Below are 69473 nucleotides of genomic sequence, written 5' to 3'. Positions count from 1 at the left end.
AAATTGCTCAAACTAGTTCAGAATAATGGTCTGAAATGAAAAACAAAAAAAAGTGAGAAGTTTAACAGCAGTACATGAGAAAGCATTCATCCGAAAGTTTTGTCATACTAATAGTAATCTTCATTTTACTCAGGTTGATAATCAATACAGCCAGTGTTTGGATGAGATACATACTGTTGTATCCGCATTCCATGCTGTTACAGAGCTGGACCCACAAATACATGCACATTTTTCTCTTCAAAAGATCTCTATCCTGTACAAGGACTTGAGAGAGAGGATTAGCAATCATATTATTGCCATGGGATCAAATTTCAACAACTCGTGCTCACAAGAAAAGGAATGGTCTGTTGTTGAAACTTCATTTCTTCAAAAGCAATGGGCTTTCCAGCAGTTGAAAAGAAAAGATCATCAGTTATGGAGGCCCCAAAGAGGCTTGCCAGAAAGATCTGTCTCAGTTCTAAGGGCTTGGATGTTTCAGAATTTCCTCCATCCGTGAGTTTCAAGCATACCATCTTTCTTTCTTGGGCTGGCTTTAGTCATCAGAATTTACATATTTAGTGAATTTGAAAATTTTATTTTATTTTAAATATATATATAATTTCATGGATTTTCAGGTATCCTAAAGATGCAGAGAAGCATTTACTTGCAGTAAAAAGTGGGTTGACGAGAAGCCAGGTACTACCTACTGCTCTTATTACATCCTTGCTAGTTTGTTTGTTACTTTGAAGAGGAACAATCTGATATGCTCGGTCGTATTTATGTCTGGGGGACCAGGTATCCAATTGGTTTATAAATGCTCGTGTTCGGCTGTGGAAACCTATGATTGAGGAAATGTATACTGAAATGAATAAAAGAAGGGCTTGTCGAAATGGAGAAGGAATGGAGAGCTGCCACGACAACAGGATAAACATGAGCAATTAAAGGTTTAATGTCAATTGAAGGTGGACAAAGTCGCATAACAATAAGATGGAGCATTTTATTTTTTTTCGATCAAGTAGAAAATACAGCACAACTGAAACTAGACTCTGTGCATAATGATCTGCATAGTTGGGTATTATATATGAGAATGTCCTGTCAATGACTCGTACTGAACAATATAATTTATCAGTAAATAACACCAAATTTATTTGATGTCCATAATACCTTGTTTGTTTTAGCTTGATGTCAAATTCTTCATAGCTCTGCGCTTTAGAGATATTAGAGTTAAGGGCAGGTTTTGCTAAAACTGCCGGTTAAATCATTTATGAAAAGAACAGATCAATACAAGTGCTAATGGTTATGGAGTGTCGTCAAATAAAAGAGATAAAACTCTCTCAGAAAATAAATCCAACATGGCAAACAGATGGCTGAAGCTGTCTAACTAGAAAGATCCAAGGTGTAAAGTAACAGGGTGACAACGTCGTTCGTGCCCAATTGAACTCCATTGCAAACTCAACCAACTAAATTCCAAAAATGCTTCATTGTTTTCCTGAAGCACTTGACAACAAATGAACTATACATTCTAACAGCGCTAAACATACGAAATTACTTGAGAGAATGAGATTGCACAGTAATGGCATTATTCCCTCCATGTTCGCTTTTCAGTTTTATCAAGAACTTCCATTGATTTATTTATTTATTTATCCAAAAACAATAATTTCGAAGCTTTACCGACTATTCAGACTAAAATCTATGATTACAAATGAAAGAATGACTATATCTGCTTTGAACTTAACTCTTCCCGTTTCTTTCCTCTGTTGATTTCTTCTTTCGTCGTCTCCATATCTACAAGGATGTGGCATCCCCTCCTCCATCAGATTTCCAACTAAACACAGACTTATACACTTGTTCAACAGAAAGAGCAGCAAATGGCCAACTCTTATTCATCAACTTCTACATTTCCACAGAAACCCTTGTTTTAATTGGTTTCAATTTCAAACCCATACTCTCAGGTGAATAGAGCTCGGGAGAAATGCAAGATGGACTCAAGGGACTTCTTGGGCTGACACTTAGCTTGGATGGTCTATACAAGCCATATCCCATGAGAAAGTACTCCATTGGTATTAACATAGCATGAGGCTGCTCCTCTGTTATCATTGACCCACAAGCTTGAACCTGTAGTTCCAGCCAACGATTGATAAATCTAGCTCACTTTGATTGATATACACATTCTTATCACAAATTAATATGAACCGGAACTATCTTATTCTTACCCACCTCCACCAAGGCACTGAATCGTCTATCTAACTTAGAAGTCATATGGACAGCATCAGAATGAAAAGGAGACATATCCCCAACAAAAATAAGTGAGCGACACTGTAATTTTCTCAACCCTTCACTTAGGTCAGATCTCCTGCAAAATGCTAATACAAAGTTAAAAGACATATATAAGACATAAGCACATTGCTGTTTTAGAATACGTTGAACTACAGCATCAGCATATCCATTTGTGCATGAAAAGTGGTAACTGTTCAGCAATGGGTACGATTATGTATAACTAAATTCTGATGTGTTGCTAATTTTTTTTGGGGCACAATGACAGCATGGAGGTCTGAACCTATGACTTCATCAAATTTACCCAGATCCTTCACCACTACTCTAGCAATAATAAATATCGTGCAGCGAAAAATTCCACTCACAACCCACTATTTTAAAGTGTGATCTTACCCGTTAATAGCTTCAAGGAATCGCCACACATTCAAACTCTGCCTCTCATCCAATGACTGTCAGAAAAACATTTACAACAGACTCAGAAAGGTGCTCAGTTTCAAACTACCCGCTCCCAGTTATAACCCAGTCCCCACATGAAAATGTAAAATAAATTGAATTAACCCTTTGGCATGCTTGAACTATATCCGACTCTGGCAAATGACCACTGCCTCGAACTTCCTATCACCACCAATAAAATTGAATGACACAACCTCAGATTCTGAAAGAAGTAGACAAAGGAATTCTTTTGGAAGCATAGGCATACCTTGCAAAAGTATCGCTTTAGCAATACTTCTTTTACCACTCCACACATGCCATAAAAGTATAGTAAATTTGACATGACCTGCAAATAGGTCAAAATCTTCAGCAAAACGTGAGATATATTATCACAAGGAGACATAGTCTTTTAGGTTCGGAAAAAGAACCTTGTTGTACAACCATTCAGTCCAAGATGGTGCTTTACATAGAGGAGATACAAGTATCAAACCAAGAACACGTTCTCTATACTTCATCTGTTGTCAAAAGTTAAAAGGATCTTCCATTATTGAAACTCAGAGGTCAGAGCCATTTAAGAACGGGATAAAGGAGAAGAGACATATATGAGGACTCACAGCAAATAAGGTGAGAATGTAAGCCCCAGCAGTTACTCCCATACACATGACTGCACTAAGACTGCAAAAAGAGAGAGAGATTGCCATCCCAAGATCAAGGAAAGGACATATCAGCTTCTAGCCTCAGTTGAACAGGTTATAAACCCATTACTTTCAACCAGAAGAAACTTTCAGTTGCAAATATTGTAAATTAAAAAACAAAACATGCCAATAGTCCAATACTGTAAATTAAAGCTAAATGGAAATTAGTCTATCATTATTTTCTTGATGTAACTTTGGGCTGTGAAAAATAACCGAACTGTATTTTCTGAACTAGTTTTGAGAATCAAATTGGTTTTATAAAGCAGTTTAAAAATTGAACCGAAGCATACAAACCAGTTCAAAACCTGTTTGCATATCCGAATCAGTTATAAATTATGAATTGGTTTTGAAACATGAACTGATTCTGAACCGATTCAAGAAAAATAAAACTGGTTTGGATTAAATAAAATAGTTCGTCTCTTTGACCCAAACCGGTTTAAACCCATTCAGTTCAAGAAAAATACCGGTTTGGGTCGAACCTCCCCACCCCTAGTAACTAGCTTGTTTTGATGAGGAGGATGGAATGCGAAAGGATAAAGGAAGGGAAAAATTCCCCATATTTGAGAGTTTAAAAATTTATGAAAAGGAAGGGAATGTGAGGGCAACTATTCCTCCTCAAACTCTCACTATTTCACCCCTATAAACTTGGTTACGTGAAAAAAGTTTATACAGGTTTTATTGAAATTTTAGACTTACAAACTTTTACCTTCTCATTTTTTCCCTTGTTAGTTAATCATCCAAAAAGGTGGAAGGAAACCGTTTTCCATTCCATCCCTTCCCTAACTCTAAAACTTCATATTATGGCCTAAATGGAAAGAGATTGGTGATTAAGCTAGAATATGCTCACCTAAAAAAGTTAAGAACTTCAGCTATTTGATCAGCTAAGTCATCAACCGAAAGAATTGGGTCATCTGGATCAATTGCAGCAGCTCCCAACTGCAATAGCTCTTGAAGAAAGTACAAAATGATTAGGAACCAGATAAATTATAACATCAATGAAAATATTTACGAATGTGGAGAGATAAGTAATTAAGTATCAAGTAACGCCATATTACAGCTTCAAAACATAAAGCTAGAGACCTCGTGCCCAGGGGGACTAATATGATAAATGCAGAAATTGTGAAGCAGCAGTGAATAGACTTCCGGACAAAATAATAAGCCCTGAAAGCAGGAGACATCTGATGAAACCACGCGCATGAAAACAAATAGTTAGGTTGTTATTTTGTCAACAAAATAAACAATGTCAACACAAACATCATTTTTAATTTTAATGTTCTCTGCATAAAACCTTTTAAGATAAAATAACTGAACCATAATTGCATTACCCACGGCTACCAGCAAATGAAAACTCTGGTATTGAATCTACTTAAATGTGCTGATAGAGCATTTTGAACCTAATGATTAAAATAAATCTATACATGCGAAGTATTTTATAGGAAAATAAAATAAAATGCAACGCTTTGAGCGGGGGGACAGATGACATCACGGGGTATATATAAGAAAAAGGTAAAATCCATTTAACTTACAATTTAAAGCCAAATCAGGATAAGTGATAAGTGCTGGCTTGTCCTGGTCTCCATACACAGCAACAGAGACAGAACCATGCCGAGTTCTTATAAGATGTTCCTGCGGAGACATCTCAGTAGCATGTGAATCAGGAAAAGCACGTGAAGTTAGCCAGAACAGACAACAAAATCACATATGAATACAATAAACCATCTTCTTTATGTCAACGAATAAACAAAATGTGTAAAATCAAGATGTTTAATTCAACGACAAGCGAGCATTCAGCTTGGACAACAGAAGCATGTAAATACTTTGGCCCAAAGAAGCAATCGATAACATAAAGGTGCAAATCTTTCAAGGCAGATATTGCATGACAAGAGTTACCATTAATAATAATAATAATAATAATAATAATAATAATAAATGAACTAATGTACACCTGCCAGAATATTAATAGTGATGGAAAGTAAGAGAAAAAAAAGTTCAAAACCAAATCACATTTGTTTAATCCATGGAAAGCATGTTAACATAAACATAATGTCTTCACTAATTAGAGAACTTTTAGGCATTTAGAAGTGTATAATTAATAACAAAAAGATAACTGGCAAATTTCCAATTGGAGTGGGCGCAAAAAGACAAGTCAGGTCCACACTAAAACACAAACTTAAGAAAGAGTATAATCCGATTCCTACATTACTGAATTCAGAAATATTCTCAAGCAACACAGCATACTGGATTCAAGAGACTTAATCTTGAACAAACGATGTCGTTTATAAATGCATGAGAGAGAGAGAGAATGAAAGAGAGTAGTAGTATAGTACCTTGGGCGGAGGAGAGATGGTTTCCATGTCCACGGACACTGAATCCGTCATTTCTCTCTCCATTGCGTTAACGTTCACATTCCATTGCTTCTTGTTTTATAGTGAGTAGTGTAGTAGTATCGTGAATTTTCTGTATCGAGTCCGTGCTTAACTCGCACGAGTCACCGACGCTCAACCCCGGAAGTCTCGCCACACTGGCGCTCCGCATTCACACTTGTAATTGTAAGTAACCTCACACTCTGGTTCAATTAACCATGGTTGGGGTAGGCCGACAATTTCCTCTTCTCATTTTTCCCCCTCCCTTTTTAATTTTTTTTTTAAATTGGAACTGCTACTATTATCCTGAACAAAGAAAGACCCGCTGCTTTTAAATATAAAAAAAAAAAAAAAAAAATTCTTTCTTGTTTCAAACGGCATAACACTCTGCATTCTTGGGGAGGGGACTGAACCTTTAGCCATCACTGTTCCCCCGCACTCCGGATTAGTCTCATAGCCGGCTCAAAGAGTCGAAGCTCGTGGGGATACCGGAGGGAGCCAACTCGTCTCAAAGAGATAATTAGGGTTGGATAACTCCAAAAAAAAAAATAATAATAATTATTTAAATTTTAAATTAAAAAATCACTACTTTTTCTCTCTCATGAATTTTATTTTCTGTGTCTATCTCTCTCTTAAAATGACATAACTTATATCATTTAAAATGACAAACACTAAACCCAAAAAAAAAGACCCGCTGATTTTAATTTTAAGGGTTTGGTGTTTGTCATTTAAAATGACATAAGTTATGTTTTTTTAGGAGTGAGATAGACACAGAAAAATAAAAATCATGGGAGAGAAAGTGGATGGTTTTTTTTAATTTAAAATTCAAATTTTTTGTGTCTGTATCTCTTTTAAAATAAAATAATTTTCTGTCATTTAAAATAACAAACACTTTTTCCTAATTTTAAATGTGATTTCAAAATATATATATATATATATATATATATATATATATATATATATATATATATATATATTGTGCGAATATCATAAATTCAAATAAAATTTTAAAAATATAAATTTGAAAATGATTTTAAAAATTGTAATTATAAAATATATCTATAATTAATTTTAAGTTTAATAGAAATATAAAATAAAAACTACTAAAAATATGTATAATTAACTTTAAAATTTTAAAAATAAAAATAACAAGTTTCATACTTTAAGAAGGAAAAGATTAAAAGATTGATATAGTTTTAAAATACGATATTCTTTATCATATAAGATTCGAACAATTGTTTTTTTAAATTATTTTTATTGTGATTAATTTTTCATTTTTCAATAAACATTAATTTTTGATTTTTGATTATTTTTCGAAATTAATTAAAATATAAATTATAAATAACTAAAATTTTAAGAAAATAATAAAATAATAGTAATAATGAAGTTGATAAAATGTAATAAAAAAACTATCTCACGTTAAAAAATACTCAATTTTATCATATAAAGACAAAAAAAATCCCTTCACTAGATGCATTTAATTTATTTTTTAATTTCATTCTTAATCAATATAGTTGTATTAGTAACTATAAGAATATTATTTTATTAAGAGCTTACAAATGAATTAACAATATAAATTTTATTTTTATAAAAAAAAATATAAATTTTTTTATTTGAATATTTTAAAATTCATAAAAGTAATAAACAAAATAAAAAATTGTAATTTTATATTTTCATTGAAGAGCAATTTTTACGGCAGGAAATATAAAAATGTGCATTAAAATAATGAAAAGTCAAGTTGGATCGCTAAAAATCAGCATGGTGCCAATCTCAGAGCAAGCAATACAGATTGCATTTATCAATAAACTTTTACTTGTGAGAGGCGGGAACATTTATTAAAACCCAATCCCGATATAGTACATCATGGTTTTTATTTTATTTTTTAAAGGTTTATGATTCAGGTTTTAGGTATGATTCATTTTAATTAAAATTAAATAAATTAAGTATTACCACAATTCCAGAAAGTTCAATTTCAAATTATTAATTGGTGTGGTCATGGGTCGGGATAGTAAAAAATTGTGGTTCAAACTAATAAAACGAGTTCAAGTTGATTTTTGAATTTTTTGTTACTTCACCTGAATTTTGAATCAACACAATCAAATTTGTTCGAGTAGGGTCATTGAGTCGCATATGTATTTTAACATTTTTTAAAAAGGAAAAGTTCACCAATGTCCCTGTGATTTGTTTCAGAATCACTTATGCTCCTGTGATTTATTTTTATCACATATGTCCCTGTGATTTGCAAAAGGATATATTTTTTATCACATATATCCTTCTGATTTTTTATTTTTTACAAAGCACAGGAGTCTATGTGATACAAAAAAATCACAGGGACATAGGTGATTCTGAAGCAAACCACAGGAGCATTGCTGAACTTTTCCCTTTTTAAAACATCTTAAAAAATAATGCAAGAAATCATGGTTGATGTTTGCTTATTGAAAGTTCACTTATAATGCCAAACACGTTAGATTTCTTTTTTAAGCTTTATGATTGGAATCCTGTAAAATTTCTTTGAGAGGGCGTTTGATACAAGAGATATTTTTATTTTACCGAAAAAAAAAATTCTAAGAATATAGTAGGAAAATATTTTGCCTAAGAAAATAACGAAAAGATATTATAGTGTAATCCAAAACATTGCCAGAAAAATTGAGTTACTTGGATTCATGTTAGGTTTGGCTGGTTGTAAAATATTTATGAGAATATGAATTGAATTTATCAAATTATCCATTATTTTTTAAAATATTGTATGTCAATCATGAAATAAGAGGGCATTTTGGTCCAGAAACATAAAAATCATAATCTAAATTCAAGGGGGAATACCATGTGTAAGAAGGAATTTCTTATATTTCTTAACATCAAACATGGTCAAAAAAATAAACCCAACCTCATTCCTATCATTCCCATCAAGAAGGTCATAACACCAAATATAAAAAAGAATTTTCAATCTATGCAGAGTGTTTAAACTCAACAAAACATATGGACATAGAAATTACGGTAACAAAACTGTTTTTTTAATGTGAATTTCTGATTTATTTGTTTTTAATGTTTTTGAAGTTTTGATTTTTGCATAATTTTGATATTGGATTTTTGGAGCCCCACCAAAAAAAATTCCTGGCTCCACCCGTATTTATTTGAGTGATAGATTAATTAGTCATATAAATGGGTCTCAAATGTGAAGGTAACCACCCACGGAAATATTTAATATGGTCCAGGATCACTAAATTTTTTATGCTCCCTCTCACATCATTAATTTTTTCTTTTCCCTTTTATCCTTGTTATTTTCTCTCTCTTCTAATTTTACATTCCTATTTACATTAAGGGACCACCTAAAAAGTGGTGGTCCCGGTTCACAATAAATAATCTCTCACCCCACATATTTCCACACTAAGATACCCCGACACGCACTTCTTTGGAAAATGTACGTGTCGGTATCCGACACGTTCTGACATGCGGTCAATATTTTAGGATATGCGGTCAACTCTTCGACATGTTCCGACGCATTTTTTTGATACACAGTCAACTCTTTTCGACACGCAATCAACGTTCTGACACGCATCTGACATGTTTTTTTACTCTTAATTTTATTTTACTAACTAAACATAAAAAAATAATTTATAAATCAATTTTTTTTTGTTATGAAATTTGACATTAAAAATTAACAAGATACGAAAAATTATTTTTATTTATATGAAATTTGAATATTTGATTGGTTATATGTTTTATTCTGGACTGTTACATATATTAAATATAAATTATATTATATATATTAAAAATATTATTTAATATCAAAACATGTCCAACGTGTCAAAATATGACATTTTTTAAAATTAACGCGTCGGCATATCGTGTCATGTCATATCCTGTGTCCTGTATTAGTGTCCGTGCGTCATAATTTCCACGACAGCTTTAATAAGCACCGTGCTACAATCTAAAAGAAGACTTATAACTCACAAAGCAATCAACCTGAAGATCATGAATTAAACCAAATTAATCGTGAATGATCGGCCCATAAATTCTTAATCTGGTCAATTTGATTTGTTTTTATTGTTAATTATTTTTATTTTTAACTAATAAATTTTTAGTTTATTTGATATAATTAAGTTGACAGAGTTATGAGACTTATAAATGTGGGGCCCATTGTGAACTTTTCACAAAGTTTTTTTTTTTTTTTTTTTAAATATTCACAAAGTTTTTACAGCATGCACATTAATTCTGCGTACATTTAGGGTCAGAATTCTATCCGGGAGGGTCGAAAAATCCGATACTAAAATAATGTAAAAATCAAAAAATTAAAAGCATAAAAAATAAATAAACCAGAAATTTATGTTACAAAAAATTATTTTGTTATCGTAATTTCTATGTCCATATGTCTTGTTGAGTTTGAGCACTTTATATAACTTGGAAATTCCTTTTTAAATTTTGGTGTCATAGAAAATTTTGCACGATTTCAACGGTAAAGCTTAAGGTTGTGTTTGGTTCGGATTTTCTACTTAGTATCCGAGCAAAGTGCATGTGAGTAACTTAGTTCTTCACGTTTGGTTGAGGGATAACCCAAAATTTAGCCATCAAACATGCTTCCCTAGCTATCGATGTTTTAGTGTAAATCAGGATGATTTTCACTGTTGAAGAAACCCTGTTCGACCATGGTATTATTCAATAATACCGGACAACTTGAAAAGGGAACGAAAAATTTGACAAAATTACCCCCTCATCTTATCCACATGTGAGGAAGAAAATCTCAGCCACATACCAAATCCAACTAGCTGTCTGACTTCGATTTGGTGAATGAAGGTATCAATGAGGTTATTGTTCCCTGAAGTTTCTCCAGATCTTGCAACCATGGTCCATGCCTCCGGTTGTTCCCTGAGGTTATTGTTGATATTAGTCCTTTGGCGTTTAACATTCCCATAAGCTGTTGAATCCTCACCACCACTTTTCTACATCACTGCCTTCAGTGCTTCTTGTATTGAACTTATACAACACTGTTCTCTGCTACTGCTACTTGAATCCTCATCCCCAGTGATGAAAAGCACGTTCTTAACACGCCCAGCAAGCGTTGTGATCTCGGCTTTGAATGTTTTTAACCTTAACGCTTTCAAGGTTTTGATGAGATCAGTTAAGAGATCTGACCTATCTTCACAGCACAATGAGGCTTTAATCACAAACACCATCTCTTCTCTTATGTTTATGAACTATATTTGACAAAGGGTTATTTATAAAAAGGTTATTTTGTAATTTTACTAAATTTACCCAGCAATATTTTATCTTCAACCAAACACACATTCAGGAATTTCACATAATTTTCCTGGTAAAATTTTACTCAACCAAACAATTTTTTTTACATTTTCCTACCAAACTCACTTTCCAACCACTTCCCTATCAATTACATTTCTTTAATATTCAAAAAATATTCCTCATATTACTAAAAAAAAAAAAAAAATATTCCTCAACCAAACGCTCCCTAAAAGAAATCTAACTTGTTTGGCATTATAAGTGAACTTTCAATCAGCAAATACCAACCATGATTTCTTCCATGAATATGAAAATAATAAACTGTCCAGTCCAACAGTTTAATCAGGATCAAAATTACAAATCAAATCGATCTAATCAATAAAATATGTAAATGAACTAATACTGAATCAGATACTTTTTTTTTTGTGAGGGCACAACCCCAAGACAAAACAGAAACAAATTACATCAACGAGTGTCTAGCCCTGTGAAGAGAGCTAAAATCAGAATAATACAGCCACCTAATATCTAAAGGTGGAACATAAAAAAACTACAAAATCATCTTGATCTAGCTTCAGAAGAGGAAGGTTTGCTAGCCAGTCCGCACAAACATTTCCTTCCCTGTAAGTATGAAGTAACCTGACAGTCCAATCCTTTGAGAGCCAATCCCGTATTCGAGTCACTAAATGGGACTCACAGGAATCATCACCAGTTTTGGTGAGCAAAGCGATAGCATAAGTTGAATCACTCTCTAAAACAATCTTTCTCCAACCACCAACCCAAGCTCTTTCCAAACCTTTTAGGATACCCCACAGTTCAGCTATAATAGCAGTACAGTAACCTATCCTATAAGAGAAAGCTTCCAACCACTTACCATCAGCACCTCTGGTCAAGCCCCCACAAGCAGACATGCCTGGATTACCTTTAGAGGAACCATCCATATTAATTTTTATCCACTCATCATCAGGAGGCACCCATCTAATTAAATTCACAGGCAAAGGATTTGTATGCATATACTTACAATCTGTTTCAAAGGATAAGAGAACCTCTCTAGAAAACAATAAAATCATCTCCAGATTGTATCTATGTTCCAATCTACCCGAGTTATGAATAACCTCATTTCTCCAAGTCCAAGCTTTCCAACAAGTTATACCAAAAATCAAAGCCCAAGGAATATCAAAATGGATAGCTCATTCAAATTACCTATTAACCAGTCCTGCACATTCAGAGAGGAGAAAAAATTTGGAACAACCAAAAGAGGAGAAAACCGATTCCAAATTCTTCTAATACTTGGGCAGTCCCTCAATAAATGAAAGATATTTTCAATCTCTTGGTTACAAATCGAACATATGGGGCTGCCCAAATTAAACCTGCTCAATCTATTCTTGGTTGGTAACCTTTCATGACCCACCTTCCAAAGAAACACTTTAATTCTTTGAGGGCCAAAGCACTTCCAAATTGACTTCCACAACTCAGGTCTCTCACTTTGAATATCATAAGAATCAGATAGGGCAATATAAATACCTTTAACTGAAACTCTTTGGAAATCAGGAATGCACCAATGCAGCCTATCCACTCCATCATTACAATTAGGAGGAAGGATGCTTCTGATTTTGTTTATAACATCATTTGGCAGCCAAGCTCTCAGCTCTTCTACTTTCCAAGCACCATTTGTATTAATATACTGATTTACAGTTTTATTTATTTCATTCAACTCAACTGGATGAACAGAATAATCCATTAATCTCCCAGAATTACTAATCCAGTTATCCTTCAGAACTGGATTACCCTCCCATCATCAATTTCCCACATTAAAAACTCTTTCAGTTTATTCCAGACTTTACAAACGCTATTCCAAATTCTGGAATCCCCTGCCTTATATCTAAAAATATTAAGTCCTTCCTTTCCATTCGCATATTTCATTCTAAGCACCTGGACCCATAAATCTTGGGGTTGAGAGAACACAACCCAAGCAAGCTTAGCTATAAAAGCCTCATTCATGAGAATAAGTTTTTTTAATCCAAGACCTCCTTTCACCTTTGGTTTTGTAATAATATCTCGATTCACCTGATACATGTGTCTTCTACCATTTCTATCACCCCAAATAAATCTTCTTTGAATTTTCTCTATTTCCAGACAAACTGCATTGGGGAGACCACCAGCCTGCATTTGGAAATAAGGAACAGAAGCCAAAACAGATTGGGAGAGCGTAACTCTACCTGCTTGTGATAAACAATTAGCCTTCCACCCCGAAAGCTTATTTTTAACCCTATCAATCGTTGCCTTGTATGAATCTTTTGTGACCCGACCATGTTGCATCCAAGCCCCCAGATACCCGCCCACATTTCTGACCCTCTTGAAATTGCAAATATCTGATATGTTTCTGGCCATTTCCTCCGGAGTATTTTTTGAGAAGAAAACACTTGTTTTATGGGTACTGATTTTTTGACCTAAAATTTCACCAAATAACTTAAGGTATTTTAAAACAACATTAATCTGATCCACATTTGCCTCCGCAAAAAGCATCAGGTCGTCTGCAAACATTAAATGAGACAAACTAGGGCCTTCCTTTCCTATTCTAATTGGGTTCCAAATACCCCCATTGACTGCTGTTTGAACAATGTGGGAAAATTTTTAGATACCCATAACAAAAAAATAAGGTGATAATGGGTCACCTTGCCTTATGCCATGATAAGGCTGAAACTCCTCAGTCAAATTACCATTCCATAAAATATTCATTTTGGAGGAAGAAATAGCTTGCATAATAATATCAACCATTTTTTGAGGCAGCTTCATCTCATGCATAGTTTTCTCCAAAAAACTCCAATTTATTCTATCATAAGCCTTTTCAAGATCAACTTTTATGGCCATGAAAGCTTTCTTACCTCTCATGCGGTGCATCGTATGGATGATTTCTTGAACCACTTATCTTGAATATGCCTCTGAGGAATAAAACTGGCTTGAAACGGATATATCATTTTCATCATTATTGGCTTCAAGCTTGACACCAGGATTTTTGTAATTATCTTGTAAGTAACAGGGCAGAGAGAGATGGGCCTGAACTGAGTTATATTGGAAGGGTTCTGATTTTTTGGGATAAGAACAAGAAGAGTTGAATTAATGGAAGCAGTGAGTTCTGGATATACCCAAACAGAATTCACAAGGCTACATATTCGATCCTTTACTACATCCCAATTTTTCTGAAAAAATACAGCCGGAAAACCATCTAAACTAGGTGCTTTCAAACTGCCCAAACCAAAAACAACATTGTGAATCTCCTGAAAAGAGGGCCACTTTCCCAAATTTTGATTATCCACAAAAGATATCTGAGGCCAAAGGTTTTCTGAGTTCAACCACCTCCTAATATTAATCTCCTCAGTGAACAGATTTTTGTAATATTTGCAAGCCATATTTTTCAACTCCTCCTGATTAGAAATCCATCTATTTCCATCATCCTTGAGTCTAATAATTTTGTTACTGTTCCTGCGCACAATTGTACAAAGATGATAAAATTTAGTATTCCTATCACCATTTTTTATCCAATGTTGCCTCGACTTCTGGAACCAGAGATTCTCCTCCTCTTTCAAAATTCTTGTAATCTCCATTTGGCAAATATTTTCCAATCTACCCAATCTTTCAGAGTCACACTGGGTTCTTTGATTCTGGATTCTATCTAATCTTTTTAACAGCCCCACTTTTCTTCTCTGGATATTACCAAAAAATTTTATATTCCACTCTCTAACATCTGGTATAAAACGTTGAAGCAAGTAAGGAATATCAAAAGAATTATTCCAATTATACCCCAGAAACTGATTGAAATCTGGATGATCTTGTCGTGCAGCTATAAACCGGAAAAGTCTAATAGGTGGAACAACATTGATATCAAACAAATCGAGCAAAACAGGATTATGATCTGACTGTAACCTTGGCAGATTCGTTACTTTAGCCTCATCAAATTCCATCCTCTAAGATAAATTAGCCATCACCCTATCCAATCTTTTAAAAATTCTATCCAAATGACCCCATTTAGGACCTTGCCAAGTAAAGGGAGACCCATTGCAACCCAGATCAACAACATTGCAATCATCAAGAACCGAACTGAACAGCTCACACTTACTACTATCAAGTGGATTACCTCCCTTTTTCTCATACATTCTAACAATTTCATTAAAATCACCCCCATAATCCAAGCCTCCGAAGAGGAATTTCCAATATCTTTCAAGTCATTCTATAGTTGTTGTCTTTCAACTTCCCTGGGACTTGCATAGACAGCAGTACATACGAAATGAGAATGTCCCTGAATCTTGATATTCATATGCATAAATTGCTTAGACTGTTTTATAATATCCACCTGAAACTTATTTGAAGACCATATAGCCCAGATTCCACCTGAAAACCCTTGAGCTTCCTCCACACAGCAACCATCGAAACCAATATATTTCATTATTTTTTGACAAGTTAAACTCTGAGTTCTAGGTTTAAAAAGAAACACTGAACCAATATTAAATTTCCTAATTTTCAACTTTAGAGCTTGCCACAAACTCTTATTAGCAGCTCCTCTTACATTCCAAAAAAGCAAAGACATAAAAAATAGTCTAAGATTTTGCAGGTTTTGGGCATACCTGCTTCCCCTGAGCTTCTGATTTATTCACCAGATATGTACGAACCAAGGAGCTTCTCCTTTTATTTTCATCTAACTTCTTGATACTTTGAGCTAAAATATCTGGGGGTCTAGAAATATGCTGCTTAGACTGATCCAAAGATTTTTGACCCAGATTTACATACCTCCTCCTCACCAAATTAAGACTTGTGCTTTGGATTGAAGAGAGCTCTTCATGAGTATCATCACCTTTCTCTTGATTTTGACAGGCTGTACCTTCTTCCTGATTGCCCTGATTATCAACTGCCATTTTGTTGTCCTCCTCAGCATCATTTTCCTAATTTCCATCAACAGCAGATTGGCCACAAATCTTACCCACATGCTCCAAGCATGCAATTTCCTCTCCTGTCTCCCCATCAACCACAATATACGCATTGGCAGTTTCAACTACTTGATTAGAAGATTTACCTCTTTTTTATTTTTCCTTCCTCTGTTGTCATTCCCAACTCCCTTTGTAAGGGTAAACAATTTTCCTTCTCATCTACAATTTTCCTTTCCTCATTTCCTTCTGCATTATACAAAGCATTGAATCTAGAACTTTTAAAATTACCAGCACTAATAGCAAAAGGTCCTTCTTTCCCCCCTGATTTATGCCATTCTTATTGTGTCTCCTCTGTTTGTTAACAAGCATCCAGGGACCATAGTTTCCTTCCTCTTTGTTTGCTGTATTTCCCAGGTCCCTATTTTCTTGTTTATCCTCCCCCATATTATTCTCCAGCATATTAGTACCACTTGTTGCAGATAATACTTGAATGGCTTTCGATGAACAATTCGCAGATCTGTGACCATATTTCCCACAGCTATAGCAGCAAACAAAATGCAACCCATAATACTCAACTTTTTTTAATTTTCCTTCTATCTTGTACTCTGCATGCAGTGGTTCCCCCAAATTTAATTCAACACAGATTCTTACAAATTTACCCCTAGCCAAACAGGTTGTGACAGCATCCATCTTAACAAACTTGCCTAACCAATTTCCTACTTCTTCTAATAACTTCGTGTTAACATATTCTACTGGAAAGCTAGGAAGACGGACCCAAGCCAAAATACGATCAATAGCAGCAAAATGTCATTGAAAATCAAGCTCCCACTATCTAATAGCTAAATAGTGATCAAACAAAACCCAAGGTCCAGCAGTAACAACATAGTCCATGTCCTTTTTTTCCAGAAAATCTTACCAAAAAGAAGCCGTTTTCCACATATGTGACAAAAATTTGGCCTTCCCTTGCCCACGTGTTCTCCAGTCTCTTCTTCATAATAGGGAGAGGCAGTTTCTTCCCTAGCAGCTTCACATACAATGCCTTCCTCCAAGGCATCCATGCACGCTTCTTGAAACCATCAGACAGCTTGAAATTAGTTTTACCGTCTCCATCTTTTACACGAACGACCTCTGGATTCTTTGATTCTTCCTTTGATTCAGCATCTGCATCCTCGATTTTTTCATCCTCCTTCTCCGATTGAAACTCCTCCTCCGCCTCATGCATCTCCCATTCACCATTATGCCTCATAAGCATTTCCTTGAAAGACATCCTCTCCTTCATCCGTTCTTCCTCCCGTGGTGCCATACTTTGGTCATGGCTGAAAGAAGACTCTCCCCCTTGTATTTTTTCTTGCTCCTTTGCAAATTGTCAGTTTCCTCCGGAGAAAGCTTCGACGGCGAAGTTACTGCGCTAGGGTTTTCCATAACTACTGAATCAGATAGTTATTTATAAACCATGATACAATTGGTACCGATTTTTTAAATTTTATGTAAATCATTTACAGTCTTACATTCTTATAAATTAATTATATGACTTGATATATTTTTTAGATATTTCAACACATAACCTAATATAAACTATGGGGAAATTGTCCGTCATGTCGTTGGAAGAGTGTTGTGTTATGCGGGTGAGAAAAAATACATGGATCCCACTTAAATTAAAAAAGAAGAAAAAGAAAATCATGTGGAGCCCATTTTTAATGAGTCTGCATGAAATTATCAATTGGTCCTGCAACATGACCAATTGATTTCCCATAAACTATATGTAAAGAACCAGATCAATTCAAAAAATCTTAAGGTGTTGGGTGAGGAGCCTTTCTAATGATTTATATTAAATGTGGATATTGCACAGACCCAATTTTTTTGGTTTACGTTGTAATTATTTTAATTCCACTCGAAAGTGGGGGACAATGAGGATCAAACTCGTGACCTTATAGTCATTAAAGCTCTGATACCATGTAAAGAACCACTTCAACCCGAGGTGTTGAATGAGGACATTTTTAATGATTTATATTATTCTCTAACACTACCAAACCCCTTATGGCTTATACTAATATACTATTATATTTATTACATAAATTTATATAAATACAATAGGAGAAAAAAGAAAGAAAAATAATGGTGCAAATAAGACTTTTATTACCCATGTCGACTAGTAGTATTAAGATATATAAAATAGGAGAAAAAAAGAAGAAAAATAATGGTGCAAGTAAGATTTTTACTACCCATCAAAATTGTAAACTACAATTTCTAACTAATATGGGTATGCAATATCATTTCTTTTTCCACCCAGTGTTTTTCGATCTTTGCTAGCGGGATAGAAACTCCCTGTATTCTCTATGCTAAACCATCAGCCATTCCTTGTTTTGTAGAGGAGTAATATTGTTTCACCGAGTAAGCATAATGACTGGTAATATTTATGAAATAAAGTTTGATGGGAAATGTTTAAAAAAAGTTGTTCGGTATACCGAAATATTACTGGGTAAATTAATTGAAGTTTTGAAAGTCTATGTTTTGTTGAAGTAAAGTATTGATGGGATAATGAGTATAAATTACGAAAAATGAATTTTTTTTATTTTTCAATATTTAAAAGAATGTAACCGTTGATTAAAACATCAACAACAATCGGGTTGTTCTGTTCAACCAACGTTAATGTTCCTGACTTTTGCACACGTTAATGTTCCTGATTTTTACACACGCTTTTTTTCTTGCCCAGTTAGTAGACTGCAATAAACACCTTTCGCATTAACCTTGTCAAAAATTTCCATAGCCAACAATCTAAGCGGACTACGATAAATCCCCTTCTTCGCCTCCTACTACTATTACTACATTCTACATAATCAACAATCTTTGAATTGCACTCATTACTACCTTGATCATTTGCAACAATCCCATTTTCAGATAAAGCATAAACATCATCACTAACCTCATTTCCAAGTTCAAAACCAATATTCTGACCGAAATCAGCGTCAAATTCACACTTTGGCTTCTCGTCGCCGGAGGTGGAAATCAGCCTCATGGGGTGGATTCTGACGCCGGAAAGACTCCGACTTTTGGAGAAGTTCGGGTGAAAACCCGAGTTCATGAAACGGGTCGAGAAGGGGCGAAATGGGTCATGAAAAGTGTTGTGAAATTGGGAGGTTGAAGAAGTTTGAATCTTGAAAGGGTTCTCTTGCGAGTGCACAAGTTGAGGGGAGAATAAGCATGGCCTCTAGCCATTGACATGGAGCAACAAAGAAGAAAGAAACAAATTCTATTATTGTCCACACGTACGCTACAACGGAGGAGAGAGACTCCAATTTCAATAGTACAACAGGGATATTTTTGTCTCCATACCCGCGCCCAAATTTTTGTTTCCCAGCTAATAGCAAAATACCACCCTCCTAATGGTTATTTACAACAGTGATTTACTTTAACATTTGCACACGATTCAGCATGCCTGAGCAAACCATTTTGCCTGTGAAAATTGTTAAACTCTTGTACCAAACGGGGTCTCATTGAAATACCACTTCAACTTGCATGGGTATCTATTTGGAAAACCTATACCAAACGCCCCGCCCCCGCGTTTTCTTCGATCTTTTCTAGCAGGATAGAAACTCTCCGTATTCTCTATGCTAGACCATCAGCCATTCCTTGTTTTCCTTCAATGCTTTCAGTTCCATCTGGTTCTCACATTATGTGACTTGCCTTTAATTTTTTTTTCTTCAAATTTTAGGAGGGCGGCGACGACCCACCCTATCCCCTGGTTCGTAGTTTTCTCCGGCATTGCATGGGTCATATTTTTTCTTAATCTAAATTTTTTCTTATTTTTTTATTAATAATTATAAAAATAATATATTTTCATTTTGTTTATAATTTTATAATTTAGTTAAAAATATGATTTTATTGTTTTCATTTTTCATTCAATCTAAAATAAAAGTAACATATTTTTTATAGTTATTAATAAAAGCATATCAACTAAAAAATAAAATAAAAAATTAAACAAATTTTCAAACTAGACATTCATAAGCCCAAACACAATGAATTGTATTTTTTTCTCTCGTTGTTTGTGTTTTTGCGCAAGGAAAACAAGAGCTATCGTCTTAGCCCTTAGGTCCCATTGAATCGGACATTGACATACAGACAATATTTAAAGACAACAAAGGCGAGTGCCAAAGAAGGAAAAAACAAAATACCCACAGTAAATGATCCCACTTACATTCACTTGCTTTAAATACTCAATCGTTGGAGTGATACAATTTTTAAATACAGACTCTAGTGCAACTGTCATCCTCGTCAAAAAGTTCAAACAGGGCCCTAATTTCATGTATACTCACAGAAATAAACAAATAAAAAGAATAGAAGAGAAGCAGGATGTTATTGGCTTAAAGACTCCATAGTATATGTATTCAATCAAGCCAACGTTTACGTGTTTCGTTTGTTTCAATTGAGTCTTGTCTTGGGGTTGCAATTTTGCAAACATAGCTGATTCCTTTGCTATTTTTTTTTTTGGTGAAAAGAAAAAATACTTTGTTTAAATTAAACGAATAGACCTATGTGCTCGCTGTTGGGTTAAAAACTTAATTGGAAAAGTTTTGTTCTAATATATTTTTATGCGACTCGATCGAATTAATTGATGAACCGATGAAAAATAAAATAAAATTTGGCCTATTAACTATTCTGATTAATTGACACTAACAAGGCTATTTATAAAGATAAGATAAAAGAAGAAAGTCCCTAATCTTTTAATTAGAAGATGATAATCAAGACCAACAGCTTAGTTAGGCAAAGTTAGAATCAACATGTGACATTGAATACAGCCAAGTATCTTAATTTTCCTCCACTACTTGGCCATCATTTAATGTGGTTTGTTTTCATGATGCGTATGAAAATGAATAAAGCGTTCCAAAAAAAAATCTTTACTTTTTCATTTGAAAAAAAAAAACAAAACAAAACTTTAAGTATAATCTTATCATTCACAAGTAATCTTAGAATCAAAATATTAAATTTTGACATATAAGTAAATTGCATGAAGTCCTATATTATGTATTAAGAAAGAACCAAATATGACCTTTTTAGTTATTTCTTAAATTACACCATTTTAAACTTTATTTCATAAAATATACTAATTTTTCCGGTTTGATTTATTATTTAAAATTTTACTTTAAATAATTAATCTTTTTAAATCTCTTGCTATTTCTTGTGATTTATATATGTAGGAAAAAGAAGAAAAAGAGAGTTGGGTTTGCAATAAATATTGAAGAGAGGGAGAGAGAAAGGCGTAACTAGAAGGTTCGTTGCATTTCCGTGGCTCTCACCACCATGGCTCTTGTGAGTCGAACAGCTTCACGCTTCCGTCAATTGGTGTCGCCTCAACGGGTAGTTGCCCTCCACACAACCCTCCCTTCTCTGTCGACACCAACACAAACACCAACACCATATGCTCCACCACCGCCCCCATCGGCCTCCTCTCCGGTCGGCATTTCGAAGACGGCGGAGTACGTGATATCGAAGGTGGATGATCTCATGAATTGGGCTCGGTGTGGTTCCATATGGCCCATGACGTTTGGGCTTGCCTGCTGCGCTGTGGAAATGATGCACACCGGTGGCGCTCGTTACGATCTCGATCGCTTCGGAATCATTTTCAGGCCCAGCCCTCGCCAATCTGATTGCATGATTGTTGCCGGCACTCTCACCAACAAGATGGCCCCTGCTCTTCGCAAGTACTTTTCTATCTTATTCTCTCTCTCTCTCCCCCATTCTTTTGTCCTATTTCTCCTTTTTCTATTGTTTTTATATGCTTATCCGAGATCCCTATTATTATTATATTTGATTCTGTTATGTGTATATTATTTCACGACATATTCCTTTCCCATATTCGAAATGAAAAAAATCGAGCCTTCCTCGGAAGAATCTAATGTCCATCTTTTAATTCTTTCTTCATGGTTCATTTCTCGTCTTCCTTCCTCATAAGCGAACCCAAAGATTAAATAATATTCTAATTGATTCGCTGTCAGCCTTCGTGTGATATTTTGGAGGCTGTGCCTGTTATATAGATGTTGATGAAAACTTTACTGAGCGGTAATAAACCTATCTAAACAAGAGTCAGCTTGAAGCATGAAATTATGTTTATTTTAATTTCACTGGAAAATGAGGACGGTAAGACTCTAATCGAACACGTGATCTAATATCAGCTGAAGAATCATTTCAACTTCAAAATATTGAGGTGTTTGGTGAAGTTCTTTTTTATGGTTTATATTATTTTCATATAAAATAAATATCGAAGAAATGCGACATGGTAAACTAATAATCCTCGTTTGTTTCAATTGAGTCCTGTTTTGGTGTAGCAATCATTGGTTACTTCCAGTTCAGTATATTCTGCCTCTAGGATACTGGTAGGAAACTGGAATTAAAACACTGTTTTATTGAAGAAATCTCATTGAGTTCCTTCTTCTTCTTCTGCCGCTGCTGAGACGCTTTAGTTTGCGGACTCTTTGAGGGGCCTGCATGACTGCACTGCATCTTACCTTCCCACCTGCCACGTGTGTAGATTGTTGCAACACACACACTCCCAAACTGATTTCCCAATTATATACATCCCTCGTTGCTCCCACGTTCTTCTAATTCACTGTTACCCTTGCCTTTCTTCGTATCATATACCTAAGTGATAGGTGGGTGGCTTAACAGAGAGTCTTCTCTCTGTGCTTGAATGTGGTTCTAGGAGTCATTTTAATTGAATTATACTGCATGCCAAAAGAGGTTTTTATATGGATAATGATTGTCTCGCAATGGGTGTGATAGGTGTGAACATTCTGAGTTTTGCGCTGACAGTGTTAATGGAGGTTTACGTGGGCCAGTGCAGAGAAACAATATGATCATAAAATAGGGGTAGCATGAATAAAAATGTTAAGTATGTGTGGTCTCATAATATAAGAATGAAGAATGAAACGAATAAGAAATTGAGATATTTGACGAAAAGTTTGAATATATTGGTGGAAGGAAATATGTCGGGCATATTCTTCAAAGAATCCCTAGATGCTTCAATAATAATTAAAGTTTGTTGCCAAGAGCATAAAAAAAATATAGGTAGGCCAAAATTCACTTGGGAGAAAGTAGTTAAACAAAGCTTATTGAAGTGAGAAATAAATTGACTTAAGATTTGTCTTAGGTTGGAATGGAGAAAAATTATTAACATTATGGAGGGATAAATTATTTTGCTACGTTCCAAATGACCATTCTTTTTCTCTATATTTATTCATTCATTTATGTTTTTTTTTCTTTTACCTTAATATTTTCTTGCTCTTATTTGGGTTTATTGACCATCTAGCTAGATTGAAATAAAGTTAACGTTAATGATTACGAAACAGCAGTAATTGAATTTCATTTTTTTATGAGTAAACACTCTTTTTAGTCCCTGTCAATATCTACGAAGTCTTTTTTAGTCCCTGACAATAAAAAAGGACCAAATTGGTCCCTGAAATTACAAAAAGGGCCATGTTAGTCCTTATGTCAACTCCCAAATATGTAGAGTGACCCTTTTCTTGTACTTTCAGGGACCAATTTGATCCTTTTTTATTGCCAGGGACTGAAAAGGACTTCGTAGATATTGCCAGGGACTAAAAATGGTGTTTACTCTTTTTTTATTTATTTCCCGTTCCCCATAAAATTCTAACTTTCCGGTATTAATTTTTGCCTTGGAACGGAACTAAGTTATTTAAATTTACAGTTTTCTACTTGATGCTGAGAAATTGTTGCAGGGTTTATGACCAAATGCCTGAGCCTAGATGGGTCGTCTCAATGGGAAGTTGTGCAAACGGAGGAGGATATTATCACTATTCTTACTCTGTTGTTCGAGGATGTGACAGGATTGTTCCTGTTGACATATATGTTCCAGGCTGCCCTCCAACTGCTGAGGCTTTACTGTATGGACTCCTCCAGCTGCAGAAGAAGATCAATAGGCGCAAGGACTTCCTTCTTTGGTGGACTAAATGAGATCCACTAAGTTGATTTCTTGGCGCCAAGCTATTTTATAATAAGCACATTCCATGGTAGTTTACCTTGATAAGAAGCACCACATGTCAGGTGGATTGTGGTTGATATATTTACTATATCACATTTCTGGATATGTTCTATGTGCAGCTTTTTACAGGGCTTCAGATCCCTTGGAAGTTGAATATTTGTTATTTGTTAATAAGTTGCGGTTTTTATGTTTGACCAATTCCCCTCTTGCTTATTCTTGATTATTGGCATTGCAACGATTTTTTATTTATCGTTAACCGATAGGTATGTGCTTAGTCCCATGTTATATGTTTGTCTTCCCTATTAAAACAATCTTAAAAAAATGTATATCTAAAATAAGAGGTAAGTTATTCTGCCCATTCTTATTTTGTCTATCTTTTTCAACACCGTTAGATTACAATCTAATCCAACTATGAAAATTTACAGAATAAAATAAATCATTTTTCACTCTCTTTCTCCTCCTGCCTCCCACATTCTTTATCACTCATTTCCTTTTTTTTTTTTATCAATTTGCGTAATTTACAACCTGAATTTATATTTGAATCTAAATTCATACAATGATTAATGGTATGATAGTTCTGCTAGATGAGTATAATTTTCAAAATTCCTTGAATCTGATATAATTGAACATGGCATAAACCACAAAAAAAACGAAAACCGTGAATAATCAATCCTTTCCTTTAAATTAATCCACGGTTATGATAACATTTCTATTTTTTCCTTTAAATTAATCCACAATTATCATAATATTTTTATTTTGATGTTGAAATTTGAAATCGAATCAACTTATCTCCTTCTCCTAATCTTGTTTTTCACTTTGAAATGGGGAAATAGGGAATTTTTAACATGTTCCTGAATCATGGTGATCCTCCCATTAAGCGAGTGACACATGAAATTTTTTCTTTCTTTTCTCCCTCATCTCTCCTATCTCGACTCTTTGACCAATTGAGATTTTTTGTGATTTTAATGTATCAATTTAGTATTTGGTTCAAGGTATTTACGAAAGGGGGTCATTTAGTAACGCGAGGGGACCCAGCGTCACTGAGTGCCACTACCAACCCCTCGCGCCACTCATACTTTTTTATTTTATTTTTTACTTTTTCCTATTGAGTGTCGCCCCCTCCCCGGGGCACTCACAGAATTGTGCCAAGTGGCACAATCTGGTTACTCCTATTACCGTAAAACTTCGGAAAGTTATAACTTTTGACTCGGGTATCCAAATCAGATGATTTTTTTTTATTTCACATAACTTTTCGAGATCTACGCAATGACATCTCATTTAACATATTTTATTTCTCACAAACATAATTCAAATATGTAAAAAGTGTAATTAGTGTTGCAAATTTGAAATATATTAATGAAAGGTAAAATATATCAAATGAGGTGTCATTGGGTAGATCTCGAAAATTTATGTGAAATCAAAAAAAAAAATCATCTGATTTGAATACCCGAGTCAAAAGTTATTGCTTTCCGAAATTTTACGGTAATAAGAGTAACCAGATTGTGCCACTTGGCACAATTCTGTGAGTGCCTCAGGGAGGGGGCGACACTCAATAGAAAAAAAAAAGTTGTGAGTGACGCGGGGGGTTGGTAGCGGCACTCAGTGACGCTGGGTCTCCCTCGCGTCACTGAATGACCTCCTTTCGTAAATACCTTGAACCATACCAAATTGGTAAATTAAAGGAATAAAAACCCCTAATGGGTGAAAGAGCCCTCCTATCTCCTATCTCCTCAATCTCTCTTTCACTCTCTCTCCTCCGCCCCACCCAATATTTTGTGGGTTGGAAGCACCAAAATAAATCTCGGGGAAAGGGTCTTTGTTTTCGCTATGTTACGCATGACAACATGCCTATCTAGTTCCATAACATAGGACATCTGGGTTAGATGAATTGAGAAAAAAAACTTGTATTTTTTTTATGTTGAAGTGCCATTGAAGAGAGAGAAAATGGAGGAGAGAGAAAGAGTGAGAGGCAGTGGGAGAGGGAAATGCACTGGGAGAGCGAAAGAGGTAAAAGAGTTTATTTTATATCGTAAATCTCCACCGTTTGATGAAATTGTAATCTAACAGTATTGAGAGAGGTAGACAGAGATAGACAAAATAAGAGTAGGTAGAATAACTTATCCCCTAAAATAGTATTATTTTGTAAAAAAATTTATTCTGCTAGGATGAAATTATTATAACTCATTCTTTAATTTTATTTTGAGATGCTCATAGAATTATTAAGGCACCTGTATGCTTGTAAAATTATTAATAGTTAGTTGGGTTTGTTTGGATTAATTTATTTTAGATTTTATTTGATTAAATTTTTAAAACAAAACATGCTTACTATGGGAGACATTTTATAAGTTACTGGAGGTAAGTCAAAATTAATTAAAAACATGCTTACTATTAAAGACTCTTTATCAGTACATTATATGTAAATATTATCAAGAGTGAGCATTTTATTTGGGCTGTAAACTCATTTAGGGCCTGTTCGGTATATGGTATTATTTAGGAATACAGAGAAAGTGGGATTGAAAAAATTATTTTATCATGTTTGGTACAATGAAAACTAAAAATTTGATAGGATAAATTTTATTGTCAAGATTTGATTTTACACTACCAATTCCTATTTCATAATATCATCCAAGACATGATATTCTTTTTTTCGCATGCGGTGGGAAAGCATACACACAATTCTCAGACTAAAATACCCTAGTGAGCTATTCTGATATATTGACCCAATTCAAATGGGATTAGTGCACTACCTAGCTAGGGACCAATTGCAAAGGAGCAAAAAGGTGAAATTTCCTCTCATGCACTTAATTTCTTAATTTCGGAGCTATTTGATTGCAGCCCAGCAAGCATGAGTCAATATTATCACTAGACTAACGCTTTTCTGCATATGTTCTTCCTCATTTCTGATGTTGATATCAGCGTTTGATAACGAGGAGAATAAACCCTAATTTTTGTGCATGAAAAATTTCCCAATATTAATGAATTTTTTTGTTTTTTTCTAAAATGATGGATTTGAGAGATAAATTATGATGATAATAACAAGTTAATGATTTTGGTGAAGATCGATATAGCACTGGAAGAGGTCGCGGTCATTCTTTGCGCAACTGTGTTTTTTTTTTTTGCTGCTAACCGTGTGTTTCTAAACAACTGTGTTATGAGGTTATTTTCGTAAATTTATTTCATATTCTCAGCAAAAATTATCATTAACTAAATATACATTCAGGAAATTTAGCCAATATTTTCAATAATATTTTGGCTACCAAATAACTTTTTCGTAACATTTCTGGGAAACAAACTTTCCCTCCATATTTCCATTAATTATGATTCTCAAATTAAAAAAAAATTTCTCCTATACCAAACGTCTCTTAAGGTATTATGGTACAATCTAATTGACCCATTTTATTCTTATTTTTTATCTAACAAAAAATAATAAAAAATTTATATTATAAGGGAAAAATATTTTTGCAGTTACTGCAGATAAGTTATCTGCATTTATTTCCAAAACGACATCGTATTAGTATTAAAATCTTAAAAAATTATAAATATAAAGACTATTATAACCCTGAAATAAATTAAAATTACAAAATACTATGATTTTTGCCCCAAAATGATATCGTATTGGGCTTACTGCATATAACTTATCTCCAGTAACTGCAGAAAAAACGAACCCATATTATAATTTTTATAAAATATCAAGATCATTCATTTCAAATACTAATAAAAATACATACTTAAAATCACAAATTATTATATCAATAATTATAAATCTACAATAATACCGGTAATTAATTATTAATGAAAGTCTTGTATAAATCTACTAATTATTTATAATCGATCTTGTATTCTTGTAATCAGTTAATGGATGAAAAACTTGTGTAAATCAATTATAGTCTATTAATTAAAAATCTATGGTCAAATATCCATCTTATTTAACATTATAATCTTAGAAAAAATGAAGAGAGAAAATTCTCTATTGTATTCAAATTATTTATATATATTTTTCTCTGCACTTTCTACTATTTAAACAGAATTGAGGTTCCATTTACAAAAAATAAAATAAAAATAGAATTGAGGTTATATGCAAATCATAAATTACAATAATTTTTAATTGATTCTGATTAAATTTTTACAAAAGATGGAATAATACAGAAAAGAATGAAAGTGGCACGAATAATATTATAAATGAGTTAAACCAATATATAATAAAGGAAAAAAATAAAATTATTTTATAATAATTATAGAAAATCCTGTATGAAAGAATATTTTTCCCATTTTATATGTTATTTTCACTATTAAATCAATTTTATAGAAGAAATAACTTGTTTATATCCAAAACAATATAAATTTGTAAGAAATTCCTTTTATTACAATGAAATTATCTATATATTTTTTTAAAATGCTCATGGAATTACTGAGGCACTTATAACCTATAGTCAATTGTGTTTGTCTAAACAAAACATGTTAGAAATTATTATCCGAGACTTATTAGAAATTAGTCAAAATATAACATACTCATTATTAGAGAATTTTCATCAGTAGGTTAATTAAAATTAATCAAAACATGTTTATCATTAAATAATTAGTATGTTATGTAACTTTATAATTGAAGAGAAATAAAATAAAATATTGTCTTTATTGTATTTAAATTATTCATGCACATTTTTTGTGTGCAATTTTTGTGCAGTACATACAATCAAGATTATATTCAAATGATAGATCATTATTCCTGAGTATTTCATTTATAAATATTTTTGATTGATTCTAATTGGATCCCTTTAAATCATCTGAAACAGCACAAAAAAATAAATATAATAAATTTTATCTCTGATTTAAATATAATAAACTATACATAATACATTAGCTCCTGTCAACAATAATAAGATGAACTTTTCTCCGTATAAGTATTTTAACTAATTTTATTTAAGAATGTAAACTAAGACTTTTTGAAATATTGCTGGTGTTTAAATAATTTTTCTGATATTTGTAAAAAAAAAAGATAGTTACCGTGAAAGTAATGATGTATACATAAGGAAAAAATATGATATTTATTTATTTATACTACAAACATAAAGATCAGTTCAACAAAAAAAGTTAATGAGTTAAAAAAATGAAGTTCTATTTATTTTTAGTTTTATCTATTTTCTTGATATTGATGGGAGAGATAAATTTTTTTATATCTAATCGTATAAAAAGAAATATGAAAAAAAATAGACATAACTTGAGTTGTTTTAGTGTTTTTTTGGGGAAAAAAAATATTGTTATCAAAAAATTTGTTTAGATGTCTGTTAAAAAATAATAATTAAAAATCTATTTTTTTAGAAATTAAAAATTTTAAAAAAGTAAAAGTCAAAAGATAAAATAATTTTTAAAACTTACTTTCTTTTTAATCTAAATAATTTTAACTTTTATAAAAATCACATCTAAAAGACTAAGAGGTCGTTTGTTTAAGCTTTTAGAAAAAGTAATTTTTATCACTTCCTTATTTTAAAATAATTTTTACAAAAGTTAAAGCTATTTATATTTTTATAAAAATATTTAGATTTTGAAAAAATATTTGACTTTTGACTTCTGCTTTTCTTAGAAGTTAAAATTTTTAGCTTCATAAAAAAGTAGGTTTTTGACTTTTTTTTTTTTTTAAATCAGACATCCAAACGAACTAAAAATGAGAAGTGATTTATTTTTTTAAAAAATAACTTTTGAAGAAAAAAAAAACTCAATCAAACGGGCCCTAAAACAAATATGCAATAAAAAAACATCTTTTTAATAAGCCCAGCTCCAAATATCTCATCTGATGGGATCACATGTCTCAAGGAAGGACGAGTAGCAGCCAGCCACTAATATAAAAAGAAAGCGTTGTATGTATTTGGGAATCTAAATTGAGTCTCTAGGGTTTCTTGAGATGGCGGAAGAAGCACAGTATTCATCTGGAACCGAGTCTACACCTCTTAAGCGCAAGTACGATGACCAACCCAGACCCACCGGTTTCTCCGCCCCTATCTCCCCTCCTCCACCCGCCACCGGCATCGAGCTTGCCAAACAGCGTGCTCAAGAGGTCGCTGCTCGTCTCCTCAGTGGTGCTCCTCCCCCTGCCTTTGATGTCAAGCGAACCAAGGTCGACAATGGTGCTCCTCTCACTGGCTTTGATTCCTTTGGTAAGTTAAAGTTAATCTTTTTATTTCTATGTGATGCTCCTTTTTTTTAAAGTACGCTAGGGTTTTGAAGTGTGATCTGGGTGAGTTAACACAGATATGAAGGCTCAATATTCAGCTCCTTCTTCTGGTCCTGTGTCTTATGGCCATGGTCATCAAGGTACAACAAAGAAGATAGATATCCCTAATGGTAGGGTGGGTGTCATTATTGGTAAAGGAGGGGAGACCATAAAGTATCTTCAGTTGCAGTCTGGGGCTAAAATCCAAGTTACTCGTGATATGGATGCTGATCCCAATTCTCTAAATAGGATGGTTGAGCTTATGGGTACTCCTGATGCTATTGCCTCTGCTGAGAAACTCATCAACGAAGTTCTTGCTGAGGTAGTTTTTTTCCCATTACTCTTGTCTCTGTAAATTAATTTCAGTTCCGACTCCATTGAATTATCTTGTCTTTGTTGTAATTATAACAATAGATTTTGCTCAATTGCTGTAGCCTGTTAGTTAAATATCACTATCATGAGTTGTTTTTTTACCAGGCTGAATCTGGGGGTTCTGGCATTGTTACTCGACGACTGACTGGACAATCTGGGGCTGATGAATTTTCGATGAAAATCCCAAACAACAAGGTGTGCAAAAGAGATATGTATAAGCATATGCTTTATACAATGTTTTTAAGTGTTTAGTTTATATTCTTGTTTGGGTATATCTTTAACCTGTTTGGGTTGATGTGGTTTGTTATGTGCATCTTCAGGTTGGCCTTATAATTGGTAAAGGAGGTGAAACAATAAAGAATATGCAAGCTTCCACTGGAGCACGAATTCAGGTTTTCTATTTTAAGAATACATAGTATGTTGTTGTCTTCATTGTTCATTGGGGGTTGGTGCTAAATCATAGTTAGCTTTAATTTTATGTTTTTCTACTTTAGCTCTGTGATTAGTGCTACTATTATAAATCGGCTGATTACAGCTGACTCTGAAGTCTCTGAATTCTCCTTTATTGTTGCTTTTCATTAAATGTTGTATATTCTTTCAGGTGATACCTCTGCATCTTCCCCCAGGTGACATGTCAACAGAAAGAACATTAAAAGTTGATGGAACACCCGAGCAAATTGAGTCTGCAAAGCAGTTGGTTAATCAAATCATCACTGGTGAGGTATGTTAAGGAAGCATCTCTCTCGCGGTATTTGGCTTAGCATGTTTTGCTTGCCTTGTGCCAAATCTAGTTTAACATTAAAATTGTGGATTTTCAACTGGGTTTTGTATATTATATATGTTCAAAACTACAAGTCTAATTATTTTGTAAAATGGTTGAGTTTGATTAAAATAGGTGGTTTTATGTTTGAATATATGTCATTGCTTACTGTGATTGATAGATGGATACTGTGAACCTTTGGTTGCCTGTTAGGTCTTTGTTAATTTGTTGTGCTATTAAACCATAAAACTAGACCTGATGGATTCCTATAACATGTTACTTTGTTTTAGGTCTCTCTTTTTCAGTGATTTCTTTAGTTCACTTGCAGGAGCAGAAGAGAAATTAATTTTAACTTTGGCTAATTATGACATAGTTTTGACCATAGTTAGCATGTGTGATTTTTATTCTGTCCATATTTGTTGTTAATTCCTCGTTCTTACTAATGATATTGCGTCATATCGTGGGCATTCTTAGAAGTGTTTTATTATGTTCTGTAAACATTGGTATCTGGTCTGAAACAGCTTCACTGTAGGTTTGGGTGTAAGGTAATAGTGTTTTATCATAGCCTGACTTATTGGTGTTTCTAGCTAGTGGTCTTTAATACACGATACATCTATATTTGGTACCTGTTTCCAGACTGTGCTATGGATATAATCTGCCAAAGTAGAAGATATGTTAAATTGATAATGGCCATTATGTGTTTTGTATCTTGGTCAATTATGGATCTGGGTGTCATAGCAACATGCACTAATGGATTAGTCTCTGCTTATGTCGATGGTCATGAACTTCCAGGGTATTTCTAATTCTGACTTGCTAACTGCACATCTCGTCTGGTTTGACATTAGATAATACATCTTAGTCATTGTCTCTTATATATTCATAAATTGAGGATATTGATGGAAATATTTATTTTAGAATTGGATAGTTCATTTTGTTGTCCAAGACAGTGGTTAAGTTCTCTTAAGCTTTATGCTTTGGTGAGGTGGCTCCTTCATATTTTTTGTGGTTAAGGTTCGTGGGACCATGAAGGCTTCTCTAATCATGCCATTTTTTTGACCCAAGTGGATACTCATTGGGATTATAGCCTGTTCAACCATGGAACATACTTATTAATTGTGTATCCTATGACTGATTTTGTTGTTGGGACTATTGTAGGGTTATAGTGTCTATTGGACCATTAGTGACACCAACATGAATCCCTTTGTTGGTGTTTCCTCAGCATGCCCTGGTATGGTTCTAAATCTCAGTTTTGATATTTATTATCAAGGGCAGTAAGTCTCCTATCAATGTCATTGACTCTATAGTGTCATCATTAGACCAAATATTAAATTATTGTATTTAAATCCTTTTCAATATGCAATTGTGCTTTTCGGTTCATTTGCTCAAAAGAACGTTTATACTTGAAATAGTATTTTATCCTTGAGTGCTATGCTGGATTTACTTACATTTGGCATAGTAAGTTGAAATTTCCCCGCTGTGAAGCACCTCTTGTTTTTTTATCCTATCATTTCTGTCCATTTTAAATCATGTAGTTGTCTCAACTAACAATTAAGTTATGTTGTTTAATATTTGCTTCTATGATCTTTGTTGTTTATGATGTATTTTATGGGTTTTACATTTCATGTGTGGCATTATTGCCTGGCTAGGTCATCCCACTCCACTTCTGCTACTTTACCATCAGGGTTCTTTAACTGGTTTTCACTTTTCTAGCCATTCTCTTATTTTGTTTGTCATTTTCACTGTAATCTTTTATGAACTTTGAGCTGCACACGGTAAATATGTGTGTGCAAACATTTTTCCCCCACTTTTAATTTCACTTTCAATTAAAGTGCTAGTTAATTTAATTTGGTTTTACTATCGTTGGAGGTTGACCTGCTAGATTGGGTTGAGGAAAGTTTGAGAGGGTAGTTTCTATGTACTTAGTCTTGTCAGTCTGTATATTTGGATTTATGGTTGCTCCAACTTTCTCATACACAGCGTGTGATATATCTGTGGCGCAGACACTCAATTTGTTGAATTATTATGATTGTGTCCTACATATTTTGTTATAATATATGGTGGATTGCCTTTTTGAGGCAATAAAGATTGAATGTTTGTCTGCTTCTATGGTTTGTGCTTCCTTTTGTACCCATTCATTTCGAATAGGGAAAGGGTGTGCTTCTGCTGGAGTAACTCAGTTTTATCACGAACCAGTACGGTATGTAGGTATTTATATTGCTTTCTGATGCTGTATGGAATCTGTTAATGCAAGACAAATACCATTTATCTTGTGTTCTTTATATTGTTGTTTTCATTAACGTAAGTTTTTCTTGTCTATTTGTGTGTGCATATGTTGCTTTCTATACTTATATGTTGTGGCCCCTAGGGTGAGTTTGCTTTTTTTATTTGTGGTTGCAATTTTTCTCTCTGCAGAACCGTCTTAGAAATCCAGCAAACTCAGGTTATCCTCAGCAAGGTTACCAAGCTCGACCACCGTCTAGCTGGGCTCCCCCTGTTGCTCCTATGCAACAATCTGGTTATGGATATGTGCAGCCTGGAGGGTACTCTGGTCCATCACCCCAGTATAACATGCCTCAGCCACCATACCCAGGCTATCCTCCCCAGCAATCGGGTGGATATTCCACGAACTGGGACCAGTCCACTGCAGCTCCTCACCAGCAGTCTACTCATGCTGGTGGTTATGATTATTATAGTCAACAGCCACAGCAACAGCAAAATCCTGGGGGTCCTGCACCTCCAGCTGATGGGTCCACATACAATTACAGTCAACAACCTTCCTCTGGTTATAACCAGCCAGGACAAGGTTATGCTCAGGATGGCTATAGTGCATATAATGCGCAACAATCTGGGTATGGTCAGCCACCAACATATGACCAGCAGCAAGGCTATGGCTCAGCTCCCAGCTATGGTAGTGGGAGTAACCCGGCACAAGAGGGCCACACTGCCAACTATGGATCGCAGGGAGATTCAGCCCAAGCTCCACCTGTTCAACCCTCCTCTACCATTGCCCAGCAAGGTTATGCTACCAACCAACAGCCCAGCACAAACACTGCAAACTATCCACCTCAAGGAACTCAGCCAGGTTATGGGGTACCCCCTACCTCCCAAGCAGCTTATGGCAATCAACCACAGTCTGGTTATGGACCAGGTTATGGACCCCCTCAATCTCAGAAGCCAAGTAGCAATCCACCTGTTTATGGACAGTCACAGTCACCTAGCGCAGCTGGAGGCTATGGTCAGTCAGCGTATCCCCCTGCCCAGCCCCCACCTTCTGGGTATACTCAACCAGAATCAGGCCCGCAAAGAGCTCCACCATCTGGTTATGGTGGTGCAGTGCAACCAGGGTATGGTCCCCAATCATATGGTGCTCCTGGTGGCCAGCCTGGTTATGTTCAGGCACCGCCATCATACGGCAACAGTTCTTATGGTGCTGGTTATACTCAAACTCCAGGATATACTAGTGATGGTAGTGCTGGCGGCAATGGTCGTGGAAGCTATGATGGAGCACCTGCACAGGCTGTTCAACAGAGTACTGTTGCTAAAGCGTCACCTCAGAGTTAATATTTTTGTGTTTTTTGTTATTTTATTTCGTTTTATTTTCTGGATTGATGGTTTTGTCGTCTCTCGCGTCTCAGACTTCTTTATAGCATTAGTGTTTAGATGGAAGCATTGATGTATTGAAATTTTCTACTTTTTAAATATTTTGTACGGTTAAATAGGAACTCACATTTTGATCTATTGTCGGATGGTGTACTTGCATATTTTTTTTTTGAATTATATTGACCCATGCACCTTTGCTTTGCTGTTATTTAGGGGTTAATCGATAATGAGTATGCAGTGCTCGACCCATATTTCTTATTTGAACTTTGGGTTTGGATCTGTTTATAATTTTATTTGAGCGTGTAGTTGAGAAAAAGTAGTTATTTGAATTTAGCAGGGCAAAGTTCGGATTTTTGCTTGAATTTTTTATATTCAGCAACATTTGAATCAAGTGTGCAAGGTTTTGTGTTTTTAAATAGATATGGATTTGTATTTTATTGAGATAAGGGATTATGGGTTTCGGTGGGAAATATTTTACAATTTTAGCATTGAAGAAGGAAACAATGTTTACTCTTTCATAACTACACATCTTTCTAATGTTTACTGTTTGAATACTGTTATGCAAAAAAGTTTTAGTTTTCAGAACAAAAAAATTAAAAAACTCGTTTGGTAAGATCTGTTTTGTAAAAAATGTTTTGAAAACTATAACTTTTTTGTTTTTAAAATCAAATTTAGAGAACATGTATGAATTGTTTTTGTTTTCTGTTTTGGTTTTTAACTTTCAAAAAAATAATAATATAGAAAACAACTGTTTTCATAATTATTTTACAAAATAATTTTAAAAACAAAAAAATCAGAACACAATCAAACAAAGCTCCAAAGTTCGCTTTCCCTTATCCCTTTTGTTGGTATAGTGTGTGCGGCGTTGTGTGAATTTTTGCATGGTGAGTTAAAATTTAAAAAGTTTCGCGGTTAACTACATAAAAAGAATACGTTTCAAAGTAATATTGAAAAGTGGCATTTTCACAAAAGTTAAACCCAGCCAAAAACTCGATCAAATTTTGCTAGAGTAATTTCAAAGTAAGGTTTAGGCGGATTATATGCTAGTAATTTCAGAATATGGTTTTCATGCCGACTGCATCCTTTGTCAACCATAGCACAAGCAAGCACCAAAAGTTGGAAATCATTCATGCTTGGAGAAAACATTCTTGAACCATAAGTGTTTAAAGCACCGTGTATTTTAAATTCTCCATATTATTTGTTTTCGTATAAAAGAAGAGAAAAATTTGTTGTACATTTCCAATATTAATAAGATGGAACCATTTATACCAGGTTTTGGGCCTGAGCGCTGATGGTGATGACTTAAGGATGAGACCTAATTAGTGAGATCGATTTATCTGATACTATACACAATGCTGCATGTTCTATCTTTATCTCTGTTTCTTTATCCTTTATTGTAAAGATTAACATTAATTGTTTTGCTGGACCATGTGTTTGGATACCTTAGTTGATCGGGGCATTCATCATCTAAAAGAAATGTACTGCAGCCATATAGGACTCATCACCTAAAAGAAGCGTATATATCCAATTAGGGGTGTATCTGGGAATTAAATCATATTCTACTTTTTTTTTTTTTTTAATTTTATATAAAGCAAGTACGTTTTTATTCTTTCACAGCATAGCACTAGCTTGTTCTAGGTGTGTTTCATCTATATTGCACACTCCTTAATTGCTTGATCTGCATGGCACTCAATTTGACTTATTTACTCAACACCATTTGAGATATACTGATTATGCATAGTTACAACCCTTTCACATTTTCTAGTGACCTAAGGCAGAGTAGAACTAAACAATTTACAGTTACATTTTGCTTCAACATTGCCTTTAAATGAAATTATTGAAGTTTATTGATTAGGAAGCTGATTTAGATAGTTTACTCAATCAAAAATTTTACACATTTTCCCGCTTGGTTCCTTTTTGATGGGATTGTTTGGTGTTGTACTTAAAGGAGACAGATCCAGTGTATCTAAGCATCTAGCTGTTGCACTAACAAGCGGCTACCTAACCACTTTCACCTGTTGGAATCACAGTATGCTCGAGCTCATTGTTGCTGGAACTGGCTCTTGTCAGTGCTTGGATTTCTAATAGATAATATGGCACATTTTACCAGCAAGTTCCCATCATGATCAAGTACAAAAAAATCGCTTCTTCTATATCTGTGATGTATGCAGTACAGGCTGAAAGGAGTAAACCAAGTATACAAGTTGTTATCAATAGTTTCAACTACTATCCTCGCATATCGAATTCAGTAGGAAATTTTTAATTCATCTAGATGACATGATTCCTGAATGCCATTATCATTTTGGGTGATAAAAACAAGATGAATGCCAAGACGGAACCAAAGAACATCTTGATAAAATATCTAACTGGGTCATGATCAACATCTTCAGAGGTGCTGGTCGGTGCATACATTGCTGTTGCCGATGGGAGAGCTTCTATTACAGCATCTGCTAGATCTGTAATGAAGGAAGCTGTAACACCAAGGGCAGGGACACGTGCCCAATTCTTGATGCCAGAATCAAGAGCCAGTTCCTTGTACTCCATATCAATTTCTTCTAGAGTCTCGATGTGCTCACTCACAAAGCTGGGATACAAGAAGGGACTACTTTTAATCTTAAGGCTATTTACAACTTCCGACAGTGTTGTAATGAGTAACATAATTTAAAATCTAAACGGTTTGGTCAATGATTTAAATCAACAAAGCATAAATGGCCAATAATAATGTACCTCACTGGAACAGCTACAAGACTCTTCACACCTTTCTGGCCAAGCTCAACAAGAACTTCATCTGTATACGGTTTCAGCCACTGTACAGGACCCACTCGACTCTGGAAATTCATTCCACAAAATTGTGAGATACAAGTACAATAAAATGTAAACCAAAGCAAGTACACAAGTCAGCATTTAAACATGAAATCTCTATTCAGCTCAAGATGTCAGAAAACCAAGTTGGAAAGAGTTAAAAATGAACCTGATAAGCAAGAATGTGCTCGTTACTAATTCCTCTAGCCTTCAACTCCTGCATGATCAAGAAGATGCACTCCTCCATTTGATCTCGGTATGGATCCCCAGCATCCTCAATGTAACTGACAGGTACACCGTGAGCACTGAAAAATATCATTGCCTGATATATAGAAAAACAAGATAAGCCATAGTACAAATTGCAGTAAAATACAGCATACATCCTTCAATTTTTTTAAGCCCTGATAACAGGCCCCATAGTGAATTTTTCATTTATTGCATCAAAAGAACCATGTTGAAAGTATTAAACACAAGAATGAAATCTACCTCCTTTGGCTCAGAAAAACTCCGGAGCTCTTTCTCAATCAAGTCAGCCATTGACTTAATATAACCTTCTCGTTGATACCAAGAATTTATAATGGAAACAGGAAGCCTAGACAAATACGCATCTTCCCTGAAAATTAAATGATATCAATTAATTATAATCTTAAATCACTTAAGACCTTTCACAAAGTGCCAATAAATAGTACCTGAACATATGCTGGAGAACACGGATGCTTGACCCAGTTGTGGATATAGAAAACTGGGGATAAAGAGGTAGCACCACAAGCCTCGTTATTCCATCCCTCTTAATCTATCACGCACAACAACCTTTTAATTTTATATTCAACTCTAAGGTGAAAAAATGGAGCTCAGAATAATCCAAAGTCATTATTAATCACCCTGTATGTCAATTATGAAGGGAAAACAAATATATATGATGAGAAAAAAGCAGAATGGTGACATTTGACCAAAAAGTATACGAACTTACTTGCTGAACTGCTTCTTCAGTGAATGGGTACCAGTACCGCATCCCAACATAGACATTTGAAGGGAGGCCCTTTGCTTCCAAAGCCATTTTAATAGCAAGTGCCTGTACAAGCACCACAAATGACACAAGCGTAGTTAGTTACAGTCTAAACCACAAAAATGCAGAATTGTTATTGAATATATCAGGAAAAAGCCAAAGAAGTATTCCTCTTGCAGAAAAATTAAAGCAACACGCAGCCTATAATGCGAAAAATCAAAAGAAGAAAGAAACAAAAGAGAATTTCAAGTCCACCTGATCATCTGTAATTTTGCGTAAAGGAGAGCCACCTCCAATAGCAGCATACCCTTCCTTGGATTTAGGAGCCCGAAGTACAGAAATCAATTTTGCCAATGGTCGCTGGAGAAACCGAAACAACCTTGGGAGACGAATGATATCCTATCTCAATACAAAGAAACATATTATTGTCATATAAATTATACGAATGTGTACTAATAATGCTAATATGGAATTTAGACAAACAGAAACAAAAAAAAAAAACAAAAAACTTTGAAGTCAAACAGTAGAGAAAGTACAAAAACAAACTAGCATACAGGATCTGCGAAAAGATTAAACAGAAAAGGTTGAACATCATTCAGCGTCTCAGGTCCTCCTAGATTGAGAAGCAGCACGCCAACTTTTTCTTCTGCAACATGGGAAGAAGATTGTAAAGCAGTTCCATCACATGTGCTTGTATCCACAGAATAAGATGCCTGACAAACTAGGTTTCTCCTGCCAGAAGGATCCGAACAAAAAGGTCCCCCAAGCATGCCATTTCCTCTATTCCTTGAGCCAGGACTCAAAAACAATGATGATTGAGATGTAGACTTGTTACAATCCGAATGGCAAGTGACATAGGTAAGATTTCGGATATCAGAACATGACCTGATCATAAAGAAAGCGAGTGACCAAAATGAAAAGGCAGCAGAGCATGACTAATTTAGCAAATACTACTCAAGAGTGATAAATAGAAAACAAGTGTATATTCACATATAATTGAATTCGAAGGAGATAACCTATATGGCGATTCAAGCGGGGAAATTCGTTTATAATAATAAAAAAGTCCAAACTCGATTTGAGAAATGAAATATTCACAATTTGCAATGAAGACGTGCAGTGCAGAAAATAAATAGGGTTTGGTCAAGGTTTTAGGAATTTGATAGTAAATCGATCAAATTCACAAACTAAAGAAATGCAAATGCGAGAACATTAAAAGTAGATGATTGCGAGCGAGCGAGCGAGCTCACGCTGAGAATTTCCGATCGAGACTTCGAAACCTAGAATCGTAGAAGTTGGCATTGGAAAAAACAGCAGAATACGAAGCTGCGTTCATGGTGACAAAATTTTAAATTCCAGATCGAAACCCCAAAAGAGTAAGGAAGGTTTGGCGAATAGGATTCTGAAATTGAGAATATTTATATATTATTAATTTTTTGGTTGCCAAGGTTGAAGTTGAAGCCAAACGCACTTAAAAAGTCAATACCAAACAACGAACCAGTCACCAGTCCACGGTCACCATATAGTGAAAACTACGTCTACGTGTTCCAAATTTGAAGGACACCAGTGCCACACCGACGTTTAGGTCCCTCCACGTTTTTCCAAGAAATTTCCCTCTCCTTTTTTCTTTTTTTTTTGGCTTTTTTTCCTGAAAACGGAAATTGTCCACTTTTCCTTCCTATAAATATACATCGTTCTTTTTCTCGACCATCAAACAGGGCACCTCATGGGCCTATGGCCCAAGTTAATTTGGTTGTGTTTTCGTAATTTGGTATCTGATACTAGATCCCATTAGGGTCCATCTTTCTGAACGGTCCAATCCAATCACCTAGGGGTTATTAATATTATCCGATTCATGAATATATTGTAAAATAAATATTAATTTAAGAATTATATTGATATCTAAAAATACAATAAAGAATTAAACTAATGACTATTTTTAAAAGAGGCAATTATATTTACCACCATTTAAATTTATCATACACACAACCAACCAAATTTAAATCATTAAATCATTTTAACATCAATCAATCAATTCTTTTTTTTTTTTTCTCTTATTTCATTCTAATTTTGTATTACTACTCAAACAAAACGAAAAAAAAAAAACCACACCATAGTCATAGGATTTGAAAATATTTTTAACCTACCAAAAAATCAAATATATTTTTAGTGTTAAGAAAGTATCAAGCATTCAGTAAATTCTTTATTAAATATGATAATAAGTAACTCATTTACATTATTCTTACATTTATAATTATTTTCTTCCGTATCCAATTTTTTCTCTTTTCATAAAGAAATGCCTACTCTCGTTACGTAGAAAAAATTGGGATGAAAATATAGCTGCCTATCACCACCGTTTTTGGAGACCGATTAATATTTAAAATAAAAAATAAAGATTAATTAGACCACCCTTTCATCTAAAACTAATATTCTAATATTAGATTGGTAACGAGTGCGATAATAAACAATTTTGCCAAAATATCACGCTACATATTTCGCGGTGTATAACAAAAAAAATCACGTGTTTTGGGAGAATTTCCCCTCACTGTTCCGCTATTTATAAGATGAAATTAATGGGTAGAAAATTGGTGAGCTAACTCTGAACTTTGAATAGGAAATTGTTTGGCAGTGGAACAGTGAGGTTAGAACTCAGTAATTAGCATTTGCACTCTCTAATCAATAACGAAGATAGCAAGAAAGAGAGAGAGAGATGGAGGGGATTGAAGGAGATAGGAGCAGGGGTGAGGGAAGCAGGTACACTCTGAAACCCTCGCGAATTAGCAACGAAGATATATTGTTTTGCATAGATGTGGATCCAGAATCACTTATTGAGATGAAGATTGTTGGACAAAATGGTAGACCTCTCACTCGATTGGACGCAATTAAGCAAGCCATCGCTCTCTTCATCAACGCCAAACTCACCATCAATCCCGAACATCGTTTCGCTTTCGCTGCACTCACCAACTCTGTCTCATGGGTAACCCTATTCTCCTTTTTCTTCTTCTCTTCTTTATCGAAATACTTCTTTTCAATTATACATATGATGCAAAAACAAAAACATTTCAGTTTTTAGTTATAGTGAATCATTAACCATTCCTTTAGTTTAACTCTTAAAATTACGTGCTCAGAACATGTTACTTGTATTCGATTCGAGGCCATGTTAATATTCCCTTTTATATCTTAGCTTTGTTTTGCATTTTCTCTGGTTGTATTTTACCACTAAGGATCATACACACAAAGGGGAACTATATATATATATATACCACAGATCAAAACTGAAAGGGGAAAACAGAAAGATTAAAATATATTTTTGGTCCTAACACCTAACACTCGTTATTAATTTGGTAACAAAAAAAAAAAGTTTTCAACTTTAGTCTCTAAATGTTTAATTGTTTTCACTTACATCCTTTGCTGTCTGTTAGAACTAACACAGGAAGTTGTGTGGATTAAATTGTAAATGAATATCATGTCTAAGGACCATAAATATTACATTTTTGGTCCCTATATGTTGTGACAATCATTTTTAATTTGGTTGCTATACTTCTCTATAATTCCGTACCAATATCTTAGCGTTATAATGGCAATAAACGCCAAGGATAACATTGAAAATGATTGTGTATATAGGAACTAAATTGAAAACTTTGTTCGTATGTGGTGGACCAAATTGAAAAAATGAGTGTCATGTATTGGAATCAAAAATATATTTTAACCAAACAGAAATAAGACAGGGGTCGTAGGATATCTCTATAGGAGATTGAATGGATCATGAAACTGTGTGAGTGAAACAAGGCTAAGAAACAAAATTATGCCGCTAACTTATTGTAAAGTCTTAACTATTTTAAGATTCAATCTACTGGATAACATGAGCAACAGACTTGTATTCATTTTCTTACTGCTGCTTGTAGTGCTTTTTAGCAATAAATGTGCATTTTCATCAATACCGTTCTAGTCTTTATTAGCCACTATATTCTTAAAACCCTGGTGGTTGATGAGGAAACCCATCAATTGCCTGTTGATACCCAAGATTATCATTTTTGTATTCAAAGTCAAACTACCAGGAGATTCGATGACTTGTACTATAGAATTCCAATTTTGTGGGGTCTATGGAGCGCAAAATGTTCATAGCCTTGAACCTCAGTGGTTAGAGTACAAAGGTTGTTTCTGTGATTAAAACTCTTGACATTCAAGTCACAAGGTAGCAACCTTACCTCTGCAACAAGGATCACCTGCTCATATTTAAAAAACAAACAAATTGGTTGAATCTTGATCATATTTAGGAAGGATGTGCTATGTGCTCATGTTCTGAGTTTTTACCTTATTCTTTTTCCTTCAAGTTTCATGTGCTATCTGTGCATTGATCATCTGGATAGACGTTGGTACATAAATAAATGCATTTAGGTTTTTCCGTTGTTGGATATGGCTCTTCCCATCATTCTTTATGTCTTTCGCTGGGTGGATGTTCAAAGCATATATTAAACATGAATTTTTGCATATTTTAATAATTACAGCTGAGGAAAGAGTTTAGCAGTGAAACTGAGTCAGCAATTGCAGCAATAAGGGGGCTTTCAGCTACTTCAACAAGTAGTCAACCAGATCTTACTAATTTGTTCCGACTTGCTTATCATGAAGCTAAGAAATCCCGTATGCAGGGTCGCATTTTAAGAGTGGTAAGTGTTGCCTGCGCTCAATGATTTGTCTGTGTCATTTCATATTTCTTGGTTAGCATAGAAAATCATTTCATCTATTATGGAAGTCCTTAAAATTTATTGGTTGGATGACATTTTGATTTACGACTTTTAGTCTGGTATTATGAATCCTGATATGCAATATACTACTCCATTCTAGATTCTATTCTACTGTAGATCATCAGTCCGCCCACAGCATCAGTGTCCTGTGAACCAGAAGCTCTTCACTTTGGATGTCATGTACCTTCATGACAAACCTGGACCTGACAACTGTCCCCAGGAGGTATATGATACACTGGTGGAAGCTCTTGAACATGTTAGCGAGTATGAGGGTTATATCATGGAAAGTGGTCAAGGGTTAGCACGTGTTCTTTTCCGTCACGTGTTAATACTATTGTTGCATCCTCAACAGCGCTGTATCCAAGACTATATTGACATACCCAAGTCACTTGCGAAGAAGGCTCCTCTGGTAGAGCCAATGGCTACCGAAGATAATGCTCCAGTATCCAGCCAATGAGAATGTCATTGTGTTATTAGGTCTCTCGTGTGATTTAAGTTGTTCCTTTCATCTGTATGGCTTCTTACATTGCAAAAAAGATATTGAAATTATAAGTAATATTTAACATGTATGTCATGGTAATTTTCTGTAAATTATGCATACCTTTATTTTATACGAAAAATTTGGATGGATTGTTATGTCAGTTCACTGGTTTTTTATCCCAAGTTATTACACACTTCCATCTGGCAAACTGTCTCCCTAATGCGCACATCAAACTTCCACTCCAGGGGGGATGCAAATTTTCTGCCTAATTTCCCTTCATTTCAAACTCAGGAGTTGTGGAAGTGGATTGTACTTGTACTAGGTCATCCTATCTCTCAAGGGTAATGGAATATGATCATAATTCGCAATGTTCAAGTTGGAGCCTAGTTTTACTAGGTTGGCATGGGAAAGATTGTTGCTAGCATGAATAATCTTTCTTTGTATTTGGATAAGATTCTTACAATCCGTTTGTTCTCAAGTTAATATCATTTGCTATTTTAAATGACAGAGTTAAATATATGGAATGTATTTTAAAACACATCAATTAGTGATTAAGGGAGAGTGAACAAGTGATATGTGATCATATGTGGAGGAATGATAAGGGAAGTTTATCATGCGATTCTAAAGTTTTTTTTCATTTGACAAAGAAACTGTTGATATTTTGTGGTGACTATTTATGCGTCGTGGAAACTTCTACATGCTTTTATATTTCATTTCGAGAATTGATCTTTTAAATTTTTAAGTCAATAATCCACCAAAATAAAAAACAAACTGATACCACTTATTTAAAATATATATTTTTATTCATGTCTCTTTATTAAAAAAGATGGTTAATTGATACCCTACAAAAAAAAGTCACCTAAGAAATCTCCTTATATTTTTTGAAAAACACGTAATTTTTTGTCCCGAAAAAAGATAAGTAGCCTGGCGTCGTAGGACCTGTGATATTGCCGGTGAATCCACATAAACACTCCAATGCCGGGTTAAAGGGTATGTATCTCTCTCAAGATTTTCTTATATTTTCTAATCTATAACTAATATATTTTGATACAAAACAATATGGTTAAAGTCTTCACATAATTAGCATCTTACGGACTCAAATAATTGTATTTTCTTAAGCTTACCACTAAGTATAATTCATGTTACAGTAAATATGTAAAACTCTGAATTTTAGTTTCACGTATTATCTGTAGCCTACTTTTACTTATTGTTATGCAAAATTGTGTATTAAACTTTTCTCATCTTATATTAATTTTTATATTGAAAATCTTGTGTAAAAACTGAATCCTTGTGAATATTAATTTGACTTAATCTTACGCACCAAATGATGGGATTTTTTTTTACTCCCGTAGCATCCAACTTGATGCATCTTTTTTTATATAAATAAATTTTTATCTCATTTCAATCCAAATATTTTTTGCTATTTGCCTTTGTGTCCTCACCTTTTCTTCTTTTTTGGAGAAATGTACCATACATCCATAGCATAGAAAAATGTCTCCAAATGAAGTAATGATTAGAAAAATAATAATCAAAAGTCAAGTTTTGTCACTATTGCATATTGCTATTATAGCATTTTTTTAGCATTTTTTCGGTGCATCATTTTTTAGTATTTTAGTACTTACATATAAGATATGCCCAAAATTAATAAATGAGCCATTCACATGAACCAAACTTTAGACCAAAAAACAATACAATATAAAAATGCAATCTGTTATGAAATTGTAACCAAGGATTCTTCTCAACTAATTAACTATAAATCCAATTTTCACCCTCCTCTTAGCTGCGTACAATTGGTCAATGATAATCATTCTTAGTTCAATCATCATTTTCGTGGGGATCGGTTACCAGTTACGGAAATCAATCACCCATTAAGTATTGAAATATAGTTTAACAAGCCAATATATTAATCTAGTGACAGAGAGTTTGGCTAGTTTATATGAGATTATAAATTGAAACCTAAGCGTTATCACTGTATTTAAAAAATATATATGTAGTTTCGCTCAGCTAAGGTACTAATTATAGGATTGTTCTTTTCTTTAACTGATAGTTACAAGATCCTTGTTTCACGAAGCTCCATGATTCAAATGCATTGTTACCTCATTATATGGATGGTAGTATTATAGCATGGATGAATAGTTCAATGAGGTAATGATTTTGCATAATGGTATTAGAATCTCTCACGAATGTTAGCGATTTTGTTAATATTAAATATATGAAGTCATACCTGTTTGATTGGTTTAGAAGAATCCACCGTGCATGCCCCTTAAAGCCAGTGTTGGGACATCCTAGTTGAATAAATAACCATTAAAAAACCAGTCAATTATTATTGAGTTTAAGTAAGCTTTAACCTTTCAGCCCACAAGGAACCACATAACAACATAAGCACCTTTATATATTAATATTGCAATTTGTAAATTATTGCTATATATTTGGTCTTCAGGTTCTTGAGGATTAGATTTATTTCATTCTTTGATTATAATAAATTACAGAAGAAGAAAAGCTCTCCGGGGTGGAATGGGTATCTGCATATCAACTGAATCTTCAGCGATTCATGGGGCGCCAGAACCTGAAGAAGGTCGTGATGAAAATGTAATAATATTTGAATCAAGCAATGTTCTATGTGAGACTCCGAGACTTTGCTCTGTTTACTCTAAACAGGGTAGCAAAGGACTCAACCAAGATGCTGCCACTTTTCTTCAGGTTTGTTTGTTATAAAGAAAAAGAACTACTTTTAATTAAATTGTACAGCTATACTTATTATGAAGCATATAAAATTATTGAAACTTCTCTATTCTTTTTTACAAGGGTTTTGGGACGAAAGACGCAGCATATTGTGGCGTGTTTGATGGACATGGAAGGAATGGTCACATAGTGAGCAAAATAGTAAGCAAGCGTGTGTTTTCACTCATATTGAACCAAAAGGATGCTCACTCGAAGATTGATGATGCGTTAGAAAAGGGTGATGAGAACATCCTAAACCATGTCGACAAGGTGGAAGACGATAAGGGTCCAAACAAGAATATTCAAGAATGGGAAGAAGCTATTCTTAGTGCTTTCAGGGTGATGGACAAGGAGGTGAAGCTACAAGAGAATATAGACTGCTCTTGCAGTGGAACCACAGCTGTAGTTGTCATAAGAGAGGTAAACCAAACCATGAAACTATTGACTGAACCTTTTAGTCCATTGGCTTTGCTATTTATTTTACTCTTGTGTAATGGAAATACAATGAACATAACGATAAACAGGGTGAAGATCTTGTCATAGCTAACCTCGGTGACTCGAGAGCAATCTTGGGGACAGTCTCTGACGATGAGATCATACCCATTCAATTGACCACGGATATGAAGCCAGGATTACCTCGTAAGACTCTTCCTATCCTATGACTAGCATGCAGCTTTTTACCATATTCTTCTTTCACGTTGAGTAACAGATATTTGTAATTGTAAATTCAAATGCAGGCGAAGCAGATCGAATAAGAAGTTGCAATGGTCGCGTATTTGCGTTGAAGGAAGAATCACACATTCAGCGAGTGTGGTTACCCAATGAGAACTCCCCAGGCCTAGCCATGTCTCGAGCTTTTGGAGATTTCATGCTCAAAGACCACGGTATCATTGCCATTCCAGATATTTCGTATCGCTCTCTAACATCCAGTGACCAATTTATTGTACTTGCAAGTGATGGGGTATGTGTTATTTACTTATGATAATGTTATTTTGCATATGAAGATTTAAAATGGGGGACGAAAAAAAAGAAAAAGAAAACAGAGCTTCCACTTCTAGTGAGAATAAAACAGGTTGGTATTTGCAAAAGCATTTTGTTTTAATGACCCCTTTTTTCCCTGTTTTGTGGGCTTATGTGCTTCTAGGTGTGGGATGTACTGAGCAACAACGAGGTTTCTTCAATTGTGTGGACGGCAGACACTGAAAAGGAAGCAGCAAAGGCAGTAGTGGAAGCAGCCACCGCCACATGGAAAAACAAGTACCCTTTTTCCAAAGTAGATGACTGCACCGTGGTTTGCCTCTTCCTGCAGAAGAAAAGAAACAAAACCTTGTACACTTAAAAAGTAGAAAATCCATGACAACTTAATTTTCTCGATAAGGCCATTTTTTCACTGAATGATAATAAGGCCCTGTTATGATGCTGAATTGTAATACCGTTCAATATTGAAAATTATATCTTATCATATACATCCAGGAATTACATTTGTGTGGAAAAGAAATTCAAACTCCAGAACATGATCAGTGAATTAACACAACCCGTTCAATTTTTATTTTTATTTTCATAATACACTGGAGCATAGAGGTGTTATTGATGTTGATATTAAATACTATGGAGGGAGGAGGTTCATTTAGCAATAGATAAATCCATATGGATTTCAGACAAATGCAGCGCTTCATATTAACGATAAAACTAAACAGGCAGTTGCGAACAACGTCGGACAATTGGAATCACAATACCTCCAACAGTATTAACTTTTTTCTTATTTTTTTGTAATTCTTTTTTTTAGCCCTCATCCAATAAGTATATCAGAAAGCCGTATGGCAAAATAAATAAAGACTTGTCTTTTCAACACAAATGACAATTTCCTTCGGGGGGAAAAAATGGAAATACTGCTCCATCTGTGAACTTGTTTAACCAACGTGAAAAGAAAAGAAAGTACGGGGGAGGGAGAGTAGTATAGCCCTAGTCCCAACGGGGAATAAGAGAGATGCATCGGTGGATATCCATCCAAGAGTGAGAAATGAAGATCACTTTACTTCCAGAGTCAGGTTGCATCACTAACTGGATTCTCTCCGAGCAGATCATCATCATATGAAACAGGTATCCTTAACCTATCATGAACAGAAATAGGTTTTTGTTCAGAAGTTGCTGGTTCATGTTGATTTTGCATTTGGGATGGAAGAGAAGCACTATCCGAAACATTGCCCTGATCCCTGCCAGCAAATGAAAAGGCCACTCCTTGAGAAGAATCCTCTTTCTTTAGCCCAGGTAGTTGCTTAATATTTGGCTGCCTGAATTGTTTCTGCATTATTATAAATATAAGCAATGACAAAACAAAACAAAAAACAGCTATTTCAAAGCAATTAACAATTTTGAGAGTCTTGGTTACGCATGATGACTATTGATAACAGTTATTTAAGAGCAAAAGAATATGGATCTAACAAACAAAAAGCTTCACTATGCTTGAAGTAAGGGGTTGCCCTGAAAAATTCAGTGGTTAGAAGTTTGAACACAAAGCAATCTCAAAAAAGATAATAGATGTCAATCACAAATTCTCCCCAAACTATTTGCCTGCTATCCAAAAGATCTGAATCCCAATAAGGTAATCAATTTTCGGTAAAATCTGCAATTCAGTGGTTAGCAGTTTTCTTTGCAAAGTGGGGACTTGTTCTGTGATAATAACCTTAATCGGCCTTTAAAAGACCATCTACTCCAATTTAGAGCTAGAATTGGGATTTTTGGAGTAGAAATCATGTCCATATTATAGAATCTGAGGATATTATTGGACCAAAAATGCTCCTCCAACATGCATTATGCACATGGAGAAACTGGCTTCAGCTTTAAGGGTTTATGTAAATTAGTGTAATCATCATCCATTGGTCAACTCACTCTGTTAATTTTCTTATCAATGGTAATCACTTCCCCCTTAACCTGTAATATACAAAATTGCATTTTAAAGGATCTCCAAATTTATTTATTTTTTGGACCCTACCAGCATTTGAACCTGGACCATTATGGCATTGTCCTCCAACAACTACCAAATCGACCATGAATGCTAGTAAGGATCCAAATATTAACCCCAACGTTTTAACCATTTAATTTTAAATTCAATACCAATACCATACCCACTTCAGAAGTTAGAGGCTAAGCTTTAAAACAAAGAGAAAACCTGCCTTAATTTATTTAGATAGAAAAAAGAAGAAGAATCCTTTCTTAATACAAACCGCTTATGTAATTGTTTCTCTCTGCTTATGAAATAAACATTACTCTCATAATTATGGCCTCTTTCTGGAGTCCTAGACAGCGGATACCCCCCTCCCAAAATAAAATAAAATAAAATAAAAATGTACATTGTTTTCACTGCATAAATGGGAACGTAATTTGAAAAAGAAGTGTCAGTTCTAAAATTACAAACTTTAATCACACACCTCAAACTCCTTTGCTTTTTTCATTATCTCTTTGTAGGCCTTTGGTTCCCGAACTTTTATGATGTTCCACAATATGCCACCCCCAGTTCGGAATCGTCTACCATCAGCAGTTTTCTGGCCTCCACAAGCCTGTATCGCATCCACCTGTGACTTCCACATATCATTATACAAGTTTACAATGTACAGATAAGAAAATAACAAAAATCTATAAGAATAAAAAATGGATCCTATCAGTATGAAATTTAAGTAAGCAATATATAATTTGCACATAATATATAAATAGTGGATTATCCATTGTGATTGCACGTGAAGCATATAGCACATATAGTAAAATATAATGACAAAATCGCAACATCAAATAGAAAAAGAAGAAACAGAGAGGAAATGATATGTTCATAGGTTATAAGTTATAACATTCCAAAATTTCAGCCAATAAGTCCCCAGTCTCCACTGCTTGATAATACTAGTGCAGAAATCCTGGTGCAGAGGAAAGCTGCAGATTTGGGTAGCAAAAGCCCAAAAGTTAATGATCTTTTCAACAAAAAAAACTAGATGCATATTTAAACACAACTTTCAGTGTGATTATCCATCATTTAGGTTTTAGGGTTATCCATCATTTAGGTTTTAGGGTAAACCCAATTAAACTAAGGGCTGGCCTGTCCAGTCAATAAGAAAATGTCTTACGATGCTTAGAACATGTAAACTAAAATCTTAGTTGTACCCCCAATAGTTCCTTTAACAGTTAGCTATTCAGCTAAATAGTTAATTAAACTAAAAAAAGATTACAATGTTATAAAACAGAGATCATGTCATAAGTTAAATGAAATTGGGATAATCAATATGCTGTACATTTGGAGAGATCCAATTTTGGCTCTGAAATTTTTGGTTGCTACATTGAACTGACCGAAAAAGATTAAATCAACAGTCATTAGTTTTCCCTTCATTTTACACACATGCACAACAACTGACAAAATGAAGCAACAAATATGGACATCAACCTTCACAACTAGTAAATAATGAAGTGGTTCAGCCAGGAACATTGAAGCTCAAGCACAGGATTGGAAGGAGCAAACTAGCATCTGGAAGAAAAATCTGCAAGTTTAGGGACAAAATTGCACATATCAGAATTTATGAACGGCTGCATGGAGCTTGAAAGAGTGGATAAGCATAACCAACCCAAGGCTCGTCCAAATCAGGCGGAACCTTAACTCTCACCTTTCCTTACAACAGGCAAGCAAATTATGTCTGCTTCCAACCAACCATAGCAACATTCCCATTTTAGAAATGGAAAATATTTAAGAAAAATAAATCTTTCAAATAAATACAATGCACATTCCAGTAGGAGATTAAAAGAAGAGGCCATTGAGCCAGTGAGTGAAGCCAAGATTGGGAATATTCAGAAAGTAGCCATAGGACCATGTAAACTCAACAACATTTCTAAGATTAAAACCAAGGTTGTGGACACCATCATATGAGGTTATAAAGTGGCTAATATAAGACAAACCAAAAAAAATAAAGATAATTCTAACAACTGTGCACGGTACAGAGAACCAAACCTCAGAATAATCCCTTCAAACTAAAACCACCATAGACAATCAATCTTGGCAACAAAAACTCCGATACAATTAGAGAAAAAAAAAGAATTTAGAATTATTAAATCAGTGTAAGAAGGAAAACAGAAACGAATGGGAACTAAGACAAGATGCGTAGGTAAGAAACTTAGTGAAGGGGGACTACAAATTCCAGTACAGGAATCCAATTAGAAGTAAATCCTTAAGCAGTTTTTGATGAAAGAAAAACATGATGGCTGAGTTGGTAGATCCTTTGGGTATAATATCTTCGAATAGACAGATACCAAGTATTAAACACTATCATCAACATCATTCAAGGCATATGATGAATTATTATTTAGGTGGTTGTTAAATTGTTTTCCAATTTCCAAGAGGCCATGATATTTCACAGAAAATCTTATAGACAAGCTAATGAACGAAGTAAGCTTGCTTATTAAACCAACACCGAGTGCATAACAGGGTTTCAATACCTCTTTGATGAGATCGCGTAATGCAGAGACCCCAAGGCAACCTACGGCGGTGTATACCATGTATGACTTTTTCTCTTTCAGACGTCGACACGTATCTACCACAAATCTGGAAAAACACATAATTTGTTAGAAATTCAATCTTGTGGATGAGAAGACTGCTAAAAATAAAGGGAAGAACAGAAAAAAACAACCTTATGTCCACATTCAATTCAATTCAATTCAGGGTTAAGGATTGCATATAGTTGAGAGTAACAAAATAGCAGTAAACAATGCTGCATTTTATAACTAAATGAAAAGGAAGAAATTAATACAAACACTTAAATACTTAATAATAGAATTCCAAATTTTATTGGACACAAAGGTAGATGAGTTTATTATGAGATCAGCGAGGCCTTCAGGGATAAATCATTACCAAGTATAAGATTAAATTTGAAATAATTCAATATCAATAAACTGCATATACTTTTCCATGTTTCTTCATAGAACTTGAATAATTTGTATAACTGTACTATCAAAGCAAAAGATAATTACAAAAGTGATAAATAATTATGAATCCAGCCATCTCACACAATAAAAATTCAAATTTAAGACATTGTTTAGTAATTCAAAACAACCAAACATAAAAAACAAAGTTAAATATAAAGTAATGCCTGAAACTTTATCTCATGTACGCCATCCCTAGCTTTAAAGAAGGTGAAATTTAACCCACAATGCTTATTGATGAATCTTAAAAACCCCTATTCTCATTAGTCATCCAAATAATTCACGACAATGTGATCTCCTGTTAATGGACTACTTAAATTACCATGTTCAGCTAAAATTTCAAGTTTACTCTCAACTTCAGTTTTCAAATTTTGGGGCTTGGTCCTAACCGTCAAGCACTGGGTGGCATAGTTGTAGAAGTTGTGCAATTCACAATTCCTATCAAAGGTTTCAATATGGTTTGCAAGGCAAACAACACAGATCAGAGAGCTAATCACACATTAGCCAGAATCGCTGCACAAGCCGCCAGAATTGTGTGATACATTGATTTATGATCTACTGCTTTTCTTCCCATACTACTCTCCCTCTCATGTGCCTAGTGCCACTATTTCCACAATGAATAAAGAGGTTGTGCTTCGAGTTATCATGACTACCCCGCAATGCACACTTAAAATTCTCTAGGAAGTCATAGATTTGCTTATGCAAACATACGATTTTTCAGGTAGCACCGGCAAGTTCCATGCAGCCAAAGCCTAAGAGTTGTACAAGATTCTGTGGAACAGTGATCAAAGTGTCACTGTTTGGCAAATTTTTTATCCAAATGTCACGCAAATAGTACTTTTTACCAGACTTCCATGCGACGTAATTATGTTCGCCTATGATTTCGTGACACGTGGTGACATTGCATACCAAATTCGCTACCACTAGTAGCGAACTTCGTCTAGTGAGCTTTTTTCTGCAAAAATGTCACGTGTCACAAAATTATTGGCGAACGTAATTTGCTACCGGTTATAACGAATTACGTCGTTGCATAGCAGTTTGATAAAAAGTACTGTCCACATAACATTTGGATAAAAAAATTGCCAAACAATGACACTTTTGTGGATGTTCCAGGTTCTGTAGTGTTATCTATTAATCGGTAATAACAATAAATTCTCCAAGGATGTAGGATCCTCCTACCAAAATTTGTCGTTATTACTTGCTTTGCTCACATGACCATTTAATCTCCTCTGTCTGTGTGTCTGGCCACCCTCAAGAAAGGACACTGCTAGAAGGGATAGAACAGTGTTTCACTTTCTCTCCCCCTCACATTTCATTTGCCTTTGTGCGTTTGGTTGTTGCATTCCGAAGGGAAAGCTTGAGACTTTTATTACTCCTTTTACTATTCTTTCTCATCACATTAGCTTCTTGTTTTAAAATAGCTAAAAAGCAAAGTGCTTTCTCTGAAAATGTTTCTGAGGCAACCTGCCATGAACAGGAGTTTGAACAGAGAGAATCCAGATATTTTAGATTATGATTATTGCAGGGAAACAGATAATCAGATATCAGAGCGAGGGGGAAAAGATGGGCCCGGTAAAGCCTGCAACAGAAATGAGTGGAACTGCACCAAAGAGTAATGTGTTTCCCTTTCCCCCCTTCTCCTCCTACTTTCTCCTTTTACTCTTTTGTGGCTCTTTTGCCTCCTTTACTCTCAATTAATGGCTCTTTTTTCATTCATCTTGAATATATAGCCACCCTTTTTGTTGTTCTTTTTCCCTTGGCCTTTAAACAAACACTTTCTTCCTTTTAGTGGCTTTCTTGAGGTCGTTGTCTTTGATTAGCAAGACCAGATAATATTGTTATAGTGTTAAGGGTTGACAGAAGAGGGTCATACAGTGAATCTTGATGGGGTCTAAGAAAATGAAAGTTGTTTGTTGGGTTTGGGATACTTGAAGGGAAAAAAAAATGTTTCTGTTCATGCAAAAGAATCAACGCAACTTTGATGTTGGTTTTTTATTTGGCATGGTTTAAGCAAAGAATAGAATGTCTGACTTCTGGTTGGCTTCTTTTTCTTGCTTTCAAACAAATAGCCCAGTTATTTACCACTGCGCTTCTGCTTATTTTCATTTTCCAATTTTCGTTTTGTAGGTTATTGGAGGACAACATATCTTGGCAAGGAGTTGTTAAGTATTTGGAAGATATCTGGCTTGTTGATTTAAGTCCCATGTAGTGGCTCCACTTGTTTTGGTGGGTGATAGACAACTCCTTTGCAGATTAAGGGAAGGTTGGTCTTGATACTTTTCTTTAATTCGTTTGTCAGTTAGTTAATATTTTATAACTAGTCTAAAAGAACTCTATATTCATTTTTTTTATTTTTCTTCTCTCAGTATATCATCTACTTTGAATTTTGAAAGGATGCTCAATTAATTCACATGCTGCATAATGATCTATTCATTGTGTTTATGAAATGTTACGGGGTAAAATGCACATGAACTAAAGTTTAAGGGGAATAATCATATTTTAGTCCAAAAAGAAATTCCATCCGAAATCCATATTGGGAAGAATGATAAACCTGTTTATGTCCATGCCATTAGATCCCGAACCCTTCCTCTTTCTCTTATTCTTCTTCTTGTTAGCTCTACGTCTGCTGTTCTTACTATGAGATTCTTGATGTGCTTCATTTTTATCTCCAGCACCGCTTTGTTCCAAGACATTTTGCGAATCAGGCTCCACCAACTCTCCTTCTTCAACATCAATCATGTCAACATCGTCCACATCATCTAAGTTATCATCATCATATATGGCATCTAGAATGTTCTCTCCGTCCTCCATAAGAAACAGCCAACCTGCATTCAGTGGATCCAAATTGTTATTTATTGGCCATTATAAAAATAAAATAAAAATAGACGGAACACAATACTGTTATGAGAATTTAAAAACAACAACAAACTCTAATTTCAACTACAATAGACATGAAACTATAAAAAGACGAAAGAGAAGGAAGAGAGACGAGATTGTATACGGCTTACGACCCGGAGAAAACATAACAAATTTTCACATGCAAACATAGACAGTAATAGACCACCAAACAACAACTAGCCTAGAGCAAGAAAATTAACCGAATTTAAAAGGCAAGCACGAACGGTACAGAATGGAAAAACGAAATTCAATAGATTGGAGCTTACTTACCTTTGCAGAGCTTGACGAAAGAACCAAAACCCAAACGATGGCAACTGCTTTGATGTGGGACGGTGGAAGAAGACGACTGTTAAATAGTGCTAAATAATAAGGTCTGGATTAGGTTTTCCGTCGGTCGATACAAATTCCGGCTCAGACTTCTTATATATACATTTCCCATATCTTATACCCTAGTTCTTAATTAATATTTTTATGGAAAAAATATTTGTTTTAAATAACATAAAGTTATGTCATTTTAACAAAGAGATAGATACAATAAAATTTTTTTATTTAAAATTTAAATTAAAAAACATTATCCACTTTTTTTCTTTGATGATTTTCATTTCTTGTATCTATCTTTCTCTTAAAATGATATAACTTATGTCATTTAAAAATGACAAATACCAAATCCTTTTTTTATTAGGATTTTATTTTATTGTTTGGTAATTTTTATTTAGATATTGAGTGAACTGAGATCGAATCAGAACTCAGCTATTTACAAACTATGCTGGACTTTATTAGTTATACCTTGTAATTTTCTAATTAGAGTAGTTATCATTTTATTGTTGAAAATATACTTGCATTGCATTGTTTATTTATTCATTAATAATGTTGAATTAATTATTCAATAATAATTAATGTCATTTAGTTGGCTAAAGGGATAGAACTAATGTTCAGCTATTTACTAACTGTGGTTGGTTTTGTTGATTATACCTTGTTGAGGCAGGAGATCATCGAAGTGGGTATACATGGATCGAACTCATGTCAAAATATTAAAGGATCCAGCTATTTATCAATTATGCCAAACTTTGTTAGTTATATTATAAAATTTTCTAATTAGAGTAGTTATCATCTTAATCATTCAAGTTATACTTACATTGCATTGTTTATTTATTCAATAATAATGTTGAATTAATTATTTAATAATAATTAATGTCATTTAGTTGGCAAAGTTACTAATTAAATATATTTAAAAAAAGGAAAGGTTATACTTACCAATAATTAAGTTTATTATTTCTTGCCACCAAATCTCAACTGTTGATTTTTGTCAATCTAACGGTTATAATTTATTGGGATAATAGAATATAACCGTTAGATTAGCAAAAATCAACGGTTGAGATTTGGTGAAAATAAGTAATAAACTTAATTGGTGGTGGTAAGTATAATCCTCCCATTTTGAAAAAGGTTTAATGTTTTTTTGTCACTTGAAATAAAGTTATATCCAGTGAGTCCAAAAGAATGTTATTTTGAGATTGGAATATTGAAAAATTATAACGATAAATAATAGAACATGAAATAAATTAGAATTACAAAAATATATTTTTTAACTTTAAAATAACGTTGTTTTGGGCTCACTGAAAATAAATTATCTCCATTAACTAAAAATACATTAAGTCCTTTAAAAAATTATCAAAATAATATAATTTCAAAGTTTGACCATGGGACGATGATGAGGAAGTGACAATATTTGTTTACACTATAATTATGTCTATTTTGTCTGACATCTTACTCAAAAAGATAGTAATAAACAAGTTACAATGTTAATAGTAAAAAGATTTATTGTATCAATACAATATGCAAAAATATACCAAAATAATGCGTTTAAACATAATAGGGAGGTATGCACGTTAAGATGCGCATGAGCTTCGACTTCGAGCCTGTCAATGCACAAAATGCGAAGGGATTAGGTGCATGACACAAACACACACGACACAGACATTTCACTACGCGGCTTAATCGTGACCATCATATTTTTATCTACCAAATAAGTCATGCATGGAATAGAGGCGGCGACTTGTAGATTTTGCCACATGGCTCAATCTTGATCATATGTTGTACTTAGCCCTTCACAAACAAAATTCACTTCACTTTGAGTTATTTTCCGTCTCCCATTTAATCTTTCATTGGTCATCGAAAATGAATTCAAATTTAAAAACAGTTCTTTGTACTTGTCTAATACAATGATATAAAAGGTTAAGATCCTCATGGTGTGAGGTTTGAACGCGAGCAAATAACAATGCTTAGAAGATGCAACACCGATGCAAGCATTACAAACTTCCTAGAACAAGGCAATAAAATCACACGCCTTGCTCCAATTTAATCCAATGGGCAGAAATGATATTGTTAATGCACGGGTAACGAGCCAATTTTTTAGAATGCAAGAACCCACATTGTCTCGCTCAAATTCCACAGCTTATCCTACTAAGAATTTTGACAAAGCTCGGCACCAAAATCTTAATCATTTTCTCGCAACAGAAACGAATCTCAAGATGAATTGAGGATTTGAAGGTTCACCTCACAATATCTTGGTTAAGGATTAGTGATACGGGTAGAATGAAAAGTCTTTGATGAATAACAAGACCGAGAAGAATATGGAAAAATCCATGTGTCTCAATCAACTATACAAGTGCAGATTCTATTATATAATATATTGTGTTTAATAATACAATAAATATTATAATAAAAAATTATTTCTATCTTTTCATGTGGTGTGGTGGTGGTTGTAGCATGGTGGTGACGGCGGTGATAGTGGTGGTGGTAGCCGACTGACGACAGTAGCTGCAGGCTGTAGCAATGGTGGTAGTGATGATGCAATGATATTAATAAAAAAAAAAAGTAAAATATAATATAATTTTTTTAATAAGTAAAACATAATATAATTTTTAACAAACATTCAAAATTACTAAGCAACGACTCTCCATATATCTAAAGTTATACTAGTCCTCCACGTGTTAGCATTTTCTCATTTTTGCTCTTGGGTTTGACCAGTGTGTTGAAAATTATCTTCTTTATTTGGTATCAGAGCTATGCATATATGATTATAAAATCCATTTTTTTATTATTAAAATAATTCTAAATTTACATATAGAACCTAAAGTTTATGATAAAATTTTGTTTCAATTTTTTTGCAATTGATCTTGGAAACCTTGAGATTATTGTTCTACATGATGAGAGTTTTATAACCATATATCATATGCATGATTTCATTGAGTATTCTAAAAATATTTCGAATATCGATTTCTGAGTTTTATTACATAAAAGTTTAGAAAATTTCACAAATTATTTTCAATCGATACATTGAAACTTTAAATTGCTTTGGGGCTTTTGAAAAACAAGTATTTAGTTATCTAATGACATAAAAATTGTTTGAAATCATTTTCTATAACGAAAAAATTTCGTTCATAAATGTATTGTTACGAGATATAGGGTTCATATAATGAAAGTTTCAATATTTCTTTAAATATATATTATTTCATTGATGTAAAACAAAAATTGATTTGAGGGTTTTAGTTCCTCCGTTGTTTTCCCACTGTTTTAGGTTGTTTTTAATACAAAAATCATACATTTTTTTGTGAAGAAAAATCGCGACCCATAGCTTGAAAAATTATTTTTAAACTTCAAAAAGCTCTAAAAAATCTACTGTTTTTGAGATGGATTATATTAGAATCTTGTTGATTTGTTATTTTTGGGTTGTTTTATGGTGGAAATCACTAAAAAATATGTTATTTTTTTAGTTTTGATGAAGCTCTCATGGCGGAACCTGATTTCGAGCGGGTCAAGCTGCCAAAGGAAGAAGAATACATTGCAATGAAGAAATATCAAGAAATCCTAAGGGCTATGGTGAGATTGCGAGAGAGCATCATATTTATATTTCTCACTGAAAAGTATCGTGAAATTCACACAATAGAAAATCCATTAAAATCGTCATATTTTTTAATACCATATGATTATTTTTCTTTGTTTAAAATCTCAATTGTATACCAACGGATTTAGACGGACTCTAAATAATATTTTAAAATCATAATCGAATACTACTAACTTTTTTTCAATCATCTCAAATCCTAATTGAATACCTCTTAATTTTTTTTGACAAAAAATTATTCATTAAAGTCCTTTGAAATCCCCGTCTAACACCTCCCTGATATTGTTATGAGTTTGAAGGATACTTAATAAATAAAAAATTGAAAGTTTCACCATAAAAGTATTAGTATATGTAAAATTACAAAAATAACACGATCGATGATATAGGATGAAAATTGAGTGAAATTAATTAATTAAAAACTTGGAAGTTTCACCATAAAAATGATTAGTGTATATAGCATATAATAAGAAAAACAATACGACAGATATACAATACAAACTCAAAACAAAGTCAAACAAACAGAAAGAGAGAATAGATGGAAAAAAAATTAAAAAGGAAGAACTTTTATGGCATTGAATTGATAATTGAATAAGAAAAATCTTTTATCTGATATAATTTGAGGAGTTTATTTTTACAATTTTCTTAGTATCAATTTTATTATCGTATACCAAAATCACATTAACAGTTATAAAATAATATTATATGAGAATCATTATTAAATTTTAATCCAACGATAATAAAATTGATGGTAAAATATAATAAGAAAAATAACGATAAATATAACATATCCGTATAATTTAATATTTAGTATTTTAATATTATGAGATATCACTATCTTTTATAAGAGAGAATTTATTGTGGTCCGGGACCACTATTTTTTTAGGTGGTCCCTTAGTGTAACTAAAAGGGTAAAATTGGAAAAAAAAAAATAACAAGAGTAAAAGGAGAAAAAAAATTAATATTGTGAGAGAAAGCACCAAATAATTAAATGATCCTAGAACATATTAAATATTTTCCAATTATAAAGACACCATAACTTGTGGCCCCAATAATAAATAACCAAATGGGCAAGAAAACTTAAATAACAAAGTGATAACATTAAATAGTCAAAATTGTCTTGAAGAAAAAATAAATATTTAAGGAACTTTCCCTCTTAAAAGGGTAAATGGGAGAAAAGAGAGGGCAATAGGGTCCCAACTCCCACCACGAGAGAGACTTCCCAATTGCAAATGTAAGGTGTCACCGAAAGTAAGAAGTACACGTGTCCTTCCAAATAATGTTATTTTTAGTTTTATAAGGGATGGTGCCCTATCAATAATGCCAACCTTCACTTCCACGCCAATGGACCGCTTTCCGATGCCCACCGTCGTCCTCTTTCTCATCGCCACCGTCATCGCACTCGTCTCCGGTGGCCGAGACCCTACCGGAGATGTTCTCCGATTGCCCTCCGAAGCTTCCAGGTTCTTCCAAGCTCCTTCTTCCGACGACAACAACGAGGGGACGAGGTGGGCCATTTTAATTGCGGGTTCCAATGGCTACTGGAATTACAGGCATCAGGTAATACTCCTCACCTCAGATTCTTCTCTCATTAGATTAGTTTTATAGCCACTGGAATTTGAAGGTAAACTGTTGGTTTTGACTTGTGAACCTTGGATTTTGATATTTTAAACGAGTCCTTGTACTTATATTACATGGAATAAAGCTCTACAGAATATGAACCATAAGAAAAGTCTGGAACAATTGATTATATGTATTACTTGGTTAATTTTAACGATGACTGATGAGCCTTGGTGATTTTATCAGTCTGATGTTTGTCATGCGTATCAACTACTAAGGAAGGGTGGTCTGAAAGAAGAAAATATTATTGTTTTTATGTATGATGACATTGCATTCAATGAAGAGAACCCACGGTCTGGGATCATCATTAATAGCCCCCATGGTAATGATGTTTACAAAGGAGTCCCTAAGGTCTGTGATTTTACTTTTTGGTATCCCATATCTTTCTGCTTTCAGTTCTGGATTTATAGTATTCCTAATATGGACTTTGTTATGGAAGGATTACGTTGGTGAAGATGTTACTGTGAACAACTTTTTGGCTGCTATACTTGGAAATAAGTCATCTCTTACAGGTGGCAGTGGGAAGGTTGTGGATAGTGGTCCCAATGATCATATATTTATATACTACTCTGATCATGGAGGTCCTGGGGTTCTTGGTTAGTAGCTCTGAATCCTTTCTAAGTAACTTTCTAATGAAAATCATGAATTGGATATGTTGTTTATGTATAAGCCTTCTCATATTAGAAATTGTTACTTGCAAATGTGTCTTTCATGTAGGGTTTTTATTCTTACTTTTATTTTTATTTTTTTGAGTGGGTTGATTATGTGTATTTTTGCTTGATTATGTTTGAGTAGAATAAATCTCTTTTAACATTTTAGCGGCACCTATAGTATAATTTCCTCAAACTGGAACTTCTGGACACTTTCCAAGCTAAAACTTTCTTTAGTTGTCTAGATAACCAAAATAAACTGAAAACTTTGAAATTGATAAATGGTGGTTAGGATGATGGTTTAAGAAGGAAATTTTTCAAATTTTATACCATTTTCGGGAGATTTTTGGATCTCTAAGATATTCCTGACAACTTAATTTGGATTGTTATTTAATGGGGGAAATGGGGAGCTTAGTATTGTGAAGCATAGCTGAAAAGTGTAACATATTTATGGGTTGATTTCGTGGTATGTTGTCTTATGACCTAAGCATCTATTCTACAAATAGTTATACTGTACATTGATCATGTCTGATGCAACCTTTTTATTTTAACAATAGCATGCAAAATGTAACTGATTGAAGTCTGCTTTCTGTTAATTTATTTTTTATTTCTTTTTCCTGATGTGGTTAACACAAAGGGTAATTAATAAAACCAGAGGGAAAAAAATAAAAACAGAGGAAAAGGAAAACAAAAAGAACAAGAGAGAGAGATAAGTATATAGTCTTCGGCGTCAGTGTCCTTTCTATCCAGTTAGTCATGATCATTTTGGTGATCATTACTATTTACTATTTTTTTAATGATTCTTCTATTAACATTTTGTTTTGATCTTTGCACAATAAAGTGTTTCTTTACCACCTATAATAGCTTCCCTTTTCTATTTCTTATGTAATCTATTTTTGGGGGGACTGGGATTGGATTTCAGGGATGCCTACTAGTCCTTATTTGTATGCATCTGATCTGATTGAAGTCTTGAAGAAGAAGCATGCTTCTGGAACGTATAAAAGCCTAGTAAGTTACTAGTAATTAGAATTTGCTCACTGTTTGCATAAATCTGCTTTGGAGCTATTTACTGATTCTTAGGATTTATATAATGGTGGCGCAGGTATTTTATCTAGAGGCATGTGAATCTGGGAGTATCTTTGAAGGTCTTCTTCCTGAAGGTCTGAATATTTATGCAACAACAGCTGCAAATGCAGAAGAAAGCAGTTGGGGAACGTATTGCCCTGGGGAGTATCCTAGTCCTCCTCCAGAATATGAAACTTGCCTGGGTGACCTGTACAGTGTTGCTTGGATGGAAGACAGGTATGCCCATTTGAACGTAATAAGGAAACATGTTACCTGGTATTATATGTTGCCTAAAATAATTAATGATTAATAAAATTACCGGGGGTCATAAATAAGATATTTTGGGTGAATTACTTATCCTTCATGAAGTCATTCAAAGACTGTGACTGCTGTGATGTGAGCATATCACTACGAGAATTGTATTTACCTACTATTTTGTACTTTGCCGAACCCTTTTTTTTAAAGAAATATCTTTAACAGTCTTTTTTTTTGTTAGAAGAAAGTTTTTTTTCCTTAGAAATAGACTGAATTATGTTTTTTTGTCTAAACTCTTTAACAGTGACATGCACAATTTGCGAACAGAAACTTTGCACCAACAATACGAATTGGTAAGTTCCTGTTGCTAACTCGGTTGTTTTACATAGTCAACTGATACAAAACGAAGAATGTTATTTGATACCTTGGTTGCTTAAGTACATGGAAGAAAATTTTGTCTGTTTTGATAGACTTCTCGGTCTAAAATTTTACGGGTCAAACAAGGTAGAAGATGTGTATGAATTGTGTGACAGATGTCTTCTGACTCTGATGCTCACAGGTTAAAGAAAGGACTTTCAACGGAAATTCATTATATGGTTCCCACGTGATGCAATATGGTGACATAGGGCTTAGCAAGAACAATCTCTTCCTATATTTGGGTACAAATCCTGCTAATGATAATTTTACTTTTGTGGACAAAAACTCACTGAGGCCACCTTCAAAAGTAGTCAACCAACGCGATGCAGATCTCATCCATTTCTGGGATAAGGTATCATATGTGTGAAATATGGTTTTACTTTAGTTTATGAAACAATTGGTTAGTCATTTCCTCGTCATGATTATGCTCCCAAATTTTAAAATTGGAACGGTATATTCGTAGTTGGAAGATATTTCTTATTAAAGAGAACCACAATATCAGTAGTGAAAATCAACAAAATTGCAGAAATTAGTAACAACCAATGAGGATATGTGATAATGGGAACATGCCATACTATTCACCGTTTGGTATTTGAGGATTTAAATCTAGCATCATGTTTGACACATGAATGGTGATTCTCCATTTCAGGGAATGAAGATTCCCGTTGATTCCCTTCAACATTCTTTCCGTGTACCAAACAATTGCATGCCATCCCAGTCTTGAAGCTACCAAGCTTTAAGCTGAGAATGGCTATTCTGTTTTAGCCCATGCCATGGAATCGACCATTTCTTATGTCAAATGTACCATCGTTGTAGATCTATTGGATTTCACTAACCAGGTGTTTTAGCTATTTGGATGCGGAACTTTAACTAGCTAGATATAAAATCTCAAAAAATTAGTAGTAAAACAAATTGGATAAATCTGGAAAGACTGTGAATCCCATGCCTTTTGTGGAAACATTAATGAGTGGCCAGTAATTTTTTTCTTGAAATGTTGGAAATTGGCATTGCTGTAATGCTAAAACTACAAGAAAATAAGGGCTGTTATATGCTGACACTTATTTTCCTCTGTAGGCCTTTATTTTTCTGTATTTTATTCTACAATCTTGACTTCCTCTTCATTCTTCTTTGCCAGTTCCGCAAAGCTCCTGAGGGTTCTACTAGGAAAGCTGCAGCTGAGAAAGAAGTTCTGGAAGCAATGTCTCACAGAATGCATATAGACAACAGTATGAAACTTATTGGGAAGCTCTTATTTGGCATTGAAAAGGGTTCAGAAGTGCTCAGCAGTGTTAGACCTGCTGGACAACCACTTGTTGATGACTGGGACTGCCTGAAAACACTGGTATCGTTTCCCATGATTCGCTTTGTTGAGTTTGTTCTCTGATGCTGAAAAAATACAATTGAATCATTGCTTTTCTGTTTGTCATTAATTGTCTAGTACACATATTTACAGTATGAGATGTCAGCATGGCCTCCAACTATTTGGTCTTCCAACAAATAATATTGAACTTGAACAAGGAATTAGCATTCACTTCTTGATTACTGTTAAGCTTCTTTCTGTTGACTTCGATTGCTGAGCGTATGTTGGCTTTAATCTATTGTTGATGCAGGTTAGGACTTTTGAGACACATTGTGGATCACTCTCTCAGTATGGCATGAAACACATGAGGTCCTTTGCAAACTTCTGCAACGCAGGAATACGGAAAGAGCAAATGGCTGAAGCCTCAGCACAAGCGTGCGTCAGTATTCCGGCCAGTTCCTGGAGTTCTCTGCACAGAGGTTTCAGTGCATAATTCCCATAGTACGCTCCTTTAACGACCAATGTATAAATATTGTCGTATTATACTTTATAATTGTTTGAATATTTATATACTGTATATTGGTCATGATTTCTTATACGTAAAATGTAAATACAAATGGGACGCTGGGGGCCTCTCTATTTTAATTGTGTGCAAACGGATGCTGTAACCAAGGCATTTTACTTCAGGAGAGATAGTGGACCACAAGGGGCCTTGGAACGTCTATACAGGGCATAAGATCATGCTTGCATGCCATTGTTTTTTTTCTTTTTATCGCTGTGTAGTCTATTTTTAAATAGAATATGTTTGGTAAATTATATTAATTCTGAGAAGGGAACGTAATGTAACCTCGTACAATATAGAATTATGAGAAGGGGGAACGAGTTTAATGGACGCTTGGGCCAAGCGTGAAAAATTGGATTGATTCTAAAATTATTTGCGAACATAAACATGGCGGTGGATATTTATTTATAAAAAAAATTGAGAATAAAAATTCATTTCATCTATAGTCATTTCTCAACATATATTTGAATTTTTTTTATCACTTTTAATCCTATATAATTTAAGAGCAAGTTTTGTCATACACACGTATAATTTGTAATTATTATAATTTTGAACACTTTATATTCTTTCTGTCATCACACGTAAACATAACGCAGTATGTTTAATGTGTGTGTCAACATTAACCATCATTCATAATTTAGTTTTAAGTAAAAAAGTTACCCCTTCGGAAATCAAATGGAAGTTTACTTTTTGGCAGTAAACTTCAAAGGAGTTGGAGTGACACAAAAAAATAAACAAATCTTCGAGTAAATTATTGATTATGAAGAGCTTCGGCATTTTAATTGTAAACATGTATTCTATATGTTATGTTTATTTAACCCAAAAAAAATAAAATATTTTTTGCGTTAACCTCAAATATGGAAGAGGTTAAGTGATAAAAACAAAGGGTTTGTTTTATCTGCAGTAAGTCCAATACGACGTCGTTTTGAGTAGAAATCATAGTGTTTTTATAATTTTAATTTATTTCAGGGTTATTATAGTCTTTATAATTATAATTTTTTAATGTTTTAATTTCAAAACGACGTCATTTTGAAAGTAAATGCAGATAACTTATCTGCAGTAACTGCAGAAATACTTTTATGAAAAAAAACAAAATAAAACAACACTTGTTTTAGTTTTCGAAATAAACGGACGATATTGATTTAGTTATTAAAAGAAGGGTTCGCTTTTTTTGCAGTTACTGCAGATAAGTTATCTGCAGTAAGCTCGATACGACGTCGTTTTGGGACGGAAATCATGGTGTTTTTGTATTTTAATTTATTTCAGGGTTATTGTAGTCTTTATAAATATAATTTTTTAATCTTTTAATTCCAGAACGACGTCGTTTTAGAAGTAAATGCAGATAACTTATCTGCATTAACTGTGGAAATATTTTTCTGTTAAAAGAAAGTTAATGTTAAGAGTAAAACTCCTTTTGGATCCCTAACAAAAAATACGGTTTTCATTTTCGTCCTCTATAAAAAATACCCATATTAATCCTTTTTATGGACTAAATTGGGTCTTCATTGAATTTTTGAGGGATCACATTTTTGAAAAATTGGAATTTTAGAGGCACTAAGTTGATTATTTATTTGTAAGGGACGAAAATGGGGACCGTATATTTTGTTAGGGACCTAAAAGAAATTTTACTCTAATATTAATTTAGAGTTTAGTGTTTGTTTTTTTAAAGGATCTATAATTATGTCATTTTTTTTTTTTTTGATAACAATAATTATGTCATTTTAAGTGAGAGAAAGACACAATCACTGAAAATCATGTGAGAGAAAGTGTTTTTTTAATTAAAAAAATATTAAGTTGTGTCTTTCTCTCACTTAAAATGACATAATTATATGTCCTTTAAAAGGACAAATATTTTTTCCATTAATTTATTCTGTATCAATTTGATTTTTTTTTAAATTTACATTAATGATAAATGTTATCAACTATAAAAAGTAATTTCAATTTAATACTATATTATTTTCATGATAGACAATTATTATGATATATTTCCCTTGAAAGACAAAACTAATTCCACTTGAATTTTTGGGAATTGAAATTGATGCTTATTCAAATTGAAACTTTATAAGGACAAATTAAGGAAGGGTTATAGTTTAAGGACATACAATATATTTGGTTAAATTAATTTGTAGGTGCTTAGAGTTTGATTATATATATATATATATGGAGTAGAATCATTTGACATCAGTGTCAAAATAAAAATTTAACACCTCATCTGATGGTTGTTGGATCAAGGTAGATCAACGGTGTTATATGCTTATAAATCAGAGTCGTTAAATCAAGTAAGATCAATGATTCTCACACGAAGTGTCAAATGATCTAGTCCTTATCAACGTAAAAATAATAAGTCTTATGTTATCAAAAAAATAAAATAATAATAAGTCTTACAGTCAGTGTTTTAAAATCCGGCTCGGACCGGCCGGGTCGACCTGGGACTCGGTGACCTGGTGGGTTCTCCGGTCCAAGCGGGTAGTTGGACCACTTCTGCAGTCAACCCAGATTGAATCGGTTGACCCGGCCGAAACCCGGCGACCCGGGCTAGACCGGTTATTCCTTCTTCTTTTTTTGGTAAAAATTTTTTTTGTTAATAAGAACTCTTGAATTAAATCATATTCATATTTTATGATGAATATGATTAAAAGTAAGGTGAAAATAATAAGGTATTTTAGATTAGCGCAGTTCGTTTATGTAATTTAGTTGCATCTTATAATGATCTTATGAAGTTAAGTGGTGATAAACATTGATGGTCTCATGATCTCATCTCAACGGTGGACACTTTTTTCTTAGTGTATATTTCATGCATACTATTTGTTATCATGATAACAGTGACACTTTTTTCTTAGTGTATATTTCATGCATATTATTTATTATCATGATTTAATTTATCCGTATCATGTCAACCACAAAAGGTGCATTTAACTTATATTGCAATTTTAATCCAATATTAGGATATGATCTAGAGCTAGAAGCTTAGAAGTATATAATATTTGCTATCATTGAAAATTAATTTATTTTTTGAAGCTCATTGATAGTTTTCTTATGTGAATTTTTATTAATATAAGTAATATTTTTATATTTTTAACATGTGAACAGTAAATCTGGTTCAACCCGGTTGAACCTGGTTGAACCAGTGACCCAGTGACCCAATACCTCGACCGGTTCGATGACCAGTCCGAGTTTTAAAACACTGCTTACAGTATATTTTAACTATTTTTTCTATCAATCTAACGATTATAATTTATTAAATCACTTATTAATTAATTACTGATTCTCAATAAATTACAATCATTAGATTAATGAAAAATCAACGGTTAAGATTTGATGTAAAACTTATTATTTTTACACCGGTGTAAGTTGATCCTATCCCTAAATATATAGTTTATTTTTTTAAGGAGATTCCTATAGTTTTACAAATTTTAAACAAATTGATATTTGATTTAAGGGGTATGATATTATACCTATATTTTTTCATGCATACTCTATCTACTCATTAACACCATTATATTAAAATCTCAAAAGAAAAGAGAAAAGGTGAATGTCAGTTGAGACCATGGTTATCAAAATCGCGAGTTAACTCGTAAAATCGTACGATTTTACGAGTTTACTTTGTTTGGCGAGTTAAATCGGTAGTAAAATCGAAATTCTGAGTAAACTCGTTAAAATCGCGATTTTACTGTGCAAAATCGCAAACTCGTACGATTTGGGACGAGTTAGCGCTTCATGGGCAGTGATGGCAAAAAAAAAAAATTTGGACAAAAAATCGATTTGGCCCAAGAGGAAAACTTGGATTTAGAAACTCAAATTGAAGAAAACATGGTGGGAATCCAAAGTGGAGAAACATGGTTGTAAACTTGGAAATAGAAGAAATGGTTGAAGAACAAGTACAAGTTGTCGTGGGAGATGACGACGACGATGCTAACTTTGAGAATTTGATGAACTTTGTACTCTATGCACTTAGTCTCTAAATTTTTTGTTATGAGCTTGTGTCTTTTTATTTATAATGTTAGTTGGATATTATTATATTTATTATATATTTTTAAAAGTAAAAACTTACGATTCGTGGCGATTTTACGATTTACGATTTTACTATCCCCTCACGATTTTACGTAAAATCGCGAGTTTGACAACCTTGGTTGAGACTCTAATTCAACGATATTAGAAAGAATTTGGTAGAACAGTCATGAAAAAAGATAGATATAATATTTTATTCATTTATTAAAATATATTTTCAATTAAGTGACTGCTAATTTTCAATTAAATGACTACTAATTTTAAAATTT

The 69473-nt window shown here is 33.9% G+C and overlaps 9 protein-coding genes across 12 annotated transcripts in view; 6 read left to right on the top strand and 3 right to left on the bottom strand.

The window, feature by feature from the left end:
- The window catches only part of LOC133317165 (homeobox protein ATH1-like), a 1982-nt gene extending 1015 nt beyond the window's left edge, over positions 1-967 (top strand). The window contains exons 2-4 of the mRNA XM_061518999.1: positions 134-492; positions 615-675; positions 775-967. Of these exons, the coding sequence (XP_061374983.1) occupies positions 134-492; positions 615-675; positions 775-921 (567 nt within the window). The 3' untranslated portion in view covers positions 922-967. The remainder of the gene's footprint in view (positions 1-133; positions 493-614; positions 676-774) is intronic.
- A 701-nt stretch (positions 968-1668) lies between these two features.
- LOC133317106 (protein NDL2-like) lies at positions 1669-5835 on the bottom strand. 2 transcript variants are annotated; one of them, XM_061518930.1, is made up of 11 exons: positions 5708-5835; positions 4907-5006; positions 4461-4558; positions 4228-4316; positions 3300-3360; positions 3114-3200; positions 2954-3031; positions 2812-2868; positions 2647-2702; positions 2197-2332; positions 1669-2094 (listed from the first exon to the last, which is right to left on the bottom strand). In XM_061518930.1, the coding sequence occupies exons 1-11, from the start codon at positions 5768-5770 to the stop codon at positions 1873-1875; spliced, it is 1047 nt and encodes a 348-aa protein (XP_061374914.1). In that variant the 5' UTR covers positions 5771-5835; the 3' UTR covers positions 1669-1872. The 2 variants fall into 2 exon arrangements, with proteins under 2 accessions (XP_061374914.1, XP_061374915.1); XM_061518931.1 differs by having other exon boundaries at positions 4436-4558; positions 5708-5730.
- Positions 5836-21101: 15266 nt separating this feature from the next.
- Positions 21102-24111, top strand: LOC133317095 (NADH dehydrogenase [ubiquinone] iron-sulfur protein 7, mitochondrial-like). The gene is made up of 2 exons (XM_061518914.1): positions 21102-21593; positions 23628-24111. Exons 1-2 carry the CDS (start codon positions 21193-21195, stop codon positions 23860-23862), a joined length of 636 nt encoding a protein of 211 aa, XP_061374898.1. The 5' UTR covers positions 21102-21192; the 3' UTR covers positions 23863-24111.
- A 5640-nt stretch (positions 24112-29751) lies between these two features.
- On the top strand, positions 29752-35026 carry LOC133317069 (uncharacterized). 2 transcript variants are annotated; one of them, XM_061518868.1, is made up of 6 exons: positions 29752-30039; positions 30134-30417; positions 30573-30662; positions 30788-30859; positions 31069-31188; positions 33640-35026. In XM_061518868.1, the coding sequence occupies exons 1-6, from the start codon at positions 29787-29789 to the stop codon at positions 34786-34788; spliced, it is 1968 nt and encodes a 655-aa protein (XP_061374852.1). In that variant the 5' UTR covers positions 29752-29786; the 3' UTR covers positions 34789-35026. The 2 variants fall into 2 exon arrangements, with proteins under 2 accessions (XP_061374852.1, XP_061374853.1); XM_061518869.1 differs by having other exon boundaries at positions 30125-30417.
- A 1631-nt stretch (positions 35027-36657) lies between these two features.
- LOC133317096 (ferrochelatase-2, chloroplastic) lies at positions 36658-40039 on the bottom strand. Of its 2 annotated transcripts, none has more exons than XM_061518916.1 (9): positions 39404-39839; positions 39190-39367; positions 38891-39034; positions 38600-38701; positions 38319-38422; positions 38116-38242; positions 37799-37951; positions 37555-37655; positions 36658-37411 (listed from the first exon to the last, which is right to left on the bottom strand). In XM_061518916.1, exons 1-9 carry the CDS (start codon positions 39526-39528, stop codon positions 37096-37098), a joined length of 1350 nt encoding a protein of 449 aa, XP_061374900.1. In that variant the 5' UTR covers positions 39529-39839; the 3' UTR covers positions 36658-37095. The 2 variants fall into 2 exon arrangements, with proteins under 2 accessions (XP_061374900.1, XP_061374899.1); XM_061518915.1 differs by adding an exon at positions 39883-40039 and having other exon boundaries at positions 36659-37411; positions 39190-39520.
- A 1151-nt stretch (positions 40040-41190) lies between these two features.
- LOC133317154 (uncharacterized) lies at positions 41191-44022 on the top strand. Its single transcript, XM_061518988.1, has 3 exons — positions 41191-41609; positions 43141-43299; positions 43478-44022. Exons 1-3 carry the CDS (start codon positions 41343-41345, stop codon positions 43832-43834), a joined length of 783 nt encoding a protein of 260 aa, XP_061374972.1. The 5' UTR covers positions 41191-41342; the 3' UTR covers positions 43835-44022.
- A 2350-nt stretch (positions 44023-46372) lies between these two features.
- On the top strand, positions 46373-47918 carry LOC133317108 (probable protein phosphatase 2C 72). The gene is made up of 5 exons (XM_061518932.1): positions 46373-46558; positions 46664-46999; positions 47104-47218; positions 47317-47540; positions 47724-47918. Exons 1-5 carry the CDS (start codon positions 46373-46375, stop codon positions 47916-47918), a joined length of 1056 nt encoding a protein of 351 aa, XP_061374916.1.
- Positions 47919-48295: 377 nt separating this feature from the next.
- Positions 48296-55835, bottom strand: LOC133317137 (uncharacterized). Its single transcript, XM_061518964.1, has 5 exons — positions 55700-55835; positions 55083-55356; positions 52049-52154; positions 50008-50151; positions 48296-48881 (listed from the first exon to the last, which is right to left on the bottom strand). The coding sequence occupies exons 2-5, from the start codon at positions 55340-55342 to the stop codon at positions 48624-48626; spliced, it is 768 nt and encodes a 255-aa protein (XP_061374948.1). The 5' UTR covers positions 55343-55356; positions 55700-55835; the 3' UTR covers positions 48296-48623.
- A 4800-nt stretch (positions 55836-60635) lies between these two features.
- On the top strand, positions 60636-65432 carry LOC133317140 (vacuolar-processing enzyme-like). The gene is made up of 9 exons (XM_061518967.1): positions 60636-60887; positions 61134-61298; positions 61387-61543; positions 62520-62605; positions 62700-62899; positions 63222-63270; positions 63477-63686; positions 64470-64676; positions 64945-65432. The coding sequence occupies exons 1-9, from the start codon at positions 60648-60650 to the stop codon at positions 65125-65127; spliced, it is 1497 nt and encodes a 498-aa protein (XP_061374951.1). The 5' UTR covers positions 60636-60647; the 3' UTR covers positions 65128-65432.
- The last annotated feature ends 4041 nt before the right edge of the window (positions 65433-69473 follow it).

This window comes from Gastrolobium bilobum, unplaced genomic scaffold (genome assembly GCF_033153095.1).
Source record: "Gastrolobium bilobum isolate Gb01-03AN ecotype WA unplaced genomic scaffold, APGP_CSIRO_Gbil_v1 utg5255, whole genome shotgun sequence".
Classification (NCBI taxonomy): domain Eukaryota; kingdom Viridiplantae; phylum Streptophyta; class Magnoliopsida; order Fabales; family Fabaceae; genus Gastrolobium; species Gastrolobium bilobum.
The sequence above is the reverse complement of the archived record's forward strand: the minus strand, read 5'-3'. Positions and strand labels throughout refer to the sequence as shown.

What these genes read in the sequence shown, in the direction of transcription:
- LOC133317106 (XM_061518930.1), bottom strand. Translation starts at nt 5,770, where the DNA reads ATGGAGAGAGAAATGACGGATTCAGTGTCCGTGGACATGGAAACCATC. An exon ending in CCATCTCTCCTCCGCCCAAG is followed by an intron (nt 5,007 to 5,707) that starts GTACTATACTAC and finishes ATGTCTCCGCAG; the next exon opens with GAACATCTTATAAGAACTCG. An exon ending in CTGAATGGTTGTACAACAAG is followed by an intron (nt 3,032 to 3,113) that starts GTTCTTTTTCCG and finishes ACCTATTTGCAG; the next exon opens with GTCATGTCAAATTTACTATA.
- LOC133317095 (XM_061518914.1), top strand. Translation starts at nt 21,193, where the DNA reads ATGGCTCTTGTGAGTCGAACAGCTTCACGCTTCCGTCAATTGGTGTCG. An exon ending in ATGGCCCCTGCTCTTCGCAA is followed by an intron (nt 21,594 to 23,627) that starts GTACTTTTCTAT and finishes AAATTGTTGCAG; the next exon opens with GGTTTATGACCAAATGCCTG.
- LOC133317069 (XM_061518869.1), top strand. Translation starts at nt 29,787, where the DNA reads ATGGCGGAAGAAGCACAGTATTCATCTGGAACCGAGTCTACACCTCTT. An exon ending in TGAAAATCCCAAACAACAAG is followed by an intron (nt 30,663 to 30,787) that starts GTGTGCAAAAGA and finishes GTGCATCTTCAG; the next exon opens with GTTGGCCTTATAATTGGTAA. An exon ending in ATCAAATCATCACTGGTGAG is followed by an intron (nt 31,189 to 33,639) that starts GTATGTTAAGGA and finishes TTCTCTCTGCAG; the next exon opens with AACCGTCTTAGAAATCCAGC.
- LOC133317096 (XM_061518915.1), bottom strand. Translation starts at nt 39,968, where the DNA reads ATGAACGCAGCTTCGTATTCTGCTGTTTTTTCCAATGCCAACTTCTAC. An exon ending in GTTCTCCAGCATATGTTCAG is followed by an intron (nt 38,243 to 38,318) that starts GTACTATTTATT and finishes TTTAATTTTCAG; the next exon opens with GGAAGATGCGTATTTGTCTA. An exon ending in GTTTTTCTGAGCCAAAGGAG is followed by an intron (nt 37,952 to 38,115) that starts GTAGATTTCATT and finishes TCTATATATCAG; the next exon opens with GCAATGATATTTTTCAGTGC.
- LOC133317154 (XM_061518988.1), top strand. Translation starts at nt 41,343, where the DNA reads ATGGAGGGGATTGAAGGAGATAGGAGCAGGGGTGAGGGAAGCAGGTAC. An exon ending in TCACCAACTCTGTCTCATGG is followed by an intron (nt 41,610 to 43,140) that starts GTAACCCTATTC and finishes TAATAATTACAG; the next exon opens with CTGAGGAAAGAGTTTAGCAG. An exon ending in AGGGTCGCATTTTAAGAGTG is followed by an intron (nt 43,300 to 43,477) that starts GTAAGTGTTGCC and finishes ACTCCATTCTAG; the next exon opens with ATTCTATTCTACTGTAGATC.
- LOC133317108 (XM_061518932.1), top strand. Translation starts at nt 46,373, where the DNA reads ATGGGTATCTGCATATCAACTGAATCTTCAGCGATTCATGGGGCGCCA. An exon ending in CTGTAGTTGTCATAAGAGAG is followed by an intron (nt 47,000 to 47,103) that starts GTAAACCAAACC and finishes AACGATAAACAG; the next exon opens with GGTGAAGATCTTGTCATAGC. An exon ending in TATGAAGCCAGGATTACCTC is followed by an intron (nt 47,219 to 47,316) that starts GTAAGACTCTTC and finishes ATTCAAATGCAG; the next exon opens with GCGAAGCAGATCGAATAAGA.
- LOC133317137 (XM_061518964.1), bottom strand. Translation starts at nt 55,342, where the DNA reads ATGGAGGACGGAGAGAACATTCTAGATGCCATATATGATGATGATAAC. An exon ending in AATGGCATGGACATAAACAG is followed by an intron (nt 52,155 to 55,082) that starts GTTTATCATTCT and finishes GTGTTTTTCCAG; the next exon opens with ATTTGTGGTAGATACGTGTC. An exon ending in AAAAAGCAAAGGAGTTTGAG is followed by an intron (nt 48,882 to 50,007) that starts GTGTGTGATTAA and finishes ATAATAATGCAG; the next exon opens with AAACAATTCAGGCAGCCAAA.
- LOC133317140 (XM_061518967.1), top strand. Translation starts at nt 60,648, where the DNA reads ATGCCAACCTTCACTTCCACGCCAATGGACCGCTTTCCGATGCCCACC. An exon ending in TGGAGGTCCTGGGGTTCTTG is followed by an intron (nt 61,544 to 62,519) that starts GTTAGTAGCTCT and finishes ATTGGATTTCAG; the next exon opens with GGATGCCTACTAGTCCTTAT. An exon ending in GTTGCTTGGATGGAAGACAG is followed by an intron (nt 62,900 to 63,221) that starts GTATGCCCATTT and finishes ACTCTTTAACAG; the next exon opens with TGACATGCACAATTTGCGAA.